At 38.3% G+C, this 58,094-nt stretch overlaps 1 protein-coding gene across 1 annotated transcript; it reads left to right on the top strand.

Moving 5' to 3' along the window:
* The first annotated feature begins 2,799 nt into the window (after window positions 1–2,799).
* On the top strand, window positions 2,800–35,635 carry LOC118889655 (cytochrome c oxidase assembly protein COX16 homolog, mitochondrial). Its single transcript, XM_036841623.1, has 4 exons — window positions 2,800–3,189; window positions 9,602–9,673; window positions 31,965–32,027; window positions 35,270–35,635. The coding sequence occupies exons 1-4, from the start codon at window positions 3,121–3,123 to the stop codon at window positions 35,384–35,386; spliced, it is 321 nt and encodes a 106-aa protein (XP_036697518.1). The 5' UTR covers window positions 2,800–3,120; the 3' UTR covers window positions 35,387–35,635.
* The last annotated feature ends 22,459 nt before the right edge of the window (window positions 35,636–58,094 follow it).

Here is a 58,094-nt window from a genome sequence, read left to right as displayed (position 1 = left end):
AATTAAGTTAAATCAGCTTTCATTAAAGAGTGGATTAAAGCTGTTTATTTGTGTCTAATGAGTGGTAATTTTACCAGCGAATCCAACGAACCTTAAAACTGAAAGCAGGCTTTCGGCAAAACATTTCTTAAGTGCTTAAATGCCACACTGCCCCAAATTTTATCTCATGAAAATTTTCCAGCATACTTGTAATACTTACTATTTAGTTGTTCCTTCGAGATCATTTCAAGGTTCTTAACAAGTGTTTATTTAGATGATGGACTAAATGGGAGACTGAAGACCTATATTCACTTAAATTGAATATATGCTTTATCTGAAAAGGATAACAGATTATTAGCTATTGTATTACCTAGAATACATGTATATGATTTAATCCATTATTAACTATTCGTTGAGTGCCATCCTTTATTGGAGTCAGATCCATAAGGTGACATTTTATGTAGTGAAAAGGTACGAAAAGGTCTGGACTTTTAGAACAGTGTCCTTGACATTTAAGATATGAGGAAAACTTGGAGAAGTAATACACTTGACTAACCTGGATGCTGTATGAGTTCTGAAGTATCAAAAGGAAGTGAATAAGGCAAGAGGCAATGTCATATACAAATTTTTACACACTTCACAATATATTCTCTAATAAATCCTATGGCCCTATATGTTTCTGTCTCTTCACAGAGATGAATTAAACAAACAAACATACAACAAAAAGTGTAAGCCAAACAATTCAAAATAAAATACAAAGGAATCACAGCACTGAAGGAGACTATTCATAAACCAAAGCAACCCTGTTCACAAGACCATCTCCGCAATCCTAAATTCTCCTGTATTCTACAACTGCTCCAGACTCTTTCCCATGAATCCAAATAATTTTCTCCCAGCACTACCAACTGTGTAGTGTGACTTAACCTCTCAGGCTAAGTCTCCCACCTTTCTTACTGCTCCAATCCCCAGGTTTGCAAGGTGTCTCTTTTTTGGAGAGATTGGGGTAGGGGAAGATTGGAGAAATAGGGGTAAGGGAAGGGATTAGCAGTCTTACTTTAATAAACCTTACCCTGATCACTTTAAAATCTTCCTGATTCAGTCCAGGTGATGCTTTGGGGGTGAGGGTTGATACATTTGCTCAGCCCCAGAACCGAAAACAAAACCCCAAAGTTCAAATTCAAACCCTGAAGTATTGTTTCCACTCTCCTTTTTTTCATCTTTCTTATATACTGTTTGGACAACAATGACTTTGTACACCAAACCCGATAATACAGTGTGATAGAGCTCTGTGATATATTTTAGTCAAAGACTAGTGGAGCTCTGAAGAGGAAATAATTTACATTGCCTGTGGAGTAAGGGAGGCTTCAAGAACCTGGTTTCCCTAAAGCGGCATCTGGAAGATGTGGAAGTTCATGCAATACTCAGGGAGTTAATATCTCCTCCAGGATGGAGCATGGAGTGAATGAAGAACAGTGGCAGAAAAGGCAGGCCAAAGTCATATTACAAACGCCCTTCAATTACTTGCTAAGAAAATTGGAGTGACTATTGTAGGCAGAAAAAAAAAGAAAGAGAATCTCATCATTATTTATGTCTCTTAGATAACTGTCAGCAGTGTGGGAGATAGACTTGAGTTCACAATTAAGGTTTTGTTTTTGTTTTTTAAGTTTTTTGGCCGCACCCATGGCATGTGGGATCTCAGTTCCCCCCACCAGGGATAGAACCGGCGCCCTCTGCATTGGAAGTGCAGAGTCGTAACCACTGGTCTGCCGGGGAAGTCCCTATAATTAAGGTTTTTGTTTGTTTGTGTTGTTGTTTTAGACCCGGTGGGCCTAGATATGAGTGTTAACTAGATCAGCCTAAAGGCAGGAAGGAGATCAGGAATTTCTTTTCTAGAGACACTTAGGGGCGAATTTAATAGATGGAAAGATGATAAGGGATTAAACCAGGAATATTTCAGTGGCAATAAAGAGGCAGGGATAGATGGAAAGATTTACTCAGGGATAGCATGGGAAATGTGAGTCTTATGTCACCTGCACTCTATACTATTATGTCATCTCAAACACTTGACAGTTGAGGCTTTCTCTGACTCACCCTGGCAAATGGCACACATAGGGGGGGGTCTCTTTCCCAAGCTACCCATGGTTCATTCGTGTGCCCATTAGTTTGCCAGCCTCTTTAAGGCAGGGATCATATCTTTTCTTCTCTGTGTCCCACAGAAAGGTGTGCTGGATGGTTGATGAATGAGTGGAAACTAGACATTCATAAATGACTGAAGATTACATGCAACCTGGCAATAAACGCAGCAGCATTAAAAATTCACGGATAGCAAGACAGTACACCAATTAACGTTAAACCTAAACTTTCGCAGCACTTTTTCCCCCCATCTTTTTTAAGCTGGTAAACTACCCATCCCACACATAACTATAGAGGCTAGAGTACTGGCTTCAAAGTAACTTTTTTTTTTTTTAATTTATTTTATTTATTTTTTGCTGTGTTGGGCCTTCGTTTCTGTGCGAGGGCTCTCTCTAGTTGCAGCAAGCGGGGGCCACTCTTCATCGCGGTGCGCGGGCCTCTCACTGTCGCGGCCTCTCTTGTTGCGGAGCACAGGCTCCAGACGCGCAGGCTCAGTAGTTGTGGCTCACGGGCCCAGTTGCTCCGCGGCATGTGGGTTCTTCCCGGACCAGGGCTCGAACCCGTGTCCCCTGCATCAGCAGGCAGACTCCCAACCACCGCGCCACCAGGGAAGCCCCCAAAGTAACTTTTTAAAAACAGATTTTATTGAGCTGATTTTATGTGCCAGGGAGTGTTCTGAGAAGAGACCCAGAACACAGGAGGTACAGGTTTCTATATCGGTTGACGATTACTACAAACACGACATAAGTCCGTAAGTCCCGATTGCAAACCAGCTTTCCGGAACCAAACCTCTGACGCTCGAATTTCCGGGGGGAAGCGTGAGTATGTTACTACGGATCGATTGCTTTGGCCTGGCGGAGACTTATCTGGAAGGGCCCTGCGCTGGGAGGCAAAGGAAAGGAGGTTAGTAAAGGACGTACTCCGGTGGAGGGACCCAGAGCCACTGAGATTCGGGAGGCCACGCTGGCCTGTTTGGGTGGGTTTCCAAGCGGGTCGGAGAGTTCAGTCATGTTCGCCCACGCGGTGAAGCGCGCCCTGCGCAAGAATAAGACCCTTCGCTACGGAGTTCCCATGTTGGTGAGCGCAGTGAGAAAAAAGTGGGGGCGGGATTCCGGAAGGGGTGGGACCACAAGTCTGGCTGGAAGGAGAGTGCGGTGAAACTGTAACGCGTGCGACCCGGAACGGCAGTCTGGGCTAGGAAGGGGCTGGCGTTTAGGCCGTCCTAGTCTCCTAGTCTCTCCCCGCGCTGGTAGTGGGATCTCGAGGCCCCGTTTTACCTCTTTGGTAGTTACCTGGATGTGCTTCTGAGAGTGATGTCAGAACCAGATTTTTTTTTTTAATTTTAAAAAATAACTATTTATTTATTTATTTAGTTTTGGCTGTGTTGGGTCTTCGTTTCTGTGCGAGGGCTTTCTGTAGTTGCGGCAAGCGGGGGCCACTCTTCATCGCGGTGCGCGGGCCTCTCACTGTCTCGGCCTCTCCCGTTGCGGAGCACAGGCTCCAGACGCGCAGGCTTAGTAGTGGCTCACGGGCCTAGTTGCTCCGGGGCAGGTGGGATCTTCCCAGACCAGGGCTCGAACCCATGTCCCCTGCATTGGCAGGCAGACTCTCAACCACTGCGCCACCAGGGAAACCCCGCAGAACCAGATTTTAACCCAAGTCTGGATGATTACTAAACTTCCTTCCTCCCCCCTGCCCCCCGCGCCCACCACTAGCTACAGCTTGACGATACTCTGGATCATTGGAACTAGTTGTATTTACTTAATTTAACTATACATTTTCGGGCATCTTCAGGTTTCAGCTTCTTAGTTTGTGAACTGGCTTAATTCTTCCAGGGTTGTTATGAGTTAAACAAATCCTTGTGAGTTGAATGTAGCACATTGTAGCAGCCCTCAAAAGACGGTCGCTGAATTATAGTTGATATTTTTAAAGCACGTTGAAAGTAGTTTTGGTGTCTTATTTCTTTGCATCCGCTCCTACATACACTGCGTTCTCAGAAGGTCGCATTAGTCTTGAAAATTTAGATCGATGTTGGCTTAACACAACACCAACCCGAGTTGGAGTCCAGCGAGACCACTCATTTTCTTTTTAGTTTGACCTTGGCAAGTTACTTTGCTTCAGCAAGCCTTGATGTCATAGTAAATGAAACAATTTAAATATAAAGCATGTGGACAAAGTCCACTTTCTTTTAAAGAGTATATTACTTTGGTATGGATTTGGTACAGGTGAAGTTACCAGCTTTTGCATTTAAGCAGGACTAAACGAAAGAAGGACCTTAGAAAAGTAATGAGTTTTTTACTCATCTTTGATGAATGTGGATTTCTTTCTAAACTTTGGAAACTCCTTTTTATCTATCTTTTTTAAAGTTTAAAGAAAACTGTTTATAAGACAACCACTAGTTGTCTAACCATTAGTTAACCACCAATCTACTTTTGTCTATAGATTTCATAGAATAATACAACTTATGGTCTTTTGTGACTGACTTTGTTCACTTAGCATAATGCTTTCAAGGTTCATTCATGTAACGTATCAAAACTTCATTCCTTTTAATGGCTAATATTACACCAGTTGGAATATTTATTTTTCATTGATGAACATTTAGGAGGTTGTTTTCATTTCTTGGCTGTTATGAATAATGCTGCTATGAACATTCATGTACAGATTTTTGTATGGATGTGTTTTCATTTCTCTTGAGTAAATACCTAGTAGTAGAATTGCTGGGTCATATGGTAACTCCATGTTTAACATTTTGAGGAACTGCCAAGCTGTTTCCCAAAAACTACATCATTTTACATTCCCACCAGCAATATACAAGGCTTCTGATTTTTCCATTCTTGCCAACAGTTTTCATTGTCCACTTTTTTTTTTTAAATAAACCCTTACTAGTGGGTGTGAAGTGGTCTCTCACTGTGGTTTTGATTTGCATTTCCCTAATGACTAATAATGCAGGACATTTGTTCATACAGTGGATTATTGGTTATCTGTATATCTTCTTTGGGGAAATGTCTATTCAAGTCCTTTGCCCATTTCTAAATGGGGCTGTTTTTCTTTTTATTGGGCAGAGGTTTTCTTAAACACCTGGAACCAGTAAGTTTCCCAGTCTTTGTCAAGGGGCTCTGTGTGCTTGATCGGGTATGCCTTCAATACTCAGGCAGGTTACAAACTGCTTCAAGCTGTTACTTCTTGCTTGCTCAGAGCCTCAAGGTTAGCCATAGGTGAGTGTTTAGGGCGTTCTCAGATCTCTCCTGAGCTTACACACTGCTCTGGGCATGTGGACAGTTCTGCTCATGTGCATGTCCTTCCAGAGTGTCAGGAATATGTTTGAGCTTTTCAGAGTCCTCTATGGGCACCTTATGCCTCATATTTTCCTTTTGTTTTTTGGTTAGACTATTCCTTGCCCTGTTATCTACCACCTCAGGCAGTATGATGTTAAACAATGGCCTCAGAATTTTTTCAGCAAACACTTCCAGGGAGAAGTCTGTTTGCACTAGTTGAGCTCCAAGTCAGGAAAACTAAAGACAGCCTTGTGAGTGGGTCTTCCAGGGAACCACCAGACTGGTTAAATAATGAAAATTCTCAGGGAATAAGACTTTAAGGAGCTCCACCCCATTATGCCCCTTCCAGTGGTTACTGCTTTATATCATGATTTTAGACTGTTGTTTTTCATGTTTACCAAGGAGCTGGGGTCGAGATGTGGGAATAGGTAGGTTAAAAATGCCACCAAGCTTTCTGCTTTAACTGAGATTGAGTCATTCTTCTTACGTAAATGTTCCCAACATTATTGCAGGCCTTTTTTAATTTCCAAAGTTCTGAAAAAGTAGATTTTTGCCAGTGTTCTCATTGCTTTAATGGAGAGGGTTTTTGGAGATTCTTACTCTGTTTCACTGATGTCACCTTTTTTTTTTGTTTTTTTTGGTTTTTTTTTGGTCTTTGCTGAAATTTTCTGATTTTTCGTTTGTTTATTGCTCTTTGAGGCACTTTTATGATGGTACCTTTAAAATCTTTGTTAATGTCACTTTCAAGTTGCTGTTTCCTGATTCTTCTTATAACAAGTGAATTTTTATTTTATCTTGGACATTCTGTATAGTATGTTAGGAAACTTTGTATTCTCTTTAGGTCTTCTACTTTAGCAACAGTCACCATGCTTGCGTTAAGCTTGTGGGTAGAAGTTAATGTAGGTAGAGAAGAGCAAACACTGTGCCCTGGGGGTACTCCAAGTTCAGAGGGTTGGGGTGTACAGGAGGGACCAATACAGGAGACTAAGAAGGGTTCTCAGTGAGGTAAAAGGAAAACCAGGTTTAAGGGAAGAGAAGGAAAATGTGATCAACGGTGTCAAATTTTGCTCATGAAATAAGATGAGAACAGAGAGTTAAACATTGCATTTAGTAACATAGATGTCAGTGATGGTTGAAACGGGTCTAAGAGAAAGTGGAAAGAGCAGCAAGCATAGACACCTTGTTTGAGAAATTTTACTGCAGGTAAGAACAAAGAAATGGGATAATAACTGATGGGGAAGTAAGGTCTAGAGAAATTTGTTAATAAGATGGGAGAAATAATAGCATTTTTTATGATGAATCATGCAGTGTGGTGAGCAAGATTTTTGATGAATCACTGCCCTTCAGTATATAAGATGATTGGGATCTAGTGCAGAAATGAAGATATTTAGCTAGGAGTGTAGATACCATGGTAATGAGTGGTCGATAGTACAGTGAAGTTTTGACACTAACTATGTAGCATTAGTGCAGACTTCATAGATTAAGTGCACAGTTCTCCATAAAACTCCCCTTATCAGACACCAGCTGAAAGCTCTGCGATATGAGGCCACCTGTGCTTCTGATCAACTGGTTACAAATTCAGTGGTTCCTAATAGCCCCTCAGGTTCAGTAATTCAGCAGAATGACTCACAGAACTCAGGAAAGCACTGTACTTAGGATTAGTGTTTTATCATAAAGGTTATGAATTAGGAACAGCTGAAAGAAGAGACCCTTAGGGCAAGGTCTGGTCTTACTGGGGAGGGTCCCAAAGGCAGAGTTTCCCTGTTTTCTCCCTCTGGAATCAGGGTGTGCTACCATCCCAGCACATTGATGTGTTCACCAACCAGGAAGTTCATCAAGAGTTTTTTATTGGGATTTTCATCATCTGTGGTTGATTGGCTCATTGGCTGTGTGACTGAACTCAATCTCCAGCCCCACCCTTTCCTCCTTGGAGGTCAGGAGGTCAGGTTGCTATCACATGGCTCAAGGCCCCCACCCACTAGTCACATGGTTGATCATTCCAGCATGGCCAAGCTCTATGCTGTGACTATCTAGGGACCCACAATGAGTCACCTCATTGGTATAAACTCAGTTGTGGTCCCAATAACAAAGATGCTCCTGACACTCAGGAAATTCCAAGTGAGTAGCTCCCTCCCAAGAACCCAGGACCAAGACCAGAGAAATTCTTTATTATGTAACATGTGGGTATTGTGATGGCAGTGGTGGAGAAAAGAGATGATGGTGGCCTGGACTAGAATATTAGAAGATATAGTCAGAAATTGTCAGATTCAAGAAATATTTTGACAGAACTCAGGGATGGATTAGATGTGAGATAGGAATTAGAGGAGCTAAAGATGACGCCAGAGAAGCTGGCTTGAATGAAAGTATTTGACCTTAATTGGGATGTGGAAGATTGAGTAGCAGCAGATTGGGGCAGAAAGAGTGTTGGGGTAAAAAATCAAGAATTTTTTTCATGTTAATTTATATATACCTGTTAAACTTTCAAGTGGAGATGTCAAGTAGGAGGGCAGGTCTTCACTTCAGTGGGATGTTTCCCACTGAAAATGTACATTTGGAAGTTGTTAGGTTATAGAGCCTATTTAAATCCATGGAACTGAATGGCATCACCTAGGGACTCTTTTGGTTGTGAATAGGTTAAAAAGGTGTGAAGACTGAGCCTTTTGCGATGCTCCAACAATTTGAGATGGGAAGGTGAGGAAGAATGAATAAAGGGAGGCTGAGAGGAGTTAGGAAAATCACAGGTGTGTCTTTTTGTTACCAGCCGGGGTTCTTGGCCTTCCTTAATCAATAGAAATTGATAAGAGGCCAGACAAGAAATTCAGGCAAGGCTTTATTAGCAGGGGGGAGCAAAAACAGTTAACAGGTTCCCTTGCTTGATCCCCGAGGGTGCGGGCCAGCTGATTCCTTATATGGGGTGAGCGTAGGGATGTGTCCATGGGTGGGGCTAAAGGGGTGGCTTAGGTGTTCTGCCCACCCCTTTGGTGGTGTTGAGTGCAGGGGGCATACCCAGTACCCTGCTTTTGCTCCTGACACCCTGTTTTTGCTCCCGGCTCTTCAGAAGTGGCAGTTGGGTTTTTGGTCTTTTTGTATCTTGTTGTGCATAATTTGCCCCAGCTGTGCATGCTTGCAGTAATTTTTAGTCCTTTATACTTTCTTTGCATTTTGTTGCTGGAGGAGAAGTTTGTCCATGTGCAGGCACTGCAGCAAAGGGTCCCAGGTCCCAGGTCCCAGCGTGTCTCATTTTCATTGAAACCAAGAGACAAAAAAGTTACTTTATTTATACAAAGAATGATTACATATTGACATTGGAAGTATTAGCTGGTTATATATAACAGCTATTTTTCCTGGTTTGTTATCTTTTGATTTTATGTCATTTTTATTTCATTTATTTGCAGGTAAGAGACTAAATTTTTATGTGGTCAGATTTATTGGGTTTTTTAATTCATAGCCTCAAGGTTGTGTCGGTATTCCAACTTCAGAATTTTAGAATTTTATATTTTACAGTGTTTTTATCTGTTTGTATTACTTTAATTGGTAATATTAATATATTGATGGTAGGGATCAAACTTAATTTTCTTCCAAATTGCTAGACTTTTACAGCTTTAGGATGAGAGTAAAGCCCATTAGATTATCGGAGGAGATGCTAAAGCAGTAATGGCAATTCATGGGCTCTTTTAAGGTGTACCACATACTGAGAAGGGTAACGTATTTCATGAGATTGTTTTATCACTTGGTTAGAAAATGGAGAAAAATGCTCTCTAATTGTCCTATTTTGCAAAATCATAAAATTGAAAGAATTCTAGTCTTGAAGAAGCAAGGTCAGGATTTTATTCCTGGATTTACCCATTACAGTCATGAGCAAGTCATTTAGTTGGCTGTGCTTTTATTTCCTCATCTATTAAGTGTATTTTTTTCCCTTAGCTCATAGGTCTTTTGTAAGAATCAAGTAATATAATGCTTCTGATGGTGATATTTAAATCATAAGGTCAAGTACAGGTGGGGGTAATGATTTTGGTATTTGCTCATGTGCTAAAATGTTTCCCAGTGATAGTGTGTACTATATCTACTCTGAAAAGATGAGTGGTAACTTACCAGGGAAAATAGTCTATAGGATTTTGTATAATCTGCCACTGTTGGTGTTCAGGTAAGTAATGTATAGATAGACCTAATTCTGCCCTTCTATTTTGTTTAATTGTTTCCCTGTCTTGTTTCAGTTGCTGATTGTTGGAGGTTCTTTTGGTCTTCGTGAGTTTTCACAAATCCGTTATGATGCTGTGAAGATTAAAGTAAGAACTGTCATTGGAGTTTGACATGTGTACATGTATGTTCTGGTTTATGAGACACGAATATTCAGTAAACTAAGCTGTCCTGAGTTTTATCTTGCTTTTTATGACTGATATATGGGGACTTCCCTGGCGGTCCAGTGGTTAAGACTCTGCGCTTCCAATGCAGGGGGCATGGGTTCAATCCCTGGTCAGGGAACTAAGATCCCACATGCTGCACAGTGATGTCAAAAAATAAAATAAATAACTAAATAAGTAACTAAATAAAATAAAAATAATAGAAACAGCTGTTAAAAAAATAAAAGACTGATATATGATCTTTGGACTCTTTTAAAAAAATTTTTTTATACAATTTCTAAAGGTTACTTTCCATTTACAGTTATTACAAAATATTGGCTATATTCCCCATGTCATACATTATATCCTTGAGCCTGTCTTACACCCAACAGTGTGTACTGCCCACGCCCTCACCCCTGTTGCCCCTCCCCCCTCCCCACTGGTCACTTCTAGTTTGTTTTTTATATTTGTGAGTCTGCTTCTTTTTTTGTTGTATTCACTAGTTTGTGATATTTTTTAGAATCCACATATACGTGATATCATACAGTATTTATCTTTCTCTGTCTGATTTATTTCACTTAACATAATGCCCTCCAAGTCCATCCATGTTGCTGCAAATGGCAAAATTTCATTCTTTTTTTATGGCTAAGTAAAACATACATGTGTGTATATATATATATATATATATATATATATATATATACACACACACACACACACACACACACACATCTTCTTTATCCACTCATCTGCTGATGGACACTTAGGTTGCTCCCATACCTTGGCAATTGTAAATGTTGCTGCTATGAACATTGGGGTGCATGTATCTTTTTGAATCAGTGTTTTTTTTTTTTTTTTTGGATATATACACAGGAGTGGAATTTCTGGGTCATATGGTAGTTCTATTCTTAGTTTTTTGAGAAACCTCCATACTGTTTTCCACAGTGGCTGCACCAATTTTCATTCCCACCAACAGTGTAGGAGGGTTCCCTTTTCTCCACGTCCTCACCAACATTTGCTATTTGTGTTCTTTTGATGATAGCCATCCTGACAGGTGTGAGATGATATCATGTATACTCCATATACTAAGCAGTCTGAGTTTTATCATGTTTTTCAGGGCTGATATATGATCTTTGGGCTCTTTCTTACTCTTTAAAATGACATTAATGATCACATGGAAGTGAATCATGAAATGTAAAGAATTTAGTAATCTTTCTCCTCACTCACTAAAAACTTTGCAGTACTGTTAGCTTTTTCCCACAAAATATGCTCTGGTGTAGCCATTCTTAGGATCTAGAAGGGACTAAAGAATATGGGACAATAATTTCACTCCATTTTATTATTCTAATTGTAAATTAGCTATTTTGTATTAATACCAGTAAATTATAAGTTATATTGATGTGTATCTTTAGTAACTAATACTAAAAGAAAGGAAAATTATCTTTCATTATAGTGATACCTATCTTTTCATAGCGATCCTTTTTATAAGTATGCATTTGTGGTAGGACTATACTGGCTCCTGCATAGATATATTACTGTCTCTATTTTTACAGGTGAGGAATCTGAGGCTCAGAGAGCTTAAGTAACTTGCTTAAGGTCATGTGGCTATTTAGGGGTAGAACTAGGATTCCCACCTCTATGATTACACAATTACTGTTAAATTCAGGTCTGTTGTTACAGAACCATTCTGGTTAATTCATTCAGAAGTATGTAGCTTTTGTTTGTGGCACACATCTGATATTTGAGGGTTTTTTCCCGAGTACAGGTGACCCTTGAACAACAGGGGTTTGAACTGTGCTGGTCCACTGATACCCAGATGTTTTTCAATAAATACTATAGTACTTTTTATTTTTTTATTTTTTATTTTTTATTTTTTAAACATCTTTATTGAAGTATAATTGCTTCACAATGGTGTGTTAGTTTCTGCTTTATAACAAAGTGAATCAGCTACAGATATACACACGTTCCCATATCTCCTCCCTCCCGCATCTGCCTCCCTCCCACCCTCCCCATCCCACCCCCCCAGGTGGTCACAAAGCACCATGCTGATCTCCCTGTGCTATGCGGCTGCTTCCCACTAGCTATCTATTTTACATTTGGTAGTGTATATATGTCCATGACACTCTCTCACCCTGTCACATCTCACCCCTCCCCCTCCCCATATTCTCAAGTCCACTCTCTAGTAGGTCTGTGTCCCCATTCCCGTCTTGCCACTAGGTTCTTCATGACCTTTTTTTTCCCCTTAGATTCCATATATATGTGTTAGCATACTGTATTTGTTTTTCTCTTTCTGACTTACTTCACTCTGTATGACAGACTCTAACTCCATCCACCTCATTACAAATACCTCCATTTCATTTCTTTTTATGGCTGAGTAATATTCCATTGTATATATGTGCCACATCTTCTTTATAGTACTACACGATCTGCAGTTGGTTGAATCCACAGATACAGAACTCGTAGATATGGCGGGCCAACTGTTATTTATTGAGGAAAATCCTTGTATAAGTGGACCCTCGAGGTTCAAACTCGTGTTTTCAAGGGTCAGCTGTATTTCATTAGCAGACCTCAGTAATGTTGGTGGGAGAGTATTAAAGGCCTATTCCATTTTTTCAGTTAATTTTATGGTTTAAGAGAAATATCAATGCTAGTTAGTCTTAAAGACAGTAGGTGTTAGAATAAATAGTAAATTTAAAAGAAATATATACTTTCTATGAGGGAATAGAGCAATTATAACTGAGTTTTAAAGTTTCTGTTAGCATCCCAATTATTTTATTAAGGAATTTTTTCCCTTTTGCTTTAAGATGAAAGTTATAATAATCTGACTTTTGGAAATGGGATGTCATGTACATATTTGAAAAATAATTGAATATTTGTCATGTGTTTATCATGTGTTAGATCCTACAGCTAAAGATTCAAGAAACTGGTTCTTATAAAGCTTATAGCATCATCAAGGCTGGGAGACATCTAATATAAACATGTATCCAAACATACAATATTACAATGCCCAGCGAAATGCTATATTAGAATTCTGCGTAAAACATTACTAGAACTTCAAGGAGAGGCATACGGTTTAGACTTGGGAAACGGGTATCAGAGAAGGTCTGCTAGAGGTATCAACCTTTGAATTAAGGTTAAGAATGAGTAAGAGTTAGGTAAATGATGGAAATGATTAGTATTATATAACACAGAGTGGCTAACATAGAGTGGAGATTGGGGGAGCAAGATAAGAGGGAAGAGATTGTTTCAAGTGGAGATGGAGAGACCTGTTAAGACACTTTGGCAGTAGTATAGATGAACAATAATGGAATCTGAAATAAAACATTTGCAATGAAGATAGAAATGAATGGGTTCCAGAAAAATTTTTATCAGCAAATTGATAGTGACATATGTGATATTAAAATCTGAATAAATATCAGATGACTTGAGGCTTTGGTTTTGAGGACTGGGTAAATTTTCTTAGCAAGAGAGAGTGAGGGAGATTGCAGTAACAGAAGAGGTCTAGATGAGGGGGTCGAAGTAAGGAGAATAAAGTGGGAGAAATGAGGTTGATTGAAGTTAAGAGGATGAGATTGGTCAAGGTCTATGGAAGGAGGCTGAGAGGACAAAGCTGAGGTGAGAAGGATCAGAGAACAAGACCTCCTGAGATTGAGATGTCCAGGTTGGTTGATGTTGAGAAGTCAGACTCAGGTGAAGTCAAGAGTCAGTGTTTAGGTGAGGTTGAGTTCAAATAAGGTTGAGAGGGTAAGGTGGATTAAATTTGAGAGGAATTGAGAAGGTAAGATTGGTTGAGGTTGACAGTTGTTACAAGGGTTGAGAGGTTGAGATTAAGGAGGAGTCGAGGGAAAGATTGCTGAGATCAAGGGCTGGGGGTCAAGACTGTGGCTGAGAGGACAAATTCAGTTAAGAAAGATCAAGGATAAGTACAGCTGAGAAGTTTTGAGGAGGGTGGAAAAAGACGGTATTGATTCAGAGTGACCAGCCATTTTAGTTTGCCTGGAACTGTCCTGATTTTAGGCCTGAAAATCCAGTGTCCCAGGACGTAAAAATTCCTGCTTTTCAGTCGTGGGTATGGAAGGTTGAAAGGAAAGTACAGAACCCATGAGGTGGGCTTAAACAAATAAGCTGAAAGCAATAGCTTTCAATTTCTAGTGTGAAATAGATATGACATAGCTCATCTGCCTTCATTATGGCTGTTGCTCTTTTTTTCTCCTGACTCCTAATGCTAACAACTGTGGATCCACAGTAATAGATTATCTGCTTTTGCATCACTCCAAGTAATATGATTTAAGTGTACAATTAAGTGCATTGTAATCCTGAGCATTAACAGTCTTTTTTTTTTAAACCTTTGCTTGCCTGTTGTAGTTTGTAAAGAAATAGTGCTTGTTTAATTTTTAACATTGTAAATATCATGACCATGTTTTTTAGGATTCAGATAATGAAAATGAGAATAATTACAGTACCAACCACCAGTCTGTTCTCTGTATCTATGAGCTTGGTTTTTTTGTTTGTGTGTTTTTTTAGATTCCACATACAAGTGAGATCATTACTGACTGTATTCCCCACACTGTATGTTTCATACCCATAACTCATTTATTTTGTAACCGGTAGTTTGTACCTCTTAATTTTCTTACCCATTTCTCTCCTCCTCCCTTCCCCCTTCCCCCTTCCCCGTGGCAACTACTTGTCTCTGTATCTATGACTCTGTTTCTGTTTTGTTATGTTTGTTCGTTTGTTTTGTTTTTCAGGTTTCACATGTAAGTGAAATCAAACAGTATTTGTCTTTCTTTGCCTGACTTATTTCACTTAGCATAATCCTGTTGTCAAAATGGGGAGGTCCATCCCTGTTGTCAAAAATGGCAAGATTTCATTTCTTTTATGGCTGAATAATATTACATTGTGTATAGACACATCACAATTTCTTTATCCATTACCCATCGATGGACACTTAGGTTGTTTCCATGTCTTGGCTATTGTGAATAATGCTGTGGTGAACATGGGGTGCAGATACCTCTTCAAGATAGTGATTTCATTTCCTTCAGATAAATACCCAGAGGTGAAATCCCTGGGCCATATGGTAGCTGTATTTTCCATTTTTTGCAGGAATCTCCATAGTGTTTTCCACAGTAGCTGTACCAATTTATATTCCCACCAACAGTGCACAAGGACTCCCTTTTTCCACATCCTCTCCATCAGTTGTCATTTCTTGTCCTTTTGATAATAGCCATTCTAACAAGCATGAGGTGATATCTCATTGTGGTTTTGATTTGCATTTTCCTGATGATTAGTGATGTTGAGCATCTTTTCATCTACCTGTTGGTCATCTGTATGTCTTCTTTGGAAAAATGTTCTGATCCTCTGCCCATTTTTTTAAGCAGATTTTTTTGGGGGGGTGCTACTGAGTTGTATGAGTTCTTTATATATTTCAGATATTAACCTTTTATGAGTTATATGATTTGCACTTATTTTCTTTCATTCAGTAGGTTGCCTTATCATTGTGTTGATTGCCTTTTTCTCCCCCCAGTATTATGTGTGTGAAATTCACCTCTATTTTAGCTCTAAATTCAGGGTCAGCAAGCTTTTCCTGTAAGGAGCCAGGTAGTAACTGTTTTAGGCTTTGTGAGCTACACTCTTCCACAACTATTGAAATCTGGTGTTGTATCATAAAAGCAGCCATGGACAAAAACAAATGAGCATGGCTGTGTTCAAATAAAACTTTACTGACAAAAATGGATATTAGACTAGATTTGGTCCATGGACCATAGTTGCTGACCCCATGATTTTTCATTGCTATATAGTATTCCACTAATTATACCGTAATTTATTTGTCCATTTTACTCTTAGACATTTGGGTTGCTTGGCAGTTTTGGTTAGTGAAAATAATGTTGCTGTGAACATTCTTGTATATTTTTCTTGCTGCATGTGTACAAAAAAGGAATTGCTGGATTATCACCTTTATTTGATAATTTCCAAACTGTTTTTCAGAGTGATTGAATCAATTGTAGGGGAGAAAAAATAATTTTCCCTTTACCCTTCTACATTCTTGGCTGAGATCCTTCTGTAATAAAATACAGATTAATAAGAGAAAAACAAACAGAAGTTTAATAACATGTATACCTCTTGTATACATGGGAGATACCCAGGAAAAGTGAGTAAAACTTTCCCCACCATCACCTTAAATACTATCTGAAGACAGAAGAAGGATGTTGGAAGGGAAGGGCAGTTATGAGAGGTTACTGGGAAAAACACAGTAAAAGGGTAAGGTTGTTACACAGATTTAAGTGGGTGCGTTCTCGATTGGTAGAAGTTTGTTGTGATTTAGAATCATCCTTCTCTTCCTGGTACTAAAAGGGAGACGCTTATAAATGGAGATTTCCTTTATAAACGTATGTGTCCCTCACAAAAGGGTAACTTGTACTGGTTTTCAGAGCTTGCTTGTCTAGTGTTTCCTAAAAACAATCAGCTCAAGATAATCCTTATGCCAAAGAGACATATTTTGGGGTGTCATATTCTGCTTCCCTTCACATTCTACACTGCTGCTTTAAAACAAAGAATGTCGTCCTCCATCCAGTTCTGTAGGTGATCTTGGGTGGCCTTGGACAGCAGTGGCTTGAAGCAGGATTTCGGTTCCCTGGCCAGAGACTGAACTCAGGCTGTGGCAGTGAGAGTGGTGAATCCTAGCCACTAGGCCAGTGGCCAGTCGGCTTTGTAGAAGTGAATTTCCACAAAGAGATGGAAAGTAGTGAAACAAAGTGTTTATTAGGAGGAAAAAGAGTATGTGTGAAAAAACTTAACACAGGTGGACTCAGAGAAAGAGTCGCGCCCTCGTGGTAGTTTGAATCACTTACATGGGGCATTTCTTCTGGGTTTCCTCTGGCCAGTCATCTTGCCTGTGCCTGGCTCTTAGTCCATATTTGTTTATCTCGGGGTCCTCCCCTGTGTGTGCACGCATCTCTTAGTCAAGATGGATTCTAGCGAAGAGGGCTATGGGTAGGTTGACATCACTTACTGTGGAGTGGCGCCCCCTCCCATTTTGACCCCTGAGGAGCCTTTCTGCGCATGCATAGTCGGGAAGGTCTCCTTGACCTCGAGAATGAGAAATATGTGGTCTCTTTATCGTTTATCTGGGCAGGGCTGAGCTCTTCCTTGCTCCTGTCCCCCAACGGGACAGTCTCAAGCTGCTCAGCCTGGGGCCCATCTGTCTCCTGCCTCATAGGGATCAAGTCATTAGCCACTACAATCACTGACTTTACAATACACCCTGAAAGGAATTCAGGACAAAGAACAGGATGAGACACTCTGCTTTGGCAAAACAGGCAAAACAGGCCTTTAGTTAGATATATTTTGGAAAATATTTTTTATGAACCTGGATTCTTGCATCTTCCCATACTCAGAAGAGCACTAAAATCATTAACTGAGATGTCTCTTCCTCATGACTAGCAATAACCTTCTACCGAGATGTATGCTTGATTGCACGTATTCCTTAGCCATATATATACTATATATATATACTAGCCTCTTCCCCTGCCTCTTCAGAGCAGTTCTTCAGATCCATCTGGGAGGTTGTCTCCTGGGCTATAGTCCTCAATGAGACACTGGATACTCAGCCGAGAGCGCTTATATTGTGCATTTTTCTTTCAGTCATCACTGCCAACAGTTTTTTGTTCCCCAGGCTCCAAATACTTGCCAATACTTGCTATTATAGGTTGGGTTTTTTTCCTCATTTTGTTTTTTAAAGCAATTTTGGTGGGTGTGTTATGAATTGTTACCTAATTACGTGGTGAATTTGAATTTTTCGTGATGATGAAACTGAGTCCCCCTAAAAGTTCCTGTATTGAGTTTGATTAATCTCTCTATCCAGAACTCTGTTCCCTTTCTTGTCCCATCTGACCTCAATCTTGAGCTAACTGAACACTAATCAACCAGAGTCAGATGACTAAAAAATTGCTGTTGTTAGTAACATCATTAATGTACTAAAACTGCTATTTTAGATATCATCATTAATGTAGAAACTCAGGTTGTTTCTCTAGGGCAAGACTAGCTCACAGACCCCTGAGCCATGGACTGCCTGGGCAGAGAATCATAAACCAAAGACATCCTGACTCTCGAAACTGCGATTAAGAAATGATTAATTCCATCTTCTTTTGTAATATAAGCTTGTAATGTGATGAATTTCCTTTTAAGCATGGCCATGGCTATCTCATGAAAGTTTTAATATGTAATATATTCATAATCAATCAAATTAAATTTGTTTTTATTTATCCATGAGCTATTTAGAAGTGTTTTTCCTTAACTTATAAACAGGGAATTTTCTAGTTACTATTTTTTATTGATTTCTAACTTGAGTGTGTTGTAATCAAAGAAAATTTTCATTGAGTTCTTTCTTTTGATACTTGTTGAGACTGGCTTTATGAGCTAACACATGATCAGTTTGTATGAATGATGTATGCTTGTTGGGTACATAATAAAAGTATGTTGTTGGGTACATACTAAAAGTTTATACATCCATTTGGTCAAGTTTGTTATTTGTGTTTTTTCAAATTTCTGTGTTTTTGACTTTTTATATCTGTTCTCTTACCAAGAGAATTGTGTTAACATCTCTCATTACGACTGTTTGCCTATTTCACCGTGGTATTAGGTACATATAATTTCAGAATTATTATGTCTTCTCCGTGAATTGAATTTTCATTGTAATGAAACTTTGCGTGGTAATAATGCTTTTTCCCCTTACCTATTTTGTTGGATATTAATATGGCTTCACCAGCTTTCTTTTTAATCTCAACCTTTCTGTAAACTTAAGTTTTAGATGTATCTCTTATAAACAGAAAATATGTTTTAATAGTTTTGTTTTTTAATTGGCTCATTAAATATATTCACATTTAATGTAATTTTAAAATATATTTGGGTTTAAATATGCCTTTTATGTTCTATTGTTATAATTATTTCTGTCGTTCTCTTTTGGATTAATAACATTTTATTATTTTGCTGTTGTTCCATTAGTTTGGGAGCTGTAGTCTTACTCTTCCACTAGAAGTTGCACTACAGACTGCTGTGGTCTACAGATTTTTTTTTTTTTTCCTTCTACTCTTTTGGTCTTGATGGGGAGCAGAATACACCACCCCAAAATGTGCCACTTTGGCATGTGGATTGTTTTAAGCTGAAGGCAATTATGATCCAACAGACTCAGGAGAAGCTTTTTATCTCTTCCTTAACTGCCCAAAAGGATTTAGGTAGGAAGCCTGTACCAGGAAGATAGCTATTATGAGAGAGAACTTTTTATATCAGAAGGACTTATCTGCATGGCATGGAAACGTTTGTTTACCAAACATTTGGTCTTCTCATCTTCCTGTGGATTATCTGCTTCCTCTTTGAAGCCCCAGACCCCTACCCCCTTAGCTCAGGATGGCATATAAGTCTAATTTGACTGCCTGTGAGTCTCATGTGTTTGTGGGGCTCCAATACATACATAATTACATGTTTTTCTCCTGTTAAATCTGTTTTATGTCAATTTAATTATTAAACTAGCCAACGACCCTAGAAGGGAAGAAGGGAAAATTGTTCCTCCCCAACAGTCTGGTTTTGGTATTGGGATAATGTTGACTTCATAACATGAATTGGGAAGTGTTTCCTCTTTTTTATTTTCTGGAAGTGATTATGTAGAATTGGTGTTACTTCTTCCTTAAATATTTTATAGAATTTGCCAGTGAAACCATCTGGGCATCTCGTTTTCTTTTTCAAAATGTTTTTAGCTATGAATTTAATTTTCTAAATAGATGATATTATTCTGGCTATGTATTCTTCTTTCTCTTACATTTTCTAATTGGTTTTTACTTGCATAAAGAAACTATATTGATTTTGTATGTGGATCCATGCCCTTTGATTTTTGGGTGTTGATCTAACTACCTTGTTGAATTTTCTTTAACAAGCAGTAATCATAGTAAATATTCTTAATAGAGAAACATTAAAAACATTGCTATTAAAGCTAGGAACAATAAAGGAATATCCGTAATTGTAGCTACTTTTAAAGTAATATTTTGGATATCATAGCCCATAAAATTGGACAGCAAAATGAACTACACGGTTTTTTAAAAAAAATTTTATTTTATATTGGACTGTAGTTGATTAGCAATGTTGTGTTAGTTTCAGGTGTACAGCAAAGTGATTCATTTATACATATACATGTATCTATTCTTTTTCAAATTCTTTTCCCATTTATGTTGTTACATAATATTGAGCAGAGTTCCCTGTGCTGTACAGTAGGTCCTTGTTGGTTATCCATTTTACATATAGCAGTGTGTACATGTCAATCTCAAACTCCCTAACTATCCCTTCCACCACCCAGCCTTCCCCCCACTGGTAACCATAAATTCATTCTCTAAGTCTGTGAGTCTGTTTCTGTTTTGTAAATAAGTTCATTTGTATCATTTGTTTTTTTTAAGATTCTGCAGGTAAGCAGTATCATACAATATTTGTCTTCCTCTGTCTGACTTACTTCACTCAATATGATGATCTCTAGGTCCATCCCTGTTGTTGCAAATGGCATTATTTCATTCTTTTTAATGGCAGAGTAATATTCCATTGTATATATGTACCACATCTTCTTTATCCAATCATCTGTCCATGGAGATTTAGGTTTCTTCCACATTTTGGCTATTGTAAACAGTGCTGCAATGAACGTTGGGGTGTGTGTATCCTTTTGGACCATGTTTTTCTCCAGATATATACCCAGGAGTGGGATTGCAGGATCATATGGTAGCTCTATTTTTAGTTTTTTAAGGAATCTCCATACTGTTCTCCACAGTGGCTGCACCAATTTACATTCCAACAAACAGTGTAGGAGGGTTCCCTTCTCTCCACACCCTCTCTAGCATTTGTTGTTTGTGGATTTTTTGATGATAACCATTCTGACTTATGTGAGGCAATATCTCACTCTAGTTTTGATTTGCATTTCTCTAATAATCAGTGATGCTGAGCATCTTTTCATGTGCCTCTTGCCATTTGTATGTCTTCTTTGGAGAAATGTCTATTTAGGTCTTCTGCCTATTTTTTGATTGGGTTATTTGTGTTTATGATATTAAGCCGCATGTGATGTTCATAAATTTTGTAGACTAATTCTTTGTTGTTGCATTGTTTGCAAATATTTGCACCCATTCTGTGGGTTGTCTTTTTGTTTTGTTTATGGTTTCCTTTGCTGTGCAAAAGCTTTTAAATTTCATTAGGTCCCATTTGTTTATTTTTGTTTTTATTTCCATTACTCTGGGAGATGGATTGAAAAGGAGGATATTGCTGTGATTTATGTCAGAGAGTGTTCTGCCTATGTTTTCCTCTAATACGTTGATAGTGTCCAGCCTTATATTTAGGTCTTTAATCCATTTTGAGTTTATTTTTGTGTATGGTGTTAAAGAGCATTCTAATTTCATTTTTTTACAGGTAGCTGTCCAGTTTTCCCAGCACCATTTCTTGAAGAGACTGTCTATCCTCCATTGTATAGTCTTACCTCCTTTGTCATAGATTAATTGACCATAGGTGTGTGGGTTTATTTCTGGGCTTTCTATCCTGTTCCATTGATCTATATTTCTATTTTTTGTGCCAGTACCATACTGTTTTGATGACTGTAGTTTTGTGGTTTAGTCTGAAGTCAGGGAGCCTGAATCTTCCAGCTCCATTTTTCTTTCTCAAGATTGCTTTGGCTATTCAGGGTCTTTTGTGTCTCCATACAAATTTTAAGATTTTTTGTTCTAGTTCTGTGAAAAATGCCATTGGTAATTTGATAGGGTTTGCATTGAATCTAGATTGCCTTGGTTAGTATACTTATTTTGACAACGTTGATTCTTCCAGTCCAGGTATATGGTATATCTTTCCCTCTATTGTGTCGTCTTCGATTTCTTTCATCAGAGTCTTATAGTTTTCAGAGTACAAGTCTTTTGTCTCCTTAGGTAGGTTTATTCCTAGGTATTTTATTCTTTTTGATGTGGTGGTAAATGGGATTTTTTCTTTAATTTCTCTTTCTGATATTTCGTTGTTAGTGTATAGAAATGCAACAGATTTTTGTGTATTTATTTTGTAACCTGCAACTTTACCGAATTCATTGATGAGCTGTAGTAGTTTTCTGGTAGCGTTTTTAGGATTTTCTATGTACAGTATCATGTCATCTTCCAACAGTGACAGTTTACTTGTTTTCTAATTTGGGTTCCTTTTATTTCTTTTTATTCTCTGATTGCCACAGCTAGGACTTCCACAACCGTGTTGAATGAAAGTGGCGAGAGTGGACATCCTTGTCTTCTTCCTGATCTTAGAGGAAATACTTTCAGCTTTTTTTGAAATATTTATTTACTTTTTAATTATTATTTTGGCTGTGCTGAGTCTTCGTTGCGGCACGCGGACTCTTCATTGCGGCATGCGGACTTTTTAGATGCGGCCTGCGGACTCTTAGTTGCGGCATGCATGTGAGATCTAGTTCCCTGACCAGGGATTGAACCCGGGCCCCCTGCCTTGGGAGTGCGGAGTTTTACCCACTGGACCACCAAAGAAGTCCCTGCTTTTAGCTTTTGAACACTGAATATTATATTAGCTGTAGGTTTGTTGTATATGGCCTTTATTATGTTGAGGTATGGTTCCCTCTATGCCCACTTTCTGGAGAGTGTTTTTCATAAATGGGTGCTGAATTTTGTCAAAAGCTTTTTCTGCATCTATTGAGATGATCGTGTGGTTTTTATTCTTCAGCTTGTTGATGTGGTGTATCACACTGATTGATTTGTGGATACTGAAAAATCCTTGCATCCCTGTGATAAATCCCACTTGATCGTGGTGTATGATCCTTTAATGTATTGTTGGATTCAGATTGCTAGTAGTTTGTTGAGGATTTTTGTGTCTGTGTTCATCAGTGATATTGGCCTGTAATTTTCTTTTTTTGTGGTATCTTTGTCTGGTTTTGGTATTAGGGCTATGGTGGACTCATAGAATGAGTTTGGGAGTTTTCCTTCCTGTGCAATTTTTCTGGAACAGTTTCAGAAGGATAGGTGTTAACTCTTCTCTAAATGTTTGATAGAATTCACCTGTGAAGCCATCTGGTCCTGGGTTTTTGTTTGTTGGGAGTTTTTTAATCACAGTTTCAATTTCAGTACAGTAAGTCCCCTACACATGAACGAGTTTTGTTCCAAGAGTGCATTTGTAAGTCCAATTTGTTCGTAAGTCCAACAAAGTTAGCCTAGGTTAGCCTAGGTACCTAACTAACACAGTCGGCTATATAGTACTGTACTGTAATAGGTTTATAATACTTTTCACACAAATAATATGTAAAAATCAAACATCTCAAAAAAATAAAACATTTTTAATCTTACAGTACAGTACCTTGAAAAGTACAGTAGTACAGTACAACAGCTGACATACAGGGGCTGGCATCGAGTGAACAGGCAAGAAGAATTACTGACTGGAGGAGGGAGAGGAGGTGGGAGATGGTAGAGCAATAGGAGGAAGGATCGTCAGCAATAGGAGATGGAGGGCAAGGTGCAGTTTCACTCACGCCTGATGTTGATGGCACAGGTTCTGGTTCCTTGCTGGATTCAGTTCTATCCACCCTCTTGAAAAAACGATCCATTGATGTCTGGGTAGTAGCTGTTTTTTTCTTGTCATAGATGATACAGTAGCACTGGGCTGAATTCTGAACGTCTGCTGCAACCTTCGTGCACCATTCTATGTTTGGGTCCTATGCCTCAAAACCTAACAGTGCCTCCTCAAATAAAGAAAATCCCCTTGCCATTTCCCCTGTTGTGAATCTCTTCGGTTCTTCAATTACTTCTTCCTCTTGTCTCTCTTTGTCCTTTCTTTGGGCCTCCAATTCCATCAGGTCTTCATTAGTACTGTAACCTCCTTGTGTTGCACAGCAAGGAGTTCAGTGAAGCCGTCCTGTTGCAGATCTAGCTCCAGCTTCTCGCTTAGGGTCACTGAGTTGCTGAAGATCTCTTTGTGCTCCTCATCCACCTTCTCAAATCCAAGAAAATCGTGAACAAACTGCAGGCAAAGGTTCTTCCAAACCCCATTCATGGTGATGGCCGTAACCTCACACCATGCAAAGTCAGTGTTTTTATGGCCTTGTAGGTGTTGTAGTCCTTCCAAAATTGTCGCAAGGTTGTTCCTGATTCCTGTCACTCGCCTTTACTGCGAAAAGTGTGATGTAAATAATATTTCTTGAAAGTCACTATAACTCCCTGGTCCATAGGTTGGATGAGCAATATAGTATTTGGTGGCAGATGCACTACTTTGACGTTGGGATGAAAGTCATCCATGAATGGGGGGTGGCCCCGAGCACTGTCAAGCAGCAAAGGAATGTTGAATGGGATGTCCTTCTCCAAGCAATATTTCCCTACCTCCAGGATAAAGTGGTGGAAAAACCAGTCGTAGAAGATGGCCTCTGTAACCCAGGCTTTGGGGTTACTCTTCCACACAACAGGAAGAGATCCCTTGGCTTTGTTTTAACGGGCCTTGGGTTCTCTGAATGATAAACTAAGAGAGACTTCAGCTTCATATTGCAGGAAGCACTGCCACCAAACAACAGAGTTAGTCTGCCCTTTGCTGCTTTATAGCCTGGCATTAACTTTTCCTCCTTACTGATGTAACTTTGGTCTGCCATCCTCTTCCAGTACAGTCCTATCTCATCCACATTAAAAACCTGCTCTGTTAAATACATGCCTTCATCAGTAATTTCTCAAAGAATTTCAGGAAATTCCCGGGCAGCTACTGTATCTGCACTCACTGCCTTGCCACTTACTTTTACGTTGTGAAGTTTGGCTCTAACCTTGAACCAATGAAACCAGTCATTGCTGACATTAAAAGATGTGCCCTCTGATTCTTTGCCGTTTTTCTTCTTCAAGTCTTCGTAAAGGCTTTTAGCTTTGTCTTGAATCAACATAAAGCTGAGTGGGACTCAACACTGTTGCTGATCCTGCATCCATACACTGAGAAGTTTCTCCATCTCCTCCATCATTCTTCCACACTTCTTCGATATTATTGTCAACATCATCGGCACAGCACACTTCTTATATTCCATGATCTTGTCTTTGTTCTTTAGAATTGTGCCAATGGTTGAATGATTCATGTTATAAGAACGAGTGACGTCTACCATCTTTTCACCTCGCTTCACTCTCAATTTTTTTCACTTCTGTTTCCATTGTTATCTCTTGACACTTCTTAGCAGTGCCAGCTATATCACCAGCTGCTTTTACACTTGCTTCCAGACATCCTGGGCTTGAAATAAAGATACTGTATTACTGTATAATATACAGTACTGTACAGTAAGGTACACAAAAGCACAACCACTTGTAGAGGATGCATGCATGTGACAGTGTACACCAGACACGTGAAGTAACTTACGTGATTAGACATGCGAACATAAGTTTGCATCTTTGAAAGTTGGCAACTTGAAGGCTCGTATGTAGGGGACTTACTGTACTTGTGATTGGGCTGTTCATGTTTACTGTTTCTTTCTGGTTCAGTCTTGGGAGCTTGTACCTTTCTAAGAATTTATCTGTTTCTTTCAGGTTGTCCATTTTATTGGCATATAGTCACTTGTAGTAGTCTCTTATGATCCTTATATTTCTGTGGTGTCCATCTTAACTTCTCCTTTTTCATTTCTAATTTTACTGATTGGAGTCCTCTCCATTTTTTTCTTGATGAGTCTGGCTAAAGGTTTATCAATTTTGTTATCTTGTCAAAGAACCAGCTTTTAGTTTCATTGATCTTTGCTATTGTTTTTTTCATCTCTATTTCATTTATTTCTGCTCTGATCTTTATGATTTCTTTCCTTCTACTAACTTTAGGTTTTGTTTGTTCTTCTTTCTCTAGTTGCTCTAGCTGTAAGGTTAGGTTGTTTGAAATTTTTCTTGTTTCCTGAGGTAAGATTGTATTGCTCTAAACTGTCTAGGAGGCTTGTGCAGGCTTCCTGATGGGAGGGGCCGGTTCCCATCCAGTAGTGGGTGGAGCTGGGTCTTGTCCTTCTGGTGGGCAGGGCAGTGCTCAGTGAGACTTTAAGCCACTTGTGTGCTAATGGGTGGGGCTGTGTTCCCACCCCATTGGTTATTAGACTGCTTTTGCTGCATCCCATAGGTTTTGAATCATTGTGCTTTTGTTTTCATTTGTCGCTAGGTATTATTTGATTTCCTCTTTCATTTCTTTAGTGATCCATTGGTTGTTTAGTAGCATATTGTTTAACCTCCACGTGTTTGTGTTGTTTACAGTTTTTTTTCTTGTAGTTGATTTCTAATCTCATAGCGTTGTGGTTGGAAAAGATGCTTGATATGATTTCAGTTTTCTTAAGTTTACCGAGGCTCGTTTTGCGGCCCAGCATGTGGTCAATCCTGGAGAATGTTCCATGTGCACATGAAAAGAATGTGTATTCTGCTGCTTTTGAATGGAATTATTGTTAAATATCAGTTAAGTCCATCTGGTTTAATGTGTCATTTGAGGCCTGTGTTTTTAAATTTTTTGTCTGGATGATCTGGCCATTGATATAAGTGGGGTGTTAAAGTCCCCAACTATTGTGTTACTGTCGATTTCTCCCTTTATGGCTGTTAGTATTTGCCTTATATATTGAGGTGCTCCTATGTTGGGTGCATATGTATTTACAATTGTTATATCTTCTCGGATTGATCCCTTGATCATTATGTAGTGTCCTTTGTCTCTTGTAACAGTCTTTATTTTAAAGTCTATTTTGCCTTATATGAGTATTGCTACTTCAGCTTTCTTTTGATTTCCATTTGCATGGAATACCTTTTTCCATCCCCTCACTTTCAGTATGTATGTGTCCCTAGGTCTGAAGTGGGTTTCTTGTAAGCAGCATATATTCAGGTCTTGTTTTTGTATCCATTCAGCCAGTGTATATCTTTTGGTTGGAGCATTTAATCCGTTTACATTTAAGGTGATTATTGATATGTAAATTGCTATTGCCATTTTCTTAATTGTTTGGGGTTTGTTTTTGTAGGTCTTTTTTCTTCCCTTCCTCTTTTGTTCTCTTGTGGTTTGATGGCCATCTTTATTGTTCTGTTTGGGTTGCTTTTTCTTTTTTGTGTGTGTATCTATTATAGTTTTGGGGTTTGCTGTTCCCATGAGGGTTTTTTGGTTTTGTCTTTAATTAATTAATTAATTTATTTATTTATTTTTGGCTTCATTGGTTCTTTGTTGCTGCGCACGGGCTTTATCTAGTTGTGGCCAGCGGGGGCTACTCCTTGTTGTGTGCAGGCTTTTCATTGCGGTGGCTTCTCTTGTTGCGGAGCACAGGCTCTAGGTGCACAGGCTTCAGTAGTTGTGGCTCGTGGGCTCTAGAGCACAGGCTCAGTAATTTTGGCACATGGGCTTAGTTTCTCTGTGGAATGTGGGATCTTCCCAGACCGGGGCTTGAACCCATGTCCTCTGCATTGGCAGGTGGATTTTTAATCACCCTGCCACCAGGGAAATCCCTGCTGTGAGGTTTTGATATAGCAGTCTATGTAGGTACAAGGTTGTTTTAACTTTCTGGTTTCTTTCCCATCTAGAGAAGTTCCTTTAGCATTTGTTGCAGAGCTGGTCTGGTGGTGCTGAATTCTCTTAGCTTTTGCTTGTCTGTAAAGTGTTTTTTTTTTTTTTTTTAATTGGGGTATAGTTGCTTTGCAATGTTGTGTTTCTTCTCTACGGCAAAGGGGAGTTTCCTGTGCTATACAACAGGTTCTTATTAGTTATCTATTTTATACATATTAGTGTATATATGTTAGTCCCAATCTCCCAATTCATCCCACCCGCCCTTTCCCCTCTTGATGTCCATATGTTTGTTCTCTACCTCTGTGTCTCTATTTCTGCCTTGCAAACCGGTTCATCTGTAACATTTTTGTAGATTCCACAAATATGCATTAATTTACAATATTTGTTTTTCTCCTGACTTACTTCACTCTGTATGACAGTGTCTAGGTCCATCCACATCTCTACAAATGACCCAATTTCATTCATTTTTATGGCTGAGTAATATTCCATTGTGTATATGTACCATATCTTCTTTATCCATTCGTCTGTCAATGAATAATTAGGTTGCTTCCATGACCTGGCTATTGTAAATAGTGCTGCAGTGAACATTGGGGTGTGTGAAGCTTTTGGTTTGTCCATCAAATCTGAATGAGAGGCTTGCTGGGTAGAGTATTCTTGGTCGTAGGTTCTTCCCTTTCATCACTCTAAATACAGTATATTGTGCTACTCCCTTCTGGCCTGCAGAGTTTCTGCTGAGAAATCAGCTGATAACCTTATGGGAGTTCCCTTGTATGTTATTTGTTGTTTTTCCCTTGTTGCTTTTAATGTTTTTTCTTTGTCTTTAGTATTTGTCGATTTGATTACTAGGAGTCTTGGCGTGTTCCTCCTTGGGTTTATGTGCCTGGGACTCTCTGTGCTTCCTGGACTTGGATGACCGTGTGAAGTTTTCAGCTATTATCTCTTCAAATATTTTCTCAGGTCCTTTCTCTCTTCTCCTTCTGGGACCCCTATAATGGGAATGTTGGTGCATTTAAGAGGTCTCTTAGACTGTCTACATTTCTTTTCATTCTATTTTCTTTATTCTATTCCATGGCAATGATTTCCACCATTCTGTCTTTCAGGTCACTTATCTGTTCTTCTGACTCACTTATTGTATGATTGATTCCTTCTAATGTATTTTTCATTTCAGTTATCATATTGTTCATCTCTGTTTGTTCTTAATTCTTCTAGGTCTTTGTTAAACATTTCTTGCATCTTCTTAATCCTTGCCTCTATTCTTTTTCCAAGATCTTGGATCATCTTCACTATCATTATTCTGAATTCTTTTTCTAGTAGGTTGTCTATCTCCACTCCACTTAATTTTTCTTCTGGGGTTTCATTTTGTTCCTTCATCTGGGACATATTCCTCTGCCTTCTCGTTTTGACTAAATTTCTGTGAATGCAGTTTCCATTCCACAGGCTGCAGGATTGTAGTTCTTGCTTCTGTTGTCTGCCCTCTGTGGATGAGGCTGTCTAAGAGGCTTGTGCAGGGTTCCTGATGGGAGGGACTGGTTCCCAGTGGTGGGGAGCTGGGTCTTGTCCCTCTGGTGGGCAGGGCTGTGCTCAGGGAGACTTTAAGCCACTTGTGTGCTGATGGGCAGGGCTGTGTTCCCGTGCCATTGGTTATTTGGCCTGAGGTGATCCAGCACTGGAGCCTACAGGCTGTTTGGTAGGGCTAATGGTGGCCTTTGGGAGGGCTCATGCCAATGAGTAGTTCCCAGAACTGCTGCTGCTAGTGTCTTTGTCCCTGCACTGAGCCACAGACAGCCCCTACCTCCACAGGAGACCCTCCAATGCTAGCAGGTATGTCTGGCCCAGTCTCTTCTGGGGTCACTGCTTTTTTCCTCTGGGTCCTGGTACCCTCAAGACTTTATGCGTGCCCTCCAAGAGTGGAGTTCCTGTTTTCCCCAGACCTGTGGAAGGCCTGCAATCAAACCCCATCGGCCTTCAAAGCCAGATTCTCTGGGGACTCCTTCTCACATTGCTGGATGCCCAGGCTGGAAAGCCTGACTTGGGGCTCAGAATTTTCACTCCTGTGGGATTTTCCAGTTTGTGGGTCACCCATCTGATGGGTATGGGGTTTGATTTTATCACGATTGTGCCCCCTCCTACCATCTTGTTGTGGCTTCTTTGTCTTTGGATGTAGGGTATCATTTTTAGTACGTTCCAGTGTTTTTTTGTCGATGGTTATTCTGCAGTAGTCATGATTTTGGCATTTTTGTAAGAAGGGGTGAGCTCACGTCCTTCCACTCTGCCATCTTGAGCTAATCTGAACTAAGTGGGTTTAGATAGAAAGGAATGAAAATGTCATTATATGTGTGAAATGTTCTCTACCAAGAAATTTTATACACAAGAAGATTAAACCTATTAGAATGAATAAGATCATGCAACAGATGGCTCTTCACTTGTAAATACTTTGTAATTTTTAGTTTGATTTCTTCTCTAACATGTTAATGTATTTCAAAACGTTTTCAGCTTCCATATATGTGGATTCTTTCTGCAGTTATCTTTTTGCTATTGATTTTAAATGTTATCGATTGTAGTCATTGAGTATGTTATGTATGACGATTTTTATATGTGAATTTGCCTAGTTTTCCATTATGCCCTATAATAAGTTTAATTTTTATTAATATTTTTTGTGTGTTTGAGGAGAAAATAGCAATCCAAATTTGCTGGGCTCAAAATTCTATATATATCTATTAGAAAGAACTTGTTAATCATTTTACTCATCTTCAGTAATCTTATTTATAATCTGCTTGATCAGTTAGTTTCTGGGAGAGGTATGTTAAGCTCCTTTAGGTTGTTTTTTGTATTTATTTCTTAAATTTTTATCCATTTTGCTGCATAAATTTCAAACCAATATAGTCACATAATATTTAATAATTCTAACATTTTCTTTAAAAATTGTTCCATTTTCCAATATTGAATTTTTTTTTTTTTGGCCGTGCCTCATGCATGAAGGATCCTAGTTCCCCAGTCAGGGATCAAACCCGCGCATTGCGCAGAGTCCTAACCACTGGACCACCAGGGAAGTCCTAAATGTTCCTTTCTGATGCTGTTTGCCTTGAATTCTGTTTTGTCCATTAAAAATATTGTTATGTATTGATCCTCCTGCCCCCACCAGTTTTGTGTGTGTGTGTGTGTGTGTGTGTGTGTGTGTAGTGTATCATTTTTTGTAACCTCTGCCTTCAACCTTGTGTTTTCATTCTTTTTTTTTTAAGTGCATTTTTTGTAAGTAATATGTAACTGGATTTCTAAAAATGTCAGTCAGAAAATCTTTATTAGTTAATAGACGAGTTCAGCAGTTACTGAGATTGTTGATATGTTTGTATGTATTTCCACCACTCAAAATACTGATTGAGAAAAACCCAATCAAGTAGAAGCCAAGGAAGAAGAGAGAAAATAGTCAAAATAAAACTGAGATTCAAAGTAATTCTTTTAATATCAACATTGTAGATATAATTTTATTTTATTTTAGCGTTTTAAGTTGCTGATGAACAGTCTTTTTTCTAATCCTCATCTCTTTGTAAGTAAGCTGTCTTTTCACTCTTTACTTTTGAGATTTTCTTTTTATGCTTAATATCCTAAGGCTTTACTATTAGTTGATTGAGAGTGGGCTGTCTTTGTTTTGTTGTGGTTATTTTAAAATTTTATTTATTTACTTATTTTGGCTGCACCTCATGGCTTATAGGGTCTTAGGTCCCTGACCAGGGATCGAACCTCAGCCCACAACAGTGAAATCAATGAATCTTAACCACTGGATCACCAGGGAATTCCTGTTGTGGTTATTTTTTATTGTGTTCTTTCAGTCTGAGGAATCATGTATTTTTAATATATTATTCATTAATTATTGATTAGTTATTGCCCTTCCTCCATTCTCTTTATTCTGTAATTCTGAAACCCCTAATAGACCTATTTTGGATCTAGCTTTCATAATATGCCTTTTCTTTCATTTATCCCATCTGTTTGTGCATCATTCTAGTGGAATCCTCAGGTTGTGTTTCTTGTGTACTACTTTGGTCTTAAGCTGTGTTTAGTCATTATTCAGCTATTCCACTGAATTTAATTTGGGTTTTGTTGGTGGTGATGGTTGTTAATTAATTTCAGCAATCACATTCTTCTTTCCTAAAGACTTTGCTATACACAGGTAACATGGCATCAGTTTCTGTTTACCACTATGGAATCCTGTCTAATTTCTTCATAGCTAACTTCTTAATTTCTGGTATGTATAAAGTGTTCTTTTTTGTTTTCAAGAGCAGTGTTATATTTATTAGTATTTTTGTAATGATTCTATGTAATAACATAATTTAGTGTAGTGGTTAATAGCATAGACTCTGGAGGCAGAGGGCCAAGATTCAAAGCCAAGTTCTGCCTCTTTGACAAGTTATTCAAACTACCTGTATTCCATTATCCTTACTTTGATCATAATACTAATACTTACGTCATAGGATTTTTTGAGGATTAAAGGAGGTAATAAATGTCAAAATACGTGGCATATACCAAGTCCTCAGTAAATATTAGCTGCTATTAGCTGTAGTAGTGGTGGTAGTACTATATTAGTTATCATTATGCAATCAGATGGTTTGTGGAGATTTTCCCATGTTTTTGTAATCTGCCATGCCATCCCAGCCATGCCTTATATTACTTTTTAAAATTGAAAATGGGATCTAACAGACTTAAATAACTTATGGCTACTCTTTCTTTTCTACAGATTGATCCTGAGTTAGAAAAAAAACTGAAAATGAATAAAGTGTCATTGGAATCAGAGTATGAGGTACAGTATGCTAATGTAGCAATCTTCCTTGTCAGTGACTGGTTCTGTCTGCTTTAAGGTAAATTCAAATTATTATCAATACAGGAAAAAAATATTTACCTTAAATATATGTTATTGGAACAACTATGTAGTCATTTGAAAAGAAAATAAAGATGGATCTATATTTCATATACTGTTTCATATCCATATTCTAGATGGATCAAGAATTTAAAAATAAAAAACAAAAGGCTAAAAGTACTAGGAGTAAACAATGAAGATTCTTTTTAGTGGTCTTGAGTCAGAAAAGCCTATTTAAGTATGATAGAAAACCCAGAAGCTTTAAAAGTAAAGATTGCAGAATTCATACATAAAAATGCAAAGGTCAACCTAAAAAAAAAATAGTGTATATATAAAGTTACTAGTTAAATGTGAAATTCTAAAAATATTGTTTATCTTAACATGATGAATTAATTTATTTAAATATGAAGAGCAAATCAGTATGGAATATTTCAACAACTCAGTTGATCAGTAGGAACATGGGCAGAGCATGTAATGAGTTCAGAGACAAGGAAATAAATATCATTTTTAAACAGATAAAGAGATGCTCAACTTATAATGGGAATGTTAATTAAAATTATAATGAGGTGTCATTTTCCACCTATCTTATTAATGAAATCAAAGAGCTTAATAGCATGTTTTATTATAGGATGTATAGAGAGAGGGTGTTCTCCATCTCTGATCATATTTTCCCATTTCTTTTCATGTTTGGTCATTTTTGATTGAAAGGTGGACATTGTGAATAATATACATTGAAGAGACGTGTGAAGAGTGTTGATTCTCATTTTAGCAGTTCAATCATTGGCTGATCATTTTGAGCTTGACTTTATGCTTTGTAAGGGAGGATCTGTGGAAAGGTTTTGATGTTTCCTAAACCCCTCAAACTTTGTGGCATTCAGTCTCCAAATTGTTTACCCAGAGGATCTTGTCAGAGCTTAAGACTAGACCACTTTTTTGTTGTGGTTGTTTGTTTTTGTTTTTGTTTTATTGTTGTTGTTTTTTAGTTTAGTTTGAGACTGGACCACCTTTGCATGAAGTTGTTCTGCCAACCTTGCATCCCATTTAAGAATTATTCTCAAATTCTCTTGAGCATATAGGTCTTATGTTATCTGAGTGAAGGCCATTATTCTTTCTTAAAACCTTTTTATAACTTTGTATCATTTCATAACTATACTTGAAAATAATTTACTCTGTTCTTGAACACTAAATTAGTAGAATTTTGTTCATCTATGTAGATTTAGTAAACTCCTGGTAAAACCGTAAGTGAAATTTAGAGAATGGTTCATTCACTATTTCCCCATTATCTTGTCAAAACCTCTAATTTGCTACTTCTCAGTATATAGCTATGGAGGGTTTGTCTGGGAGTGGACGTTCCTTAAAGTTCTTTTAGAAGCCGTAGAGTTTGAGAGCTGAAGAAATCATATAGACCATTTGGTCTAGCCTTTTCATTATTACTTTTGAGAGAATTAGTGCCCAGATGGCTCAAATCACTAGCCCAGGGTTATATAGCTTGTTAGTAAAAGAGTAATGCTTAGTATCCAAGTGTCAAGGTAAATTGATGTCATTTTCCCTGTCTCTGAATAAAAGCTATCCTGCGTTCTCTGTGTTTCTTTTTCTATCTTGTTCACTTAATTATTCCAGAATAACCAAAGCAGATATATGAAAGTTACTGTCAGAGTGGTGTCAGAAGGGTAAAGAAAGGTTTATGTTCTTCCCTTTTTTCCTATTTTCATTCCTGTGCTTGAGAGACACTTCACACTAACAAAAGATATGGTGATCCAAACTGTGGTTGAAGCTAGTTTTTATTGCCCCAAAAGAGCTTTGCTCATGGCAGCTACGGGGAATATCTTTTCATTCTTAAGCCCAGGCTCATTTCTTAGGTGCAGAACAAATCATCTTGGTCTCTATTCCTTCTAGCAGACTCTAGAGTCTCCACTTTTGTTCTCTTCATTTACTGCCATCACCCATGTTAACCCATGCTAGTCATTATTATGCTGGATTAGTGTTCGGACCTGGAGTTTTGTTTTCCCAGCTTCTTCCCTTTCTTTGTGCTCTCAAAAATAAAACATGTACATTATTCAAGAAATGCAAGTTAAAACTACAATGAGGTACCACCTCACAGAGGTCAGAATGGCCATAATTTTAAAAATCTACAAATAACAAATGCTGAAGAGGGTTTAGGGAAAAAATAACCCTTGTACACTGTTGGTGGGAATGTAAATTGGTGTAGCCACTATGGAAGACAGTATGGAGGTTCCACAAAAAACTAAAAATAGAGTTGCCATATGATCCAGCATTCCTGAGCATATATCTGGAGAAAACTATAATTCTAAAAGATACATGCACCCCTATGTTCATAGCAGCACTATTCACAATAGCCAAGAAATGGAAACAACCTAAATGTCCATCAACAGATGAATAGATAAAGAAGATGTGGTACATACTAATATATACAATGGAATACTACTCAATCATAAAGAAGAATGAAATAATGCCATCTGCAGCAACATGGATGGACCTAGAGGTTATCATACTAAGTGAAGTAAATCAGAAAGAGAAAGACAAATACCATATGATATCACTTATTATGGTATCTAAAATATGATGCAAATGAGCACATCTACAAAACAGAAACAGACTCACAGACATAGAGAACAGACTCGTGGTGGCCAAGGGGGAGCATGGGGGAGGGATGGATTGGGAGTTTTTGATTAGCAGATGCAAACTATTAAATATAGAATGGATAAACAACCAGGTCCTACTGTATAGCACAGGGAACTATATTTAGTATTTTGTGATAAATCATAATGGAAAAGAATATGAAAAAGAATGTATGTGTATATGTACATATATATGTATAACTGAATCACTTTGCTGTATAGCAGAAATTAACACAACATTGTAAATCAACTATAATTTAATAAAATAAATTTTAAAAAAATACAGACTTTTTCTGTTTTAATAGTTTAATTCTGATGAGGGGAAAGATAGGCAGTAACATCAATAGGAAGTAAGAAAAATTTTAAGTCCTAAGAAATATGCCATTTCTTTAATTATTAAGCTTGATATGCAGTTATTTACTAGAATTATAAGTGAGGGCCTATTGAATTCTTTCTACTTATTTATTCATTCATTCACTGAGGTCCTAATCAAACCCACAGGGCTCCTATACTAATATTTATCCTCTAATATTTGTGGCTCTATAGAAAATAAAGGACTCTGCTTTTGATGACTGGAAGAATATTCGAGGACCCAGGCCTTGGGAAGATCCTGACCTCCTCCAACGACAAAATCCAGAAATCCGTAACACTAAGACAACTTGACTATGCTGATTCTTTTTTTTTTTTTTAATAAAAATGTTATCAACTGGAATTCCCACCACATACTCCTATCCATTGGAAAGAAAATTCCAGACCTGCTGAAGCCTGGATTGGAGTAATCTGATGATAAGTACTCTTGATAAAAAGTTAAGTACAGGTTTCTATACTTCCCAACTCTTTTATTTGCAAATGAAAGTAACAATGTTGACCACATATATTTTTTACTGCTCAATAAAAATGTGAATACTGCCACTTAAAGAGTTTCATTTATTCTACTCCCAGGTACCTACCCATATTCTTTTCCCCCAGCCAGTAGGGCAATCTGATTCCTAATGAGAATTAAAGGTCTGGGTCCAAATTTTCACAGTAACATCAAGCAGGATTTTATGTCAGACTTATGTGGAAAATAATGTTGATCAGTTTGGTAAGAGTCTTGGTTTTATTTGTAATACCTCACATGTCAGGCTAATCAGTCTCCAAAGCATCACCTGATGATGGTGTTGATACCATTAAAATGCGTTAAGAAAGTTTTATTGCTCCAAGTTAAAGCAAAAATCATGAGGTCATAACTTCCATCCTAATATACAAAAAAAAAAAAGAAAAATGCTGAAAAACTGAAAATCAGTATGCTTTGATCCATGAGAGAACTGAGGTACAGGACAAAACCATCACCCTGAAAACTTGAGACACAGAGAAATATAGAAAATCACAGTTTACCTGGAGGAGAAAACACCTGGAAACCACTTCTGGGCCCAGCATCAGATAAGAATACCTAAAGGGGGCTTCCCTGGTGGCGCAGTGGTTGAGAATCTGCCTGCCGATGCAGGAGACACGGGTTCGGGCCCTGGTCTGGGAAGATCCCACATGCCACGGAGCAACTAAGCCCGTGAGCCACTATTACTGATAAATAAATTAAAAAAAAAAAAAAAAAAAGAATACCTAAAGGGTAATTCACTAATTATTAGAGACTGAGCATGGACTAACCTGAGATATAAAAACTCCTGGAGACGAGGCCAGGGACACACTTTTAATTCCTGGAACCCCACCAAGTTCTCACAGTGAATGTCAGAGAAAAATCTTGTTCTTCTAACAAGGGGAGGGGAAAGTAACCATTTTGAAATGTGCCCTCCAAATTCTGTACTTAACAAAAGCCTGGTCTCAAAGGAAACTGTTTTGTTAGAGCTTAATTATACTGGGTTTTACCAGAGCCTAAACAACGGGCATAAGGGAAATACCCAACTCTGTCTCCCTCTAGCCTTTCTGTCTCATCTAAATGGAGGAAGAGGGGTGGGGAGTAAGACTGAGAAGCAGTTGTGCAGGTCACATACCAGGATCCCATGATCACTAAAAGAGTAAGATCTAATCAAAAGAGTATAGAAGGTTCCCCTCACTTTCCACATTACTGCCACATCGCCAAAGGCCCACTCACTGGAGTTTCTTTTACGCAGTCCAACTGGGTATCATGTCCAACTTTCCACAACAACAACAAAAACTACAAGGCATACTAAAAGACAAAAAGTACAGTTTGAAAAACTAAGCAAGAGAATCAGATTCCTATATGGCAGGGATTGGAATCATCAAACTGAGAATTTAAAATAAGTATGGTTAGTATGCTTAGAGCTCTAATGAAAAAAGTACACAGTATGCATGGACAGTTGGGTAATGTAAGCAGAGAGAAGGAAGTTCTAAGGAATCATAAGGATATCAATATAACAGAAATGAAGAATGCTTTGCTGTAGTCATCAGTAGAGTAGATATGGTTGAGGGAGGGAGAAAAAGGAGGGGGAAGGATACATATACCATGTTAACACTAATCAAAAGAAAGCTGGAGTAGCTATTTAATTCAGGCAAAGTAGGAAAGTTAAAATTTAAAGCAAGGAAAATTATCAGGGTTAAAGAGGGAGCATTACATAGTGATAAATGAGTCAATTCTCTAAGAAGACAACAATCTTTAATGTGTTTGTACCTAATGACAGAGCAGCAAAATACATGAAGCAAAAACTGACAAAACTGCAAAGACTAATAGATGAATCCACTATTATTGTTGGAGATTTCAACTGCCCTCTGTCAGAAATGGATATATCCAGCAGTCAGAAAATCAGTAAGAACATAGTTGAACTCAAAAGTAGCATCAATCAACTGGTCTAATTGAAATCTCTAGAATACCTCATCCAACAACAACAGAATACACTCTTCTCAAACTCACACATAACATTTATCAAGACAACATTCTTCGTCATAAAACACACCTTAACAAATTTAAAAGAACAGAAATTATACAAAGTATACTCTCAAACAACAATGAAATTAAATTAGAAGTCAGTAACAGAAAGCTACTTGGAAAATCCCAAATACTTGGAGATGAATCAGTACACTTCTAAATAACACATGTCAAAGAAGTCTATAAAGAAAATTAAAGTATTTTGAGCTAAATGAAGTTGAAAATACAACTTATCAAAGTTTGTTGGGTGCAGCAAAAGCAGTGCTTTGAGGGAAATTAGAAGCATTGAATACATGTATTAGGAAAAAAATCTAACATTAATCTAAGCTTCTAATTTAGGAAACAAGAAAAAGAAGCACCACTTAAATTCAAAGCAAGCAGAAGAAAAGAAATAATAAATTAGAGCTGAAATCTGTAGAGAAAATCAACAAAACCAAAACCTGGTTCTTTAAAAAGATCAATACAATTGATAAACCTCTAGCCAGACTAAGAAAAAAAGAGAGAAGACACAAATTACTAATACCAGAAATAAAAGAGGGGCCATCACTACTGGCTCTGTAACAACACTAAAGAATAATAAAGGAATATTATGAACAAATTTATGCCCACAAATTTGATAACCTAGATAAAATGGATCAATTCCATTACCTTTCAATTACTTGAAAGACACAATCTGCCAAAACTCACACAAGAAGAAATAGGTAATCTGAATAAGCCCATATCTTTTAAAGAAATTGAATCAATAATTAACCTTCCAAAACAGAAGGCACCAAACACAGATGAGTTCAGTGGTGAATTCTACCAAATATTTAAGAAAGAACTTATACCAGTTCTCTTCAACCTCTTCCAGGAAATACAAGCAGAGGAAATACTTCCTAACACATTCTCTGAGGTCCGCATTATCATAATACCAAAAGCAAACAAAGACATTGCAAGAAAGTAAAACCATAGACCAATATCACTCATGAAGATAGTTGCAAAAATCCTCAAGAAATTATTAGCAAGTCAAATCCAACAATGTATAAAAACAATTATACACCACAACCAAGTGGGATTTATCCCACGTATACCTGGGGTGGTATAGAAGGCTGGTTTAACATTCAAAAATCAATTACTGTAATCCATCACATCAATGGGCTAAAGAAGAAAAATCATATGATGATATAAATACATGCAGAAAAAGCATTTGACAAACTCCAACACCAATTCATGATAAAAGCTCTCAGCAAACTAAGAATGAAGGGGAGCTTCTTCAAACGGATAAAGAACATCTACAAAAAATCTACAGCTGACATTATATTTAATGGTGAAAAACTAGATGCTTTCTCAGTAAGATCAGGAACAATACACAATGTCCCCTCTCATCACTCCTATTTAACATCATATGGAAAGTTCTAGCTAATACAGTAAGACAAGAAAATAAAAGGTATGTAGATTAGAAAGGAAGAAGTAAATGTCTTTGTTAACAGGTGACATGGAGAATATCTTGGAGAATCAACAAAAACAACCTGGAACAAATAAGAAATTACAACAAGGATGCAGAATACATGGTTAATATACAAAAGTCAATCACTTTCCTATATGCCAGCAATGAACAACTGGAATTTGAAATTAAAAGCAGTTTCATTTACTAGCATAAAACAACCCTTTGGTATAACTAACAAAACATGTACAAGATCTAAATGAAGAAAACTACAAACCCTCTGATGAAAGAGATCCAGGAAGATTTAAATAAATGGAGTGATATGCCATGTTCATGGATAGGAGGACTCAGTATTAAGATGCCAGTTCTTGGGACCTTCCTGGTGGCGCAGCGGTTAAGAATCCTCCTGCCAATGCAGGGGACACGGGTTCGATCCCTGGTCCAGGAAGATACCACATGGCACGGAGCAACTAAGCCCAGGCACCACAACTACTGAGCCTGTGCTCTAGAGCCCGTGAGCCACAACTACTGAGCCCGCGTGCCACAACTACTGAAGCCCATGTGCCTAGAGCCTGTACTCAGCAACAAGAGAAGCCACTGCAGTGAGAAACATGCACACCGCAACGAAGAGTAGCACCCACTTGCTGCAACTAGAGGAAGCCTGCGTGCAGCAATGAAGACCCAATGCAGCCAAAAATAAATAAATTAATTAATTTTAAAAAATATACCAGTTCTTCACAATCTGATCTATAGGGTCAATGTAATCCCAGTCAAAATTCTAGTAAGTTATTTTGTGGATATAAACAAACTTATTCTAAAGTTTCATGGAAAGAATCATATACGATGAGAATGATTCATCAAATAGAGAACACTGATAAAGAATTAGAAATTACAAAATAGAAACAAAGGGAAATTATGGAGTTGAAAAACTCAGTGACCAAGATGAAAAATTCACTAGAGAGGGAAAACAGTAGTTTTGAGTATAGAAGAAAGATTTGAGTAACATGAAGACGAATTGATTATGAAATCTGAAACACAGAAAGAAAAAAGATAATCTAGATAAGATATAACAATTATAAAACATATATACAACTAACAACATAGCCCAGTAATACAGGAAGCCAAAAAGACAACTTAGAAAAAGGCAACTCTACAATAATAGTTGGAGACTTCAATACCCTACTTTCAATAATGGATAGAACAACTAAGCAGAAGATCAAGTAAATAGAAGACTTGAAGAACACTGTAAGCCAGCTAAACTTGACAGATATCTATGGCTCGCTCTACCTGACAACAGCAGAATCCGTATTCTCAAGTGTACCTGGAACATTCTCCAGGATAGACCTTATGCCTGGCCATAAAACAAGCCTCAATAAATTTAAAAGGATTTCAATCATACAACATCCTGGGACTATAATGGAACTAAATTAGAAATCAACCATAAAGGAAATGTTGGAAATTTGCAAGTATCTGAAACTTAAATGTAATTAAATGTCCAACTGGCCATTTGAGAAGAAGTCACAAGGGAAATGAGAAATACTTTGAGATGAATTACAATAAAGACACAACATACCAAAACTATGGGATGCATCTAAACAGTACTTAGAAGGAAATGCATAGCTGTAAACACCCATATTACAAAAGAAAATAAAAAAGATCTCAAATTTAGTAACCTAACTTTCTACCTTAACATATTTGAAAAAGAAGAGCAACAAAACAGAAGCAAAAAACTAAAAGCAGAAGAAAGTAAATAATAAAGATTATAACAGAAGTAAATGAAAGAGAATAGAAAAACAACAGAAACCAATCAAACCAAAAGTTGTGTTTTTTTAGTCTTTAGATTAAAAAAAGACTCAAATTGTTCACATCAAAAATGAAAAAGGGGACATTACTAGCAACCTTACAGAAATTTTTTAAAAAGAACTATAAGGGAATGTGTTATGAACAATTCTATGCCAATAGGTTAAATAATTTAGATTAAATAAACGAATTTTAGAAAGATGCAAATTATCAAAACTGACTTAAGAAGAAATATAAATCTGAATATACCTATACCAAATAAAGAAACTGAATTAGTATTTAAAAAATACCCACAAAGAAAAGCCCAGACCCAAATATCTTCATTGACGAATAATACCCAGTATTCAAGAGAAGAATTAATACCAATTATTCACAAACTTTAGCACCAAGAAAGAAGAGGACAGAACACTTCCCAACTCATTCTATGAAACTGGTATCATCCTGATACAAAAAGCAGGAAAAGACATTATAAGAAAGTTACAGTCCAATATCTTTTATGAATGTAGATGTAAAAATCCTCAAAAAAATACTAGCAAACTGAATCCAGTAATGTATAGAAAGGATTATACATCATGATCAAGTGAGGTTTATCTCAGGAATGCAATATTGATTTAATATTTTTAAATTATGTAAGAGACTATCAATAGAATTGACAAAAACCACATGATCATATCAAGATGCAGAAAAACACTTGACAAAATTCAACACCTCTTATGATAAAAAATACTCAGCAAACTAGGAATAGAAAGAAACATCTTCAAACTCACAAAAGGCATCTACAAAAAAACCAAACAAATAAAAACAAAACAAAGCAGAAAAACCCCTCACAGCTAACATGTTTAATAGCAAAGAATGAGTGCTTTCCCCCGAAGATCAGAAAGAAGACAAGAATGTATGCTGTCACCACTACTATTCAACACTGAGCTGTAGGTTTTAGCCAGGACAATTAGGAGGGGAAAAAATAAAGTAAAAAGCATCCAGATTGGAAAGGAAGAAGTAAAGCTATCTCTGCAGATGACATGATCTTGTATATAGACCATTTTAAGGCATTCACTAAAAATTATTATAACTGATAAATGAGTTCAGCACTCATATGAGTATAGGACACTTCTAGGGTGGCATTAGGATTTTGTAAGACTGTAAACCTCAAGGGCAGAGAATATTTAAGTATCCTGTCCTATCTCCTCTTCTCTCTCCTCTCTCCGCCACAATACCAAAGACAATGCTTTCAGAGCTGACCTGATGTGCAAGTTCTTTTTCCTTGTAAGGTCTTGCCAAGCTCCTGGTAAGAAATGAATATACCGATTTAAGACAGTAAGCCTTTAAGAATCCATGGGAGCATTTCAATTTATATTTGATTGGTTATGTCTTTGAGTTCTCCACCCTAAAGAAAACTCAGCTTTCTGACACAAAGTATTAGTAACCAATGTAAAATTTACTGAAGATTTCATAAAGAAGAGAATGTTAACACTGCATACCATACAACGAGTAACAAAAAATACACTTACTAAATTTCTGGTTCCCACAGAGTCCATCATGGGTACCGTATCCTCTTCTCACTTAGCCATTTCCCTCTGTAGGGCCCAGCCTTGATGGATCCTATCTTTTCTCTTTCTGGATCTTCTTTTGCTCTGCCTCCCAGCTCATTCCCTTCTCCCCATCCCACTTCAAACTCATTACTCTCATGCACACAGCAAGTTAGCTTTTCCCCATTTCCTGCAAACCAGCACACCCATCCCCAGAAGTTCATTCTGCCACAGGGAACCAGTGAGGAATCATAGTGAGGAACGTTATATTCTATAAATTAAATACACAAGTATTATCTTGGAAAGATGATCTACTTGGTGCCTCAGTTTTCTCTTGTGGAAAATGGGAATAATAATCACAGTAGAGACATCATAGAGTTGATGGGAGCTAACTGATGTCAAGCTAATGATGCCAATAATTATGCATAGAGAAAGCTCTCTACAGATGTTAGCTATTATTAAATAGGAAGGAATTGTTAGTAACAGCAAAAATTCTTATCAAAATGTCGCATCAAGGATAGTATTTTAACAGCATTGCTCAGCAGTCTATTAAATTAGTAACAGTTAAACTTATGTTTCTGTATTTTTTCTCAAATCTTGTTTTGTATAATAAATGCTTTTTATATTATAATTGATTGTTGAAATAAAGGTTTAGAAGGAAAATTTTTTTTAAAAAAAGGAAAGATCTATCTAAATAATCTTTTCTCTTCTGTAGACCACAAAGTTCAGTGGGAAAGCATGCAAACTGATAGACCTGAATTGGAATCTTGGCTCTGTCAGTTTGTCAGATTACAAACTGTGTACAAATATTATACAAATTACATAACCCACTTGAGTCTCAGTCACCTTGTCTGTGAATTGGAGTTTTGTGGTTGTTTTATGTCAGTTAACCTAAGTGAGGTATGTAAGGAACTCAGGAAAGGGAACATAGGTGATAGAAGAGTGGCTATTATTACTGACCAGTAGATGAAAAACAGTCTGTTTACAGATGATAGATATTCTATCCTAAATCACTGCTTCCGGTAATTGTTTCTAAAATATTTCTCTGGTTTGTTTTCTGCCTTTTGACCCTGAAACAATATTTAACCGGCTGGAAGCGTCACCAAATGATAGAAGGAAGGTGGACAAAAGGTTTCTGAAATGGGATTTTCGATTTCCTCTAGACTGGGAAAGTGGAGACTAGAATTTGAGGGCAAAAGTGTTGAGAGGCATAAGTAGTCTGTGGTGTTCCCAACAGAAATCATCCTGGTGTGGGAAAGCTTTGGAATCACTGCCATCACCACTGGAGGGTGTGCTAAGACCACAGAGCACTGAATTTGGGGGTCCACCTCTTAAGTAAAGTCCAGCTCTGGTGCAGGGTGCACTCTCCAGAGGGGTCCCATAGTCATCAGTCCTGCCTTGTTCTCTCTGTCTGCATTGTCCCTTTACCTCCTGTGAGACCAGGAGACTCCAGACTGGGTGAATTGCCTTGGCTGCCTCAGCTACTGCATCCTCCTTGTGTAGAGCTGCCTCTCCACAGAGTGGCTGATGCCTGCAGCCCAGGAGAGCCACATATGCCCTGGATTCCACAGCGAAACTACAGATGAGAACGTCTTCCACATCTGGTGCTTCTAGGAGGCGCCAACCCCCTCTGTCTGAGCTGGGCTCTACTCTCTGTCTTCATCTATATCCTTCTGCCTTCACACTTCGTGCTCACCTTTCTCCTATTCCTTCTTGGCTCCCTTCCCCTTGCCAAGGTGTATTAACCACAAGAAACCAGGGCTCCTTGGCATCAGATGCCTCTAGGAAGTCATGATCAAATCTTCCTGCTGGTCCTTGAACCTGCTGCTCCACAAGCATACTGACACACGTATAGACACACGCACGCACACACAAGCGCACCAGCCAACCCCCCCTAGTGGGTGCCTGAGGGGGAAGAGGCCATCTGGGGCAGCAGCCCTGGGAGTTAGCTCTGAGGCCTGCCCTCAGTATACGTCACCAGTCTGTATCATATCCCCAGTGGTGTGTTCACTCGTGTGCACTGGAGGGACAATGGCCTTGCAAAGAGCATTTCCCTTGACCTGGGGAATCTCTTTTGGGCAAATCAAAGTTTTCCTCAGGCACTGGGAGAACAAGATAAGAAACTCCAAACCCTACGTTGGACACTGTCTGGGAGAAGACGCCCAACTTGCAGAAGTTCCAGCACTTCGCTAGCAAAGGTTCAGCAGTGAGGTTCTGTAAGGCTTATTTGGTGATTTTTTATGGGAGGGGGCCTGAGTGAGCAGACTACTTATACTGGAGTATGACACTTTTCAAACACACGGGAAAAAATCTTGACAAAACCCTTGTAAAGGTGTCTACTCCTAACCAGTTCCTTGCATTTTACAACACTGTGAAGGCCTCAGGGGCAGCCTTCGCTCCCCTACCTGCTGCCTCCCTCATCCTTCCCCATCAAAGAAGGACAAGAAGCCACCACAGTTGTCACCCTTTTCCCCTTCTTCCTTTGCTATGCTCTGTTAATTGCTTTTACCATGAACTTTCTCTGAAGTTGTAGTATGTGAAGACCAGAGAGGCCTGTACAGATAGCCAAGCTATACCATCCCACGGGCTCAGGCCACTGTTTCTGATGCAGCCTTCAGAAAATACTGTCTCCTACAGTCCACTAAAAAAAAAAATCCGGGTTCTTCATCAATTTTCCCCAGCTAATAACTTCAGCTTTTCTGACAACTGGTACAGGGCCTACATTTATTAAAGTGTCAGAGAGTTAGAGAAGGTGAAAATGAGAAAGAAGTTTAAGATCACCCATCTTTGACACAGATCCTCACTTTTCAAAAAAGAGAGATGAGGCCACAGAAGAAAGGCGATGTGCCCAAGGTCACACAGCTGGTTAGTGGAAGATTCTGGACTGAAATTCAGTTACCCTGACTACCAGTTGAAGACAATCCTGTTCACCCTCAGTTTAAAGAGTTGAGTGGGAAACATTATGTTTTTCCCAAAGGTGATAAAGTCTGCATGTCTCTATTTGTGAATGTAGGTGAGGAAACAAGCCTCTGAGAGCTGGTACAGTGTTTTTGGCATTTGTAACAACGCTAGTTGAACATGTGCTAAGAATGTTTATCGAATGAATGGATGGATGTGTGTGAACAAGGAGAAAGGCAGTGGCCGTACGCACAATATTACCTATGACTCCACAAAAGCAGACAAGTTAGGGACACATAAATGTTAGGGAGAGTGTTTGTCCCCTGGGTACAAAGCCTGGGTGAGGGAGAGCGTATCTGCGTATAAGTGATGTCTGTAAGCACCAGGTGTGCAGAGAGTCCAGTGTGTGATCCCAGGATTAGCCTTAACCTCCTTGGGCTCCATTTCATTATCTTCCTGAACATAAGTGACTAGATTAGATCTCTAGGGATTGTCCCAGATCTGTGTCAGATCACAGACCTCAAGGAGGGAATGGATTTCATTTCACTGACATGTCTTGTGGTCTTGTGACACTGTGCTCTTGTGTGTGTGTGTGTGTGTGTGTGTGTGTGTGTGTGTGTGTGTGTGGGTAGGTGGGTGTCTTGCTGGAACTTGTAATGGGTAGAAAATGAGCATTTACCTCTCAACCTCCAACCCATCTGGCTCCACTCCCAAATCCCAAGCCCCAGTTACTTCATTTCATATCCCAGTCCATATCCAGTGAAATCAAAGTCCTGTGACTATTTATTCTTTTACCTGTTATGGAAAATGTACCCCCCCCAATGGAGCTGGTTTCTTTTTTTTTTAATTTTTTATTTATTATTTTATTTATTATTTTTATTTTTGGCTGTGTTGGGTCTTCGTTTCTGTGTGAGGGCTTTCTCCAGTTGTGGCGAATGTGGGCCACTCTTCATCGTGGTGCACGGGCCTCTCACTATCGCGGCCTCTCTTGTTGCGGAGCAGAGGCTCCAGACGCTCAGGCTCAGTAGTTGTGGCTCACAGGCCCAGCTGCTCCGCGGCATGTGGGATCTTCCCAGACCAGGGCTCGAACCCGTGTCCCCTGCATTGGCAGGCAGATTCTCAACCACTGCGCCACCAGGGAAGCCCCCTGGTTTCTTAAATTACATTTCACACTGCCATTCCCAGACCACCCACCATCACTCATGGCTATATCTGCCCCAAAGCTCCAGTGCTGCCGCATCAGGTAGACAACGAGACATAGGGGAGGGGACTGGAAAAAGAGTACCAGCGTAGAACAGTTCTTCTCTTTTGGAGACCAGTTCCTGGCACTTGACAAGTCAGAGGAGAGGAAGTCTCTGAAGGTTTGCTGGGCAAACTGCTGCCTGCCTCCAACATCTGAGAGCAGGCTTAGCTGTGATCCCCAGCACAAGGAACTGTAATACCATGACTGGAGGGCATCCCTGGTGCTGAGCCAAATTATACTTTGTTTCTCTAGAAATGAGAATTAGCCTGAGCTTAATTCCAATCTCTGTAACATAAAAATCAGATGAATTAAAAGGTTATACACCCTGATTCACCATGATTTTCATTGGATTTTTGCCGGGAATGGGCTCATTTAAGTTCACTTTGATCTCATCCACTAACGGATATCAGATTTAAATTCAGGTTCCAGCCTCTTTGCTCAAATCAGTTTTATGGTACATTGCGATGCACAAAAGTACACCTGGGTACTAGGGATTACATTCCTGATAGGCACAATGGTTACAGTGTGAAAATAAGTTCTATGAAGAAAAAAAATGCTAGGAATGGAAACATTTCATCTGAGGCTGGTCAGGATGAGGCTGACTTAAATACTGTCCCCAACTGTGGGAATTTTGCAAAGCAATTGCTGATCAGTTTTTGTTTGTATCACCGTATGAGGTTAAGGAAGGGCACAAAATGCTTTATTGGCAGCAAAAGCATTAGAGATCCTGGACTGAATAAAATGTTAGGAAGTCACCAGTCAGGCAGATCGGGGGCTTCTACTACGGACAAATTCCAGCAGAGAAGAGATGGCAAAGGATTAATTAATGTGACAGCTATTCATGGAGTGACTACTATGAGCCAGGCAACATTTCGAATGTCTCCCATTTCGAATACAACAATGTTAACAACAGAAGAAGATCCCTGCTCTCAGGGACCTGGTGTTCTAGCAGCCAGATGTAGACATAATAAACATGTAAATAACTAAATTCTATGGTATGTTAGAAACTGATGAGTGTTATAGGGGAAAAAGTAAAGAAAGATGACAGAATTTGGGAATCTACAGGGGAAGGGACAGCAGGTTAAAATTTTAAATAGGGAAGATGACATTCGACTAAACATCTGAAGTAAGTAAGGAAATTGGACATGTGCATATCTGGGTTAAGTGGATTCCAAGCAGAGGAAACAGCCAGTGCAAAGGTCCTGAGTTGGGAGTGTGATTGGAGAAACATAGGAGGTAAGTAGTACTGAAGCCAAGTGATTCAGAGGGAGAGGACCAGGAGAGATGAAGTGAGAGGTAAAGGGAGGAAGAAGGGACAGGTCATAGGCTTTCTGGCTATTTTCAAGTCTTTGGCTTTTCTCTAAAGGTAATGGTGAGCTGTCGGAGGGTTTTGAGCAGAAAAATGACATGATCTGACTTACATACAAGTATCTCTCTGCCTGCTGGGTTGAGGCATGCATCTGATTGGAGCCAAAGCCTTCCTTCAGATGTTCTTACATTTCACATCTGAATAAAGAAACAGGCAGATGAAATGTAGAATGTGGCACATGGGCAGCAAAAGAAGTAAAATTAAAGGCAGCTAGGGAGTCAGCTATGAAGAGGATTGTTTTGAACAATCCTGTGCTAAATTTTCAGAAACATTTCCCAACATGTATTAAGCCTTTTTGCAGTGGCTGTGCTCTCTAGTTCTGTGCCCTAGAGAGTGTGCTTAGTCCAAGTGTACAACTCCAAGGATGATAAACAGGCCCCACTTGGTATAGTTCAGGCTCTTCTAATGGGCAGTATGGAATCAGAGGCCTTAAAACCTCACCTCACCTACTCTGGCTCATTCCAGCTGTGTTTTTTCCAAAACAGGGAAGAAGTTGCCTTCAAACAAAGTGTGCCTCAAAGCTCCTTCACAGCACCCACTTGATCAAGACACTGACATAGAAGACTTAATGAAATCAACTACATCATTATTCATTCAGTGAACATTTATTAAGCACTTGCCATATCCTAGGGACTTTTCTAGATGCTGGGGATTGAAACAGTAACCCTCTCTCCTCTTTCCATGTTGCTTATATCAATGCATCGTGAAGTCACCGACTTTATACATTAAAAATAAGCAGACTATGATATGTGCCTTGTGATATATATGAGTCCAGGTTTCTGAGGAAGGATTAACTTACACCACCTGCAGAGAAGGGGAGGCTTCATGATGCTGGTTCCCTTGGAGCTGCATTTTGAAGTTGCGGAAGTTCATGGAATACTCGAGGAATGGTGTCTCCTCCAGGATGGAGTTATGGAGTGAATAGGGGGTAGTGGCAGGAAGTCGGGTCAAAGTCATATTACAAAAAGCCTCATATTCCCTGCTAAGGAAATCAGAATGAACACTGAAGGCAAAAGCAGGAGAATCCTATCATCATTTATATCGTTTAGGTAACTTTCAGCAGTGTCAAAGATAGACTTGAAAATCATGTTTCTTTTCTTTTTTTCCTCCATATTTGACACTGTAGTTCTGTTGACATGGCTATTATTAGATCAGTATAAAGGCAGGAGGGAGATCAGGAGTTTCTTCTCTGGAGACCACTTAGGGGCAACTTTAAGGTGGAAAGATGATGAGGGATTAAGCCAGGAATGTTTCGGTGGCAATAGAGAGGCAGGAACAGATGGAAAGATTTCAGTGATAGCATGGGAAATGTGAGTCTGTCACCTGCACTCTATACTGTTATGTCATCTCAAACAGCCCTTGATAGGTGAGGTTTTCTCTGACACCCTGGCAAATGGCACTCGTGGGGCTGTTTCCCAAGCTACTGATGTGCTCCAGGCACATGTTCATTTGCATGCCCATTAGATTGCCAGCCTCTATAAGGCAGGGATCATCTTTTCAACTCTGTGTTCCTCGAGCCTTCTAATGACCCACAGAAAAGTGTGCTGGGTGGTTGTTGAATGAGTGGAAACTAGACATTCATAAATGAAGATAACAGGCTATCTGGCAGTAAAAGCACTAGTATTAAAGGTTCACTGATACCAAGACATTACACCAATTACCATTCAACCTAAACTCTCTTAGCACTTTTTTTTTTAAATTAATCTGGTAAACTATCCATCCCACACATAGTCATAGAGGCTAACGTACTAGCTCCAAACCAGCTTGTTTTCTTGGCTGATTTTATCTAGCAACTATGTGCTAGGTAGTGTTTTGAGAAGAGATTGGTCAAGACTTGGAACGTGGGAGTTACCAGTTTCCCTATCAGTTTGATGGTGAGGGCGAACCTAATATGAGCCTCTAAATCCCAACTGCAAGCCCCACATGCTGGAACTGAACTGTGGACGCTGCAATTTCAGGGCAGATGTATGAGTACGTGATGACGGACTGATTGCTTTTCCCTGATGGAGGCGTATCTGAAGAGGGCCACGAACAACGAGGCCGCCTTAACGCCAGGAGTCTGTGATGTCCTTGTTGGGAGGGACTCTGAACCTCTGGAATTCGGGAGGCCTCGCAGGGCTTGTCTGGCAGGGCGTCATGTTTGCCCATGTGGTGATGGGCGCCTTGCGCAAGAACGAGACTCTTCGCTTCGGAGTCCCCACGGTGGTGATGTAATTGAAGAGATGACAGTAAGAGTCTGGAGGAAGAAGTGTCCGGCGGGATTCCGGGAAGGGGTGGGGCCTCCGGCTTGGCCAGATGGAGACCGCAGGGAATCTGCAATGCGAGAGGCCAGAAGACTGGGAAGCAAGCGGCAGTCCGTGGATTGGGAGTTTTTAGGCAGTCCTTCTTTTCCAGGGTGAGAGACTTTTGGGAGGTAACAAAATTAACATATCAGAGCCAGATTTTAACCTAAATCTGGGTGATTACAAAGCCTGCTTTTTTCTACTTACTACACCATGACTCTTCTCAGGATCACTGGGACTAAATCTAGTTACTTAATAATTGTACAATTTTTGGCATCTCCATGAGTCAGTTTCCTAGCTTGTGAAGTGGGCCTAGTTCGTATTTCACGTAGTTGTTGTAAGGACATATACAATGTTTAGCACCCTGTCTGCCAAATGGTAGGGACTCCCAAAGTGGTAGCTGTGTTATCCTTTGTGTTTCTTTTTTCCCAACAGAATTCTGAGTTTTTAATGAGTCCGTTTATTCCATGCCCCACTTCTCTCAGGGGTCTAGTTCCCCCTTCACTGCTCTCAGTGGCATTCCCATAGGAAAGTTTGAGAAGCACTGAAGTAGAGCAGTACTTCTCAAAGGGTGGTCCTTGGACCTGCATCAACGGCATCTCTTGCAAACTTGTTAAAAGTGCAAATTTTAGGCTCCTCCTCATATCTTCTGAATCCGAATCTCTGGGGAAAGGGGCCAGGAACCAGTATTTTAACAAGACATTCAGATGATTCTTTTTTTTTTTAATTTAATTTTTGTTTTATATTAGAGTATAGTTGATTTACAATGTTGTGTTAGTTTCAGGTGTACAGCACAGTGATTCAGTTATACATATACATATATCCATTCTTTTTCAGATTCTTTTCCCATATAGGTTATTACAGAATATTGAGTAGAGTTCCCTGTGCTATACAGTAGGTCCTTGTTGATTATCTATTTTATATGTAGTAGTGTATATATGTTAATCCCAAACTCCTGATTTATCCCTCACCCAACCTTTCCGTTTGGTAAGACAGGTTTGTTTTCGAAGTCTGTAAGTCTGTTTCTGTTTTGTAAATAAGTTCATTTGTATCATTTTTTTTTAGATTCCACATATAAGTGATGTCATATGATATTTGTCTTTCTCTGTCTGGCTTACTACACTCAGTATGATAACCTCTAGGTCCATCCATGTTGCTGCAGATGGCATTATTTCATTCTTTTTTATGGCTGAGTACTATTCCATTGTATATATGTATCACATCTTCTTTATCCATTCCTCTGTTGATGGACATTTAGGTTGCTTCCATGTCTTGGCTATTGTAAATAGTGCTGCAGTGAACATTGGCGTGCATGTATGTTTTTGAATTATGGTTTTCTCCAGATATATGACCAGGAGTGGGATTGCTGGATCATATGGTAGTTGTATTTTTAGTTTTTTAAGGTACCTGCATACTGTTCTCCATAGTGGCTGTATCAATTTACATTCCCACCCCCAGTGCAGGAGGGTTCCTTTTTTTCCACACCCTCTCCAGCATTTATTGTTTATAGATTTTTTAATGATGGTCATTCAGACTGGTGTGAGGTGATAGGAAACCATAAACAAAATGAAAAGACAACCCAGAGAATGGGAGAAAATATTTGCAAATGAAGTGACTGACAAGGGATTAATCTCCAAAATACACAAACAGTTCATGCAGCTCAATAAAAAAAAATTTTTTAAGTCAAAAAATGGACAGAAGATCTAAATAGACACTTCTCCAGAAAAGATGTACAGATGGCCAAAAAGCACATGAAAGGATGCTCAACATCACTAATTATTAGAGAGATCCAAATCAAAACTACAATGAGTTATCCTTTGTGTTTCTACAGCTCTTTGTACATATCCTTTGTGTATCACTGCATATATGACATTCAATTGTGTTCCTTATGTATTTGTGCCCCATTCTACACTGAGTGTCCTGAGTATGGGGCTTGTTCCATTGCTCAAGGGAATGCAAGTAGACACTGGTATAACAGTGGAAGGATTAGATCTTGGAATTAGTTATACCCCAGTTGGAATCCAGATAAGTTTCTTTATTTGCTGTGTGACCTTGGTCACTTTGTTTGCTTTTGCAATCCTCAGTCTTGTCCATAAACAGCATAATTTGGATAAAGGTGTGGAACACGAGGTAGGCCTTCCAATCTGAGTTAATTATACTAATGAGGCCAAGGAGAGAGGCCACTTAATTTAAAACACAAAATAGTCTGTGTTTGGGAAGGGTTATAAGCCTTATTCCTGGTGGCCTGTCAAATATACTAATTGACCTGTTGGCACAGTTGGAGTCAAGTGGACAGAAAATATTGGATTCAATACTCTTAAACCCAATAAAACTACTGGAATGAACTTAAGTGAATATTATACATTCTCTTTTCCTTGTAGGAATATTATGTAAAGAACAGCATATTATTATATATTTCCCATAATTACTATAATAACTTCAAAGTGGACTGTATCCTCTGATAAATGTTAGTAATCTTTATGGAACAACATACAGAAGAGGGTTTTAAAGTACCAGGTATACACTAATAATTTTCTCTTTTCCTTCTTTTATGAACCTCTTGAAAAAAATAATGAATTTGCTGCTTCAGCTTCTTCCTTACCCATTTGCTGGTATCATCAGTGATCCACTAGTTTCTAAATCCAATACTTTCTCAACTTTATGTACCCTCTTTTATATAGTATATGCTACCAATGCTGACTTCATGCTTTTCAAAAACCCTGTTGTCTTACATAAACCCATTATGCTGCTGCTGCTGCTGCTTCTTCTTCTTTTTCTAGCTTGCAGTTCTTTCTTATTTTTCTTCATGGTTTTCTTTGGTCTTTTCATGAATCTGTATTTTTCAGTATTCCATCCTAGGCATTTCTAATTTCATATGTTCAAAACCAAATTTGATTTCTTTTCCAAGCTTTGTTCTTCACTCTTCACCTCTCTTCAGCCACCACTACCAGAGTTCACCAAGGTCTTATTCAGTTTGTGTCTTTAATGTCTCTTTATTCTATCACCTGTTTACTTTCCCCACTTTCTTGGTTTGGTCCTCAGTTATGTCTTATATTTCTACTCAGAGTCTCACATTTCCTACTCAATGGGAAGGAAGTTTGAATGGCTGGGGACTAGGATATTTTGAGGCTTCTTCATGCACATATTTATTTCCTAGGCTGGAATGATTTTTGTGGTACCTACTCATGGTCCCTCCATGTGACCCCTCCATGCTTCTCATAGCATGGTACTGGATTCCCAAAGGGAGCATTCTGAAAGGGAATATCTGGAGACTGAGTTCCAAGTGAACCAGGTGGAAACTACTACTTTTTTTAAAAAAAATCTAGACTTGAAAGTAACCCATGTTCATCTCTGTTGCATTCTGTTAGGTACATGAAAACCACTAAGGCCAGCTGAATTCAGATTCAAGGTGAGAGGAGAGGAATTAAGACACCATCTCTCTCTCACTGGGTGATATCACTTCTATGTGGAATCTAAAAAATACAGCAAACTAGTGAATAAAAAAAAAAGAAGCTGACTTAGATATGGAGAACAAACTATTGGTTACCATTGGGGAAGAGAGGGGAGCAGTGATATTGGGCTGGGGGAGTGGGAGGTACAAACTATTGGGTGTAAGATAAAGGGAATATAGCCAATAATTTGTAATAACTGTAAATGGAAAGTAATCTTTAAAAATTTTATAAAAAATAAAAAAGTGTTTTAGAAAAATATAAAAGAGAGAGAAAAAGATTTTAAAATTAAAAAAAATTTTTAAAGACTTATCTTTTTTGTTGTTGTTGTTTTGTCATTTGGTTATTTTTTGGCCATCCTGCTTGGTTTGTGGGATCTTAGTTCCCTGACCAGGGATTGAACCCAGGCCCTTGGCAATGAAAGCGCTGAGTCCTAACCACTGGACTGCCAGGGAATTCCCTGATTTTTTAAAATTTATTTTTGATTGAGGTAGATTTTATTTGTAACATTATATGTTCCATGCATACAACCTTATGTTCTACTTCTGTATACACTACAGGGTGCTCACCATCAAAAATTTAGTTTCTATCCTTCACCATATAGTTGATCCACCTTTACCCATTTTGCCCTCCCCCCTGCCCCTTCCCCTCTAGTAACCACTTCTCTGTTCTATGTATCTACATTTTTGTGTGGTTTGGTTTGTTCATTTATTTTGTTTGTTGGTTGGTTTTTTTTATATTCCACATATGAGTGAAATCATATGGTTTTGGTCTTTCTCCATCTGATTTATTTTACTTTAACATAATACCCTCAAGGTCCAACCATGATGTCAAAAATGGCAAGATTTCATCTTTTTTTATGGCTGAGTAGTATTCCATTGTGTATGTATATGTATATATCTCACATCTTCTTTATGCATTCATCTCTTGATGGGTTGTTTCCATATCTTGGTTATTGTAAATAATGCCACGAAGAACATAAGTGTGCATGTATCTTTTCAAATTAGTGTTTTCGTATTCTTTTGATAAATACCCAGAAGTGGGCTGGCTGGATCATGTGGTAATAACATCTCCTTGTAGTTTTGATTTGCATTTTCCTAATAATTTGTGATGTTTAACATTTTTTCATGTGCCTGTTGGCCATCTGTATGTCTCCTTTGGAAAAATGTCTATTCAGCTCCTCTGCCCATTTTCTAATTGGATTGTTTGGGGTTTTTTTAGTGTTAAGTTGTATGAGTTCTTTGCATATTTTGGATATTAACCCCTTATCGGATATATGATTTACAAGTATCTTCTCCCATTTGGTAGGTTGTCTTTTTGTTTTGTTGATGGTTTCCTTTGCTGCGCATAAGCTTTTTAATTTGATGTAGTCTAATTTGTTTATTTTTGCTTTTGTTTCCTTTGCTTGAGGAGACATATGTAGAAAAATGTGGCTAAGACTGATGTCAAAGAGCATACTGTCTATGTTTTCTTCTAGGAGTTTTATGGTTTCAGGTCTTATATTCAAGTCTTTAATCCATTTTGAGTTTATTTTTGAGTATGGTGTGAGATAGTGCTCTAGTTTAGTATTTTTGCATGTGGCTGTCCAGTTTTCCCAACACCATTTATTGAAGAGACTGTCCTTTCTCCATTGTATGTCCTTTGTTCCTTTGTCATAAATTATTTTTCCATATATGTGTGGGTTTATATCTGGGCTCTCAATTCTGTTCCATTGATCTATGTATCTGTTTTTCTGCCAACACCATGCTCTTCTGATTACTATGGCTTTGTAATATAGTTTGAAATGAGGGAGTGTGATACCTTCAGCTTTGTTCTTTTTTCTCAGGATTTCTTTGGCTATTCTGGGTCTTTTGTTATTCCATATAAGTTGTAGAATTTTTTGTTCAATTTTTGTGAAAAATGTCCTTGTTTTTTTTTTATCGGAATTGCACTGAATCTGTAGATTTCTTTAGGTAATATGGACATTCTGATAATATGAATTTTTTCAATCTATGAACACAGTATATCTTTCCATTTTTTTGTGTTTCCTTCATTTCCTTTCAACAATGTCTTATAGTTTTCAGTGTACAGGTCTTTACCTCCTTGGTTAAATTTATTCCTAGGTATTTTATTCTGTTTGATGCAATTGTAAATGGGATTGTTATCTTTATTTCTCTATCTGATGATTCATTATTACTGTATAGAACTGCAATATATTTTTATTTATTGATTTTGTATCCTGCAACTTTACTGAGTTCATGTATTAGTTCACTTTGGTGAAGTCTTTAGGGTTTTCAATATATACTATCATGTCATCTGCAAATAGTGACAGTTTTACTTCTTCCTTTCCAATTTGGATGCCTTATTTTTTTCTTGCCTAATTGCTCTTGCTAGGACTTCTAATACTATGTGGTGAGAGTGGGCATCCCTTTTTGTTCCTGATTTTAGAGAGCGAGCTTTCAGTTTTTCACTATTGAGTATGTGTTAACTATGGGTTTATCATATATGTCCCTTATTATGTTGAGGTACATTCCTTCTGTACCCACTTTGAGAGTTTTTATTGTAAATAAGTGTTGAATCTTGCCAAGTGTTTTTTTTTTTCTTCTGCATCTGTTGTGATGATCATATAGTTTTTATCCTTTGTTTTGTTTATGTGGTGTATCATGTTGATTGATTTGCAGATGTTCAACCATCCTTGCATCCCTGGAATAAATCCCACTTGATCATGGTATATGATCTTTATAATGTATTATTGAATTCAGTTTGCTGATATTTTGTTGAGGATTTTTGCATCTGTTCATCAGAGATACTGGCCTGTAATTTTCTTTTATGTGTGTTGTGTCTGTTTGGTTTTGGTATCAGGGTGATGTTGCCCTCATAGAATGAGTTAGGAAGTGTTCCCTCCACTTCAAATTTTTGGAAGAGTTTGAGAAGGATAGGTGTTAAGTCTTCTTTGAATTTTTGGTGGAATTCACCTGTGAATCCACTTGGTTCTGGACTTTTATTTTAGGGGAGGTTTTTGATTACTGTTTCAATCTCTGTACTAGTGATTGGTCTATTCAGATTTTCCATTTCTTCGTGAGTGAGTCTTGGAAGACTGTATGATTCTAAGAATTTGTCCACGTCTTCTAGGTTGTCCAGTTTGTTAGCATGTAGCTGTTCATAATATTCTCTTATAATCCTTTGTATTTCTGTGATAGCCATTGTTATTTCTCCTCTTTCATTTGTGATTTTATTTATCGGAGCCTTCTCTTTTTCTTAGTGAGTCTAGCTACAGGTTTATCAATTTTGTTTATCTTTTCAGAGAACCAGCTTTTAGTTTCATTGATTTTTCTATTGTCTTTTAGACTGTATTTCATTTATTTTTGCTCTGATCTTTATTATTTCCTTCCTTCTGTTGATCTTTGGCTTCACTTGTTCTTCTTTTTCTAGTTCCTTTAGGTGTATATTAGATTGTTTATTTGAGATTTTTCTTGTTTCTTGAGGTAGGCCTGTATTGCTATAAACTTCCCTCTTAATACTGCTTTTGCTGCGTCCCACGGGTTTTGGTATATCATATCTTCATTTTCATATGTCTTCAGGTAATTTTTAATTTCTCCTTTGATGTCTTTGTTAACCTGATAGTTGTTCTGCAGCATGTTGTTCAGTCTTCATGTTTGTGACTGATCCAGCTTTCTTCTTGTAGTTGATTTCTAGTTTCATACCATTGTGATTGGAAAAGATGTTTGATATGATTTCAGTCTTCTTAAATTTCTTGAGATTTGTTTTGTCCCCAACATATGGTCTATCCTTGAAAAAGTTCCATCTGCACTTGAGAAGAATGTATATTCTGCTGCATTTGGATGGAATGTTCTGTACAAGTCTATCTAATCCATTTTGTATAATGCTTTATTTAAGGCTGTTGTTTCCTTGTTGACTTTCCATCTGGATGATCTATCCATTGATGTAAGTGGGGTGTTAAATTCCCCTACTATTACTGTGTTGCTGTCAATTTCTCCCTTTAGTTCTGTTAATAATTGTTTTATATATTTTGGTGCTCCTATGTGAGGTGTATATATATTAATAACTATTATGTCTTCTCAATGAATTAAGTCCTTTATCATTATATACTGTTCATCTTTGTCTCTTGTTACCTTGTTTTTTGGCTTCAAGTCTACTTTGTCTGATATGAGTATGGCTACATTTGCTTTCTTTTGGCTCCCATTTGCTTGGAGTATTACATACCATCTGTTCACTTTGAGCCTATATTTGTCCTTAGAGCTCATATGAGTCTCCTGGAGGCAGCATATCATTGGATCTTGTTTTTTAATCCATTGAGGCACTCTCTGTCGTTTGATTGGTGCCCTCAATCCGTTTACACATAGAGTAGTTACTGATAGATGAGAACTTGGTATTGCCATTTTATCTTTTGTTTTCTAGTTGCTCTATATCTCCATTGTTTCTTTTTCCTTGTGTTTCCGTCTGCCATTTTGGTTTGAGGTTTTCTATGATGTTTTCTTCAGTTTACTCTTTTTAAATATT

Source organism: Balaenoptera musculus, chromosome 2, assembly GCF_009873245.2.
Source record: "Balaenoptera musculus isolate JJ_BM4_2016_0621 chromosome 2, mBalMus1.pri.v3, whole genome shotgun sequence".
NCBI lineage: Eukaryota > Metazoa > Chordata > Mammalia > Artiodactyla > Balaenopteridae > Balaenoptera > Balaenoptera musculus.
The sequence above is the reverse complement of the archived record's forward strand: the minus strand, read 5'-3'. Positions and strand labels throughout refer to the sequence as shown.

Coding starts and splice junctions, on each gene's coding strand:
- LOC118889655 (XM_036841623.1), top strand. CDS start 3,121: ATGTTCGCCCACGCGGTGAAGCGCGCCCTGCGCAAGAATAAGACCCTT. Junction 3,190..9,601: donor GCTACGGAGTTCCCATGTTG/GTGAGCGCAGTG, acceptor GTCTTGTTTCAG/TTGCTGATTGTTGGAGGTTC. Junction 32,028..35,269: donor CATTGGAATCAGAGTATGAG/GTACAGTATGCT, acceptor GTGGCTCTATAG/AAAATAAAGGACTCTGCTTT.